Below are 72089 nucleotides of genomic sequence, written 5' to 3'. Positions count from 1 at the left end.
CTATCTTTATACCACTTTTCTTACTATAATGTCCGTCTAAACGTTATCTGCTTNTAAGATCCCTAGTTTAACCTTTACTCCTTAGCCCTTTAATTACTTAATCCTTAACCTCTAGGTTTCTATAATTTCTTTTATTTTTTTAACTCTCGCGTTCCGCTAAGGTCTATTAGCTCTACGCTATACTATAGTTTAGACACCTATTATATCTTTCTTATATACGTCGGTCCTTACTATATTCTTCCTAACTTTTCGCTTATATATAGCCGGTTATCTACTTANATAGCTTATTTAATTAGTTCTTTTATATTATCTAGATCGTCTATTAGTATTATAGTTTGCTAGACCTTAGCCTTTAGTTCTTATCAGTGCTATACTATTAACGCCCCTTTATTCTACTTAGTCTGCGCTACTAGTATCTAAAACTACGTTATGTATTCTATTACTAATCCCTTTTACGTAAGCTGGTATAGTTTTCCTTTAGCTATTACTACTAATTCCGGGTCTCCGTATATCTATATTAATCTACTAGCAAATCCTTCCTAGGTTACAAATATGTACTACGCCTTTAAGTTAGTAGTAGCTAACCTATTTATTTATATCTCCGTAAGATAGGGTTTAAACTATTCTAGTGCCCAACCTATTAAGAACAGTCCTACGTACGCTACTTAATCGCTTAGTTATAATAGCTTAGATCCTTTATAAAGTACCTTTATTTTTATCTGTATTAGGAATCCCTTAAGTTTATACTTCTTACCTATAAATCTCTTAATTAATAGCATCTTAATCTTTTCTCTCTTTATATCTTATAGTTACTTAAGTAATACTGCTTAGTTGTTATCTGTTTGTTCTATAAGATTTCTAAGTTAACCTATTATAACNATTTAAGAATCATCATCCTATATACTGGTATCACCGTCCGTACNTAANGTCGTTGCTATTATAAATAGCGTCATAACTAGTGCTTTAGGTGGCATTATATTAACTTATCGCTTTTACCGTAACTATAGTAGTAATTATATAACAGAACCTTGTAGGAAATACTANAGTAGGTNCTGTTATTGGGCCAGGTATATAGGTAACGCTTAATAATTAACAATTTATAATAACTGATAGAGTAATTACCTAATAGATTAACTCTAATTATATTCTAAGAATTACTATTAGGAAAGGAACTATCTAGGTAGGGACCGTGGTCCTTTAAATACANAACCGTACTCCTAAGAAATCCTCCTTATACGTGAGGTGCGTATTATNTATCTTAAACGCAGCGTCCTCTACGTTNAATACGTTTAACACNTTCAACGTTATGTNACCTCNGTTACCATTCCTCGTTANATAGTTCCACTAATTCCATCCTANACCGTGCTTCTCTTAACTAACTAGCTTCCTCCGACTCTTCTCTAAGTAGTCGTAGNATTGTACTTAAAGCGTCCGTAATATCTAGTACTATTTGTACTAAAGAAGAATAGAAAGCTTAGACTATATATTAACTATANATAGTTAAATAGCATTACTAAAAAGGATAGATATCCTTTACCCTTAATTAGCGAGATCTAAGATAGGATAGGTAATGCGTAAATCTTTATAAAAATAGATCTAAGGTAGGTATACTATTAGATTAGGATTAAGGAAGGCAATAAATANAAGGTAGCCTTTAGATTAAAGGAAGGGCTATATAAACTATTAGTTATGCAATTTAGACTTATAAATATACTAGTAACGTTTTAAAAGAGAATTAATAACATATTAGGAGAGTATCTAGACGAATTTGTTATAGCATACCTTNATAATATTATTATCTACTTAATAAGTAAGAAGGAATATAAGGAATATATTAAATAGGTCTTAAAGAGACTATAAGAGGAACAGATGCCGATAGTAATTAAGAAATATAAGTTCTTTATAAGAAAGACTAATTTTATAGGATTTATTATTAAACTAGGAAAGATTAGTATAGACCTAAAGAAAGTTAAAGCTATAGTTAACTGGTAAGAACTAGAGAACGTTATACAGTTAAGATTATTCTTAGGGTTTTATAATTACTATAGGAGGTTTATAGTATAGTGGTTAAAAAGTATTAAGCTATTTATAAAGCTTATAAAAAAGGAGGAACTATAGGTATAGGGTAAGGAATAAAGAGAATTATTTAGATAACTTAAAAGACTATTTACCTAGGATCTAATCCTTAAGATCTACAAACTAAAGCTAGAAACGGTTATAGAAATAAATATATTAGACTTTATACTAGGAGTATACTTACTATAGAAATACGCAGATATATAGTACCTAGTGGTATATTATAGTTGAAAGATAATACTACTAGAGTTAAACTATAATATCTATAATAAGGAGTTATTAGGTATAGTTACAGTACTTAAGAAATAGAGAGCATTCTTATAAGGTATAAAAAAAACTATTTATAGTTAAAATGGATTATAAGAACCTAATAGGATTCCTAATAATAAAGGAACTTAATTAAAGATAGGTTAGATAGGTAGAGATGCTTATAGAATACTATTTCGAAATTTAGTATACTAAAGGTCCTAAAAATGTGAGAGTAGACGTACTTAGTAGAAAGGCTAAATTATAGAATAATAAGAAGCTATTAGGCGCTATATTAAGAAAAGATAACGACGGATTAATTAGATATAATTATCCTAAGTTAGTAGCTATGGTTAAGGTACTAGAGAGTATATAGTTATAAAGAATTTAAGATATATAGGCTAAGGATCTAGACTTAGAGTAATATAAGTATTAAGAGGCTACGTATATGCCAAAAGAAATTATAGAAGAAATTATTAAGGATTTCTATAAGAGAATAATATAAGGATATAATAGAGTATAAGGCTTAGTATTAAAACTTTAGGAGGAGTATATTATTTAAGGAATCTAGGGACTAGTAAGAAAAGTTATAAAAGAATATTTAAATTACTAAAGAAATAAACTAATAAGGTATAAGCTATATAGAGGGCTATAACCTATTAAAATACTAGAAAGACTATAGGAAGTTATATTATAGGACTTTATTATAAAGTTGCTAAAATCTAAAGATCCTATTACTAGGTAGGATTATAACGTAATCTTAGTAATAGTGGATAAGTTAACTAAATAGGGCTACTTTATAGCATGTATAGAAGAAATCTTAGCGGAAGATATTGCTAGAATCTATATTAAGGAAGTATTTATAAGGTATAGAGTACTAATAAAGATTATATTAGATAGAGATCTAAGATTTATAGTAGTATTTTAGGAGGTATTCTTAGCAGAATAAGGGGTTTAAGTAGTAATATTAACTATATATTACCCGTAGATAGACGGTTAAATAGAAAGACTAAACTAGATACTAGAATAGTATCTAAGGCACTATATTAACTATACGTAGAATAATTAGGTATTATTATTACTAGTTATATAGTTTATATATAATACAATACTATAAAAAGAAATAAGTACGTTACTATTTAAGGCGAATTATAGATATAAGCTAAGAATATTACTATCGCTATAATAAGTAAAGAAAATAAGTAGTATAGCTAAAGAAAGAATAAAGGATTTAATAAATCTTTATAAGAACCTTATAGAAATAGCTAAACTAGTATAAGAAAAAATAAAAAGGTACTATAACGCTAGGAGATCTAAGGGACTAGATCTTAAGGAGGGGGATAAAGTGTGGCTATTACATAAAAATTTCAAGAGTTAACGACTAAGTAAAAAGTTGGACTATATTAGACTAGGGCTATTTATAATTAAGATAAAAATCTTAGAAGTTATATATAGACTTAACTTACTAGAGAAGATAAAAATCTACCCTATATAATATATTATAATATTAGAACTAGCATATAGAAATATTAAACTACTAGTTTATAAGGTAGATATATATAGAGGCTAAGAAGAAGACGAATAGGAGGTTTTAAAGATTATTAGTTATAAGGATATTAATAATAAGATATAGTATAAGGTTAAGTAGATAGGCTATAATAAGACTACCTAGAAACTACTAAGTAACCTAAAGAACGCTATAAGAAGGGTATAGGAGTATTGGAAGAAAATGGGTTAGGTAATATTAATAAAGAAGGATTACTAAAGAACGAGTTACCTAAGGGGGACCTAAGAGGAGCAGCTACTACGTTATTTAGAGTTATTTCCCTTTCTATTAGAAGAGAATCTATTCTTTTATTACCAAGTTCCTATAGACCTTATTCTATAAGCTTCTACTCCTTAAAACGGACCTTTTTATAAACTTTCTTAAGACGAAGTAAATAAGCAGACGCTATAATATAAGCCTTAAGGGCCTTCTGCTCTATATTATAAGAATATTCTAAATTAGCTAAGGCTTAAGTTAGCTTACTATTAAGCTTTATAGCGGTAGATTAAACCTAGGACCCTAGTAGTAATTAATAAGGGTACTTAAAGATTATTAAAGATAATAGGACGCGAATATTTAGCGTTAGAAATAGAGTAAATATCATAGGACAAATAAATATTTACTTTAGTGCACTCTAAGTATAAAGAGGGTTACTAAGATAAAGGACTTGCCAGCGTAATATAAACTAACCCTTCTCTTACATAACGAGAATAAGGAGATAGTATTATTTCCCTAAGCAATAGTATAGCAGCAATAGTATAGGTATAGCGCTGCGCTTATAAAGAGGAAGGAGCTTTAGGTATAATAAGTAATAATATTAACTAAATTAATTAGACGGATATTATACCTCTAGTAAATAACTTAGAGATACTAGGTATCTTTAAGGACAAAGATAAAAAGGAGGGAGATAGTATTATAGACGCTTTAAGTATAATATTATAACTACTAGGAGAAGAGTTAGAAGAAGCTAGTTAGTTAATATAAGTACGGTCTAGAATAGAACTAGTAGAACTATATAATAAAGAGTAATAAGCGAGTTATATAATATTATACGCAGTATACGCGATATACGGACGGAATATACGTATAATGCGTATAATACGTACCTTACGTATAAGGAGGATTTCTTAGGAGTACGGATGTGTATTTAAAGGACCGCAGTCCCTACCTAGATAGTTCCTTTCCTTATAGTAATTCTTAGAATATAATTAGAGTTAATCTATTAAGTAACTACTCCACTAGTTATTATAAGTTGTTAATTATTAAGCGTTACCTATATACCCGGCTCAATAATAGGACCTACCGTAGTATTTCCTATAAGGTTCCGTTATAGAAGAGGGCCCTATTTAGCCCGTAAGGTAGATATCCTAAGCCTTTTATATAGGTATTAAGCTTCTTTTTTTCCTACTTATTTACCTAATATATAACCCTTAATATAATAATACTATTAGTATTATAATACGTATGGCTAAATAAACGGTATCGTACTAAAAAGATTTTACTATACTAAGATCTCAATATAGGTATATTCTAAAGCACTACTAGTAATTATAATAATTATTAAGTATTAAAACTTTAGATAGTTTTAAAATAGTTTATTCTTACCTATATTAGACTAGCCCGCCTTAACCCGCGTCTTCTTTATACTTATAGCTATAGAAAGTAAAGCTTAAGTAGGAGACTAGTCAGACTTTACTAAGATATTACGTATATGGGAGGTTAGTATAGGTGTTTAAAAAAGTGCTAGAAATAGGATCTTAACTAGTAAAAGAACGACTACTAACTAAATATAAGAATACGCCTAATACTAGCCTCGTCTATTTTATACGGCAACTCTACCCTTTACTTTTGCAACTTTGGAAAAAGAGTATACCTATAACAATCAAGCTTTAGCTTACTAAACGTGTCTTTAGTAAGACTTAAGGTTATCTTAGGAATTTAAAAGCCTGCTTTTATAAACCTAGGTAGGCTTCTAAGTCACCTTATATTCGCGCCCTAACTTAGTTATTCTTTCCCCTAGAATATTACTAATCTCCTATTTATTATCTAAGCTTATTTTATCAATTTTATCTTTTTTAGTCTAGATATAACGCTTTATAATAGCCTTTAAGTTTAAAATATTACTCTAGTTATTGGCGACTCTACTACTATTACCGTCCTCGTCCTTGTCCTTATTATAAGTATAATTACTAGCCTTGTTAGGCAGTGGTTTAATACGGTAGAGAAGGGTAGGCTCCTAAAGCGAAGGGCTAGCGGGCCGTAGAGTAAATACTACTTACTAGTTAACTTGTGGGCATTAAGAGTTAAGGTTAAGGACGGGAGGGATAGAAAGGCTAGGAGGGCTAGAAGGTAAGTCTTTATAAGAAGTAGGTAGCCTTTATTACTTCTAGGGAGGTAGACTATTACTACCCTCGCCGCCCTTACTACTCCCGCTACTATCTTTAGCGGAGTTGTTAGAATTATAATTAATAATACCGTCCCGCTTAAGCTAATTAAGCTTCCACTTCCTTAGTATTAAGGATAATTCGCCTTCTACGCTTTCTTTTCTATAATTACTCTCCTTTTTAATAAGCGGATTATCTATATATCGCGGTTATTAGGTTATAGTAATAATATTTTTAATATCTATAACTTACTAATATTATCCGCGTTATTAGCTATTAAAGAGTCTTAGTTACTATATAGGTTTCTAACTTCTATCTAGCCTAGGGGATAGTTATAATATTAATTCCCTTAGCTAGGCTATCTATTTTATTAACGTCTTCTACTATAGGTTTAAGACAGTTATACGTAGATACGCTAAAGAGATCTTCTAGCTCCTTTAAAGAAGGTAGCTCCTTATCCTCATCGTTTTTATCACTATAGTTATTTCCGTTACCTAATAATTATTAAGCAAGGCCGTCGTATAGAAGGAAAGTATATACTCAACTTATAAGGTGCTAGTTAATTGCCGACTTTATTAGCTTTATTACCAGTATTACTAGCCCTATTACCTTTAACTTTAGGTTCTAAGTCTAGGTCGGCTATATTATCTTTAATAATTATTAGATTCGCTACTAGCTATTAGATATATTTATAGTTATTAGGAAAAGAGGAAGGGAATAATTATTAAATTACCTTAATTACTTCCTCTAGTGTCTTTGTAAGCTTTATAGTATATAGGTATTAAATAAGCGACTTGATTTTGAATGTAGCTCTAAAGACTCTATATATACACGAGGTAGGTAGTAAGAAGATAACGATAATAATGCATAATTGCCTTGGTAGACAGCGATTACAGTTAGCAATAGGTAATAGAAATAGGTAGTAAGATATATAATATTAAGAAATAAGATGGTAAGTCACAAGGTGGCGGATGCCTCGGTAGTCAGTTACACCCCTTCTAGATTTAACGGTGTAGTCAAAGCTGTAGAAAATGAAGGTAGAGACTATACTAAAAATAGGAAATTTAGATACAATTTAGGAGTAGCAAAGGGGTAGGGTAATTGTAATAGTATATTGCAGATATTGCGGATATTGCTATTTGCTAGATAGAATAGTAATTTAATATCGAATATCCACCAAATTCAATTGCTTTATCTATGCTTTATACTTTTAATAGGGTAAGATTAGTAAGGCCACTGGTAGGCTTTTTGGCCGTAGGAACCTATTATATATTAATCTTTTTATCTTAGACCTCCTATCTAAGCTAGTACTAATAGATGTTAATATATTAGAGTTTGGTATCTAGTTTTGGTGTAACGTGTTTTACAAGCGAGCCTACCCACCTACCTGCCTGCCTGCCTGCCTGCCTGCCTGCCTGCCTACCTGCCTATATCAGTATCTAATTTAATTTAGGGGAGGGGTTGGCCCAATCGAAGGCTCTAATTGATTTAGATCGTTCTCTATGGCCGTTCGCTAGCTATACATTTAAACGGTGGTCGTCTAGGGTACCTCCCTAGGAGGCCTTGATTCGATTCGGTAATGGGCCAATATCGAGGCTCTGGTTTAATTCGATCGATCGATCGATCAATTGAATCGTTCGTAGTATTCGCTGGCTGGTTATTCGAAAGGTCGTCGTCTAGTTCTGGTAACGGTTGTCTGGCTCTAGGACGGTCATCTGGTTCTGGCGACGGTCGTCTAGTTCTGGCGACGGTCGTCTAGTTTTGGCGACGGTCCTCTGCTAGCTGCTGTTCTAGTGCCCCCTAAGGTAGGGAGGATATAAGGAAGGGTAAAGAATGGGGTAACTGTAAAGGGGGTAACTTAACAGAGGCACGTGTAGGCTATTGGGAAATATAGCGGGGACCCAATAGCATGTGTGTCGCGCGCACGCGCATACAGGGTGGTGTCGCATTAGGGGGGAGGTATCGCATTGGGGGGGTGTCTTAAGGGGTATGCATAGGAGGTGTCGCTTTGGGGGGGGGGTGTCGCTTAGAGGTATCCTGTCAGGAGCCTGTTAGGACAATTAGGAAAACTAGTTTCCTATTAGGAGCCTATTAGGACGATTAGGAAATATTAGTTTTCTATTAGGACCCTAACAGGACCCTAATAGAACGATTAGGAAAATCAAGATCTTGCTAGGAGCCTGTTAGGACGACTAGGACGATTAGGAAAATTAAAATCCTGCCAGAAGCCTGCTAGGAGCCTTGTAACCGACTACCGACACCATGTCAAAGACACCTTATGACTCACCACCGTGTCCTTGCCATCGCATGTCTCACTACTTATTTCTATTACCTATTCATTACCTATCACCGACTAAGTGGCAATATCGACCTGGTGGCAATTAGGTAACAGATATAACGTTATCATCAACGTCGTCGTCAGCTTTTGCTACCTACCTCGTGTATATATAGAGACCTTAGAACTACATTCAAAATCAAGTCGTTCATTTAATTCTCCCACACTGCACTGTTACAGTTATGAGCCCGGATCGCACTACCTGCTAACTAATCAATCTACTACCTTATTTAAGAAGTCACTACTTCTACCACCCTTGCAGTATCTTAAGCTTCTTCACCTATCAAACGAACGGACGATTGACCCCAGTCGACGAACATACCCGACCGACAAACGAGCTGACGAATTAAATCAAGAGCTCGGAACGTCAAAATAAGGTTTTTGCTAAGACGCCAATTGGACCCTACCTAACCCCACTAAATCCTAAAATGACGACCAATACGAACGAATCTTCTTCTAAAATTAACCTCGTCCTTAACCAGCCTTCTGATTGGATTTAATGGTTCTTTATTGTACAAGACACTGCTAAAACTAACCAGGTATGGCAGTACATTGACCTATCTAAGAAGAAAGACGAACTTCCTACGCTTGAACCACCGCATCGACCTGTACTAGCGGACGTACTTCCTAATGCTACAACGATAGCTTAGCTAGACCAAATTAAGCTTACTGCCTACAACTAGCTCTACGCTGAATATAAAGACGATCTACGTGTACACTAAAAACGAGAATAGGCCATAAGGGACATCAGCAACTATATCGTTTGATCAACATCGGTAGCCTACCTTCCCCTCATCGACGGCCTCAAAACAGTACACGAACGACTTCAGGCATTAAAGACTGCACTTGCCCCTACCACCTTAGGTTAAAAGCACGACGTCCTTAATTAATACACGGCTTTAAAAACCTACAATAAAAGGTAGAGCATTGATAAATGGCTAAACAGCTGGCGGAACGTTTATAAGCGTGTAGAGTAATTGGAGCTACCAGACGTGCAGGGATTTAGGCCACATTACGACTTCGTATGAGCTATTAAGCCCGTCTCTTCTAGTTTTGTAGGAGCTCTAGAAGTAGACCTTATTCGCAAGAAACGCAAGGACGAAGCTGCACCATCTTTCATCGATCTTATTAAGGAATTTAAGGAACACTACTATATGTAACAAGCAGCTCCTACCTTGACTGCCAATAACTCTGCATTCGCAACCCTTTAGAATAACCCCAATTCTAATTCTAATTCCAATTTAGACCCTAACGATAATTTAAACTTAAATTCGAGATGGAACAAGGAATGCATATGCGGTCTTGTATATCGATTTAACGACTGCTACTATATTGTTAAGCATAAGCGCCCTTAAGGATGGAGACCAAGGGCAGATATCTAAAAGAAGGTAGATGAAACGATCTCGTCTATACTATGGATTAAACGTATTGTTAACTGAATATAAAAAAGAGAACAAGAAGTAAAGAAGGACGAAGAATCTATAATTGATTTTAATTCTAAAACCCTAGCTTTTACAACACCGACTAGTTATGCTGCCGTATTTAGTACTGGTTAAATTCCTTTTGAACTCCAGAACACCTAGATACTTAACCCTGGTGCGGATACCTACGTCTGTAACAATGAGGAAGACTTTACCTTCTTCTACCCAGCTGCAGAAGATAACTACCTGGTTGCTGGCGGAAATTTCGAGAAGATTTAAGCCTATGGAATAGTTACCATTACTGTTAATACACCTACTGGGAAGTCAAAATTGAAGCTATCCTATGTAGCACTAGTACCTACCTTCTTTATAAATGTCGTAGCGCTATTAAGAGCTACTAATAACGATATCCATTTTGACTTAGGACGAAACTTGCTATACTGTCTAGTAACTAGAGAAATAGTATGCTATACGAGACGACTAGGGGGCTACTGGGCACTAATGCATAGAGAGCCTACGAAGACCCTAGATTTAACTAATCAATCAACCTTCTTAATAGGAAGATATTAACTAAGCAGAATGGCCCGTAAACCAATCGGAGCCACAGCTATAAAATGGTATAAAATACTTGGCCATGCAGGACCTAATGCTATTGAGCAGCTTCCTAAGCATGTCATTGGCGTAGAGCTGACCAAATTAACTACCGAATAAGCACCGCTCAAAATCGAATGTAAAACTTGCTTATTAGTAAAGCATATGTAGCAGATCTCTTAAAGACGAGAGTATAAACATCCAGCCACTTGACCATTCGAACGGCTAGCATTTAATATTATTGACCTTAGAAAACGAGGATATAACAGTAATAGATACGTTATGCATTTCTACTGCACGTATTCTAAATTTAACTTTGTCTATACCTCCAAGAATAAGGATAAAGCTACCGTCCTACCTACTATTTGTAAGACCCACCGACTGATTAAAATATAATTCCACTAAGACGTTGTCTTCTTTTGGAGTAACGATAAATGTGCATTTAGTTAAACGGGAGACACCCTATAGACGTAGTGTGCAGACGAAGGCATTACTTTTAAATGTCGAGCCCCGTATACTAAAGAACAAAATAGTGGAGTAGAAAGATCTGGACGAACCCTAATGGAACGATTAAGGTCTATGCAGCTAGAAGCATCCTTACCCCCTTTTTTAGGACTAGAGGCCTTCCTTGCTGCTAGATATGCACATAATTGAACCCCAAATGAGCAACTAGGATGGAAAACTCCGTATAAGGTCGCCTACGGCAAGCTGCTATTACTTACCTATATGCACGAATACGGCTGTAAGACCTATACGCTGAATAAGCAAGTTAGAAAGGGAGATAAGCTAGCTCCTCGTGCATTAATTGGACACCTAGTCGGCTATAATTTAACTAATATCTACCGAATCTGGATTCTAAGCCTCCACAAAGTTATTTGAACTAGAGACGTTATATTTAACGAGACCTCGTTCTATGACCCTAAGGGTTAGAACATTGACTACCTCCTAAGGGAAGCACTAGAAGATACTATCCAGACAATTAGTCTACTAGAACCTCTCTATAAGGATAAGTCTAAGGACGAATCTATCCTATATAGACCTACCTCGAATGTAGATTAAATGACTACCCCTATATCGAACAATTCAGCAGAGCATTCTATAAAGGATGTTGAACAGCTGCTGACCCCTAGTAGAACGGTATCTCCAGATCTACTAGATATAAGCACCACACCGGGAGGACTTTAAAACGATATCTTAGATATAATTAAAACAAATTCTACCTAGTAAAGCTTACTAGAGCTATTTAAGAGAGTAACTAATACAGCCCTATGAGCTAATGAAGTCTCGGCCGATCCTTCTGCCAACCTTGTTCTACTAGAAGGATTAAAACAAGCTTAACGTTAAGTATATGCAATAGCACTAGCCAATCTATCTACCCTATTTGGTTACTACGCTAGATTTGCTATAGGACTAGTAAAGGACATTAACCAAACTAGATCCTTATCTCTATATTGGGATAATCTTCCTCCTAAACTAAGGAACCTTAAAGAACTAAGAAAGCACCTTTTGACTACTGGCTTTCAAAAAGCTATAGAAAAGGAATACAACGACCTTAAACGTCGAGGGACATTTAAATCTGTACTAAAAGAAGTAGTAAGCAATAAGCAGATCCTTCTACTGAAATAGGTCTTTAAATATAAGTTCGACAGCGACGGTTATCTTTAGAAGCTTAAAGCTTAACTATGCGTCTGTGGAGACCTGCAGATTACTAAGGAAGAGACCTATGCAGCTACCCTAGCTGCTCGAATATTCCGTGCCCTTATGGCTATAGCAGCCGCATTCGATTTAGAAATTCGATAGTATAACGCCGTAAACGCATTTATAAACGCCAAGCTTAGTAAACCAGTCTACTGCTACTGCCCAGAAGGATTTGGTCAAGATGGATATATCCTAGAGCTGCTTATGGCGCTATATAGATTAAAAATATCACCGCTACTCTGGTATAAAGAGCTCACTAGTACGCTAACCAAATTCGTATTAAAACCTGTCCTGGGCACTAACTGCCTATACACTAACGGACGACTGATCGTCTTCTTCTACGTAGACGACATTGCCGTTCTATGTGCTAAAGGGGACCTCCTAAGACTAGAAGAATTCGAAGCTAAACTACTAAATCGATACGAGATCCGTGCACTAGGAGACCTATAGTAATTCCTAGGAATTTAAATTAAACGAGATTAACCTAGTCGAAAGATCTAGCTCTGCTAAGACTCCTATATTAAAAAGATAGCCAATTGATTCAATATTTAACCACCAGGAAAATTTCCTAAATTACTACTTCCTGCCGAGGAACTAATTCCGTCTGATTAGCAGATGAACCCTTAAAGAACACTAGCCTATTAGTAATAAGTTGGTTCCATTGTATACCTTGCCGTATCTGGAAGACCTGATATCGCAAAGGCGAATTTAAAACTAGCCGAATTCCTTACTAATCTAAATTAAAAATATCTTGACGCATTAAATCAAGCCATTACCTACTGTCTTAGTACAAAATTAACAGCTATCGAATACTCTAGCGAAGTATTTGGAGCGTATGTCTACTTTAAAAACCCTAAAGGAAAAGACGTCACCTTTTACGGAGTATCTGACGCAGTATTTGCGGACGATAGAGAGACCAGACGGAGCTCTTAAGGACACCTTTTTATGCTATTTAGAGGACTGATCGATTGGAAGGCGACCCTACAACAATTAGTGACTCGCTCGACTACCAAAGCGGAGCTTCTCTCCCTGTCTACTACTGCTGTTAAGATTATCTGGTGGCAGCGTTTCTTTGAGGCAATCGGCTTTAATTTAGAGCGCGAATTTACCCTACTCTGCGACAATATGCAGACTATCCGCTTACTAAGACAAGATACACCAAAACTGGATACCAAGCTTTAACATATCGACGTCTATTAGCACTGGCTAAAACAGGAAGTCCAAGACAAAAAGATTAACGTCCGGTGGGTCCCTATAGACAAGATGCCTGCTAACGGTTTTACTAAGATACTACCTCGTTAAAGGCACGAAGCATAGATAAGGCAGTTGAATTTAGTGGATATTTAATATTAAATTGCTACTGCATTATCTGATAAAGACTCTTAAATATTACCCCTACTCCTAAATTGTATCTAGAATTTCCTATTTTGGTATAGTCTCTACCTTCGTTTTTACTTTCTACAGCTTTAACTATACCGTCAAATCTAAGGGGGTATATAACCGACTACCGACACCATATTAAAGACACCTTATGACTTACCACCGTGTCCTTGCCATCGCATATCTCACTACTTATTTCTATTACCTATTCATTACCTATCACCGACTAAGTGGCAATATCGACCTGGTGGCAATTAGGTAATAGATATAACGTTATTATTAACGTCGTCATTAGCTTTTGCTACCTACCTCGTGTATATATAGAGACCTTAGAACTACATTTAAAATCAAGTCGTTTATTTAATTCTCCTACACTGCACTGTTACAAGCCTACTAGGACAATTAGGACCTCTAGAAAAGTTAAAATCCTACTAGGGGGCCTCTAGGATCTTAGCACCCCAACAAAATGCTAATATAGTTACTACTATACATTAAACAGTTATATACGGTAGCTAAGAAATACGTTAACTTTATCCTAGAAGCTCTACGTAGAGCTAGCCTATAGTTAGATATAGATAAATGCGAATTCTATAAAACGGAAGTCCTATACCTTGGACTTATTATTTCTATAGACGGTATATAAATAGACCTAAAGAAGGTTAAAGTAATTATAAACTAGCAAGAACCTAAGAACGTTAAGGATGTAAGAGCCTTTATAGGATTTGCTAACTTCTACTAACGGTTTATTAATAATTTCTCTACCCTAGTTTTACCCCTTATAGCTCTAACCTAAAAGGATAAAGCCTTTATCTTTAATAAAGAATATAAGAGAGCTTTTACTTACCTAAAGGTTATATTTACTACCGCACCTATACTCTAATACTTTAATCTAAACTAAATAAGTATTATAGAGGCTAACTTACTAACTATATTACTAGAGGCATTCTATCTTAATATAATAAGGAGTATTACACCCCGTAGCATACTTCTTAAAATAACTAAGTTTAGCTAAGTATAATTATAAGATCTATAATAAGGAACTGCTAGCTATTATTAAATGCTTTAAGTAACGGTAACCTAAATTAGAAGGCGCTGGATTTCCGATTACTGTGAGTGTCAAAATATCGGTAAAAATCGCCAAGCGAATAGAGCCGCATCGCACCCCACCAAAATTTGTATGAGGGGCAATTCTTTCAATTTTTACCACCACGAATTAGAGTTATTATGGGTCGCCGCCTTCCTGATGAAGTTGTTCATAGAATTAGACTTTATATTAAAGCCAATAAGGATATGGCAGTTATTGCGGATGCGATAAAGGTGTTAAAGAAGACGATTTACAAGCTGCGGTTAAACCTTAACATCTGGGGCGAGCCGTATGCTCCCCCTACCGTAACACTTAGACGCCCAAGGCTTCTGCTACCTTATTAAGAATTGGTGATGTATAATGTTATATAGTGTTAAGTCTTAGCTAACTGGTTACTGTAGAAGCTTCTTAACTTCCTTAAGAATTAGCCTACCGCGTATATCGATAAGATGCAGACTTTCCTCTTTAATGAATTTAACACCTAAGTCTTAATTAAAACTGTCTGTTATACTCTTAAGAGAGCTTACTAGTTATAAAAGGCAGTAGAGGCTTAAGCCGTAGAAAGAAGCACCCCCCTCCGTAACGCCTGGATTGGTATTTAGAAGACTTAGACGGCTAATTAGCTTATATTTCTTAATAAGTCGGCATTAAATAAAAGGACTGGTGATAGGAAGTATGGCTAGGCCCCTATTGGATCTGCTTGTTAAGTCTTACGCCCGTTTAAGAGGTTAAAAAGGTAGAGTTTTCTACTAGCGTTAACAGTTAACGGGTATTTAGATTATATTACCTTCTAAGGGTCTATTAACTCTATAATATTTAAAGCCTTTATAAAGGAGCGGGTTTTGCCTTACTGTTTACTATATTTAGGGCTATGATTAGTCCTTATTCTTAATAACGCGTTAATCTATAAGTTGGTATAACTCCGCGAGCTTTATAAGCAGTATAGTGTTAAGCTGAGGTTTCTACTACCATATTCGCTAGATTTTAATCTAATTAAGGCGACGTTTAAAGACCTTAAGGCTTGGATTAAAAGGAACTATAAGTTAGCTAAGTAATTTAAGAGCTTTAAGGCGTTCCTATATCTGGCTATTAGTTAAGTATATAGTATATATACAGGTTAACACTTCCAAGAGGCAGGATATATTATAGATTAATAGATAGCTACTCTCTAGATTGCTTAAAGTTAGAGAATTTAGATCTAATTTAAAAAAGTGTTCTAATCTTAAAGTTATAGCTCTTCCATATATCTGACGTTATGCCTTTACCTAGCTTCTTTAACTGTAAAGTCTTAATATTTTACTCCTTTCTTATTAGCCTGTCCTTAATTAGTTCTAAAATCTTCCTCTAGTGCTTACTATTAAAGCCCAGCTTAGTTACTAGCTAGTTAAAGAACTGCCTAAGTAGTTTAATTAGATCTGTTTCTAATCTAACGGGACTAGAGTTCTAAGGCAGAATAATATTTAAATATAGTAGAGGGTAATATAAAGGAGGCGGAGGATACTAATTTATCTGCTTAATTTGGTTTATAAGTATAGCTAATACCAGATTATTAAGATTTAATAACATAGAGTCTTCCTTTACTACTACCTGTCTCTTTAGATTCTTCCAATCTCTCTTTTTTTAGCTTACTAAGCTGATAATAAGACTCTATAAAGGCTGCTTGGCCGTAGACACGCTATTAAGGATCTCTCTACTCTATTATAAGAAGATGTCGGAATTAATAGGAAAGTGGTTTATTGCGATATTTGGAGCCTTAGGCAACTTCTTGTTTTACTAGTAAGTTTTACCGTTATTATAATATTGAGGATTTTAATAAGGCTACTAATCTATAATTACTGGTATATAATTACTAGAAGCTTCCTTAGTAGTAAGTATATTAGGTAGAGTAGTAAGTTAAGCCTATATAGCTATCCTTCTACCCCCCCTAAATTGCTTACTTAAAGGCTAACTTAGAGTTATAATAGGAGTAGGAACCTAAGCCTCTAATACCCTCTCCTTAATTAAATATAAGGTAAAGTTTAAGGATAAAAACCTTAACGGCTAGTGCTTATACCAATTGTTAAGTATATTGATCGCGTGACGTAGATCTTTGTAAGATTAAACTTTATAAGGGTAGCAGTTAACTTGCTGCGCCTTTTTATAGGAGGCAACGGCTTTAAGCTAACTAATTTTAAACTTCTGTAGCAATAGATCTAGGAGGATCTACTCCTTCTACTACTTTGGTTTAAAAAAGTAAAGGTTATTAGTGTTAAATATAGCTGACTTTATGCTAGGAAGAGACTCCTTCCCGCTATTAGTAATTGCCTTTTAAATACTTATAAAGCGTGCTGGCGGTAGTGGCGATAACTTATTAATATCCTTGTCCTTTACCTCTTCTAGCTCCTCCATCCCATGGTCCTTATCTTTGGGCGTAGACTCTATGGTTTAAACCGATGGCGGCGAAGGTAAAGGCGATAGCGACGGTAGTAGCGGCAACGGTGACGGCGAGGGTACTACCTTCTGCCTTTTCCTTATTGTATTTGGCTTCCTTTTAATCTTCTTAGAAGGCTGCCGTGTAGTTAAAGGTATAGGTACAGATTAAGCCAGCTTTCTTTTAGAAGGTTTAGGTGTACAGCTAGACGATTAAGTAGGGAGCTGCTATTAGGGCGCTATAAGTAGTGATACTAAGAATTTTATACAATTAACCAAATCGGGTAAGTTAATAGCTTTAATATTTGGGCACGTAGAGTGGACAATTAACGTATTATAGGTGGTAAAAATCGAAAGAATTGCCCCTCATACAAATTTTGGTGGGGTGCGATGCGGCTCTGTTCGCTTGGCGATTTTTACCGATATTTTAACACTCACAGTAAGGTTCTTAGCGACTATAAGAACCTATAATCTACCTTTCACCACACATGCAACCTTACCAAAAGGTAGCGCCGCACTTCAAAACTTANGCATACCNATCTTACCACCAAAAACAATCGATTTTCCAACTTTCAAGACCCAATTCCTACTGCCTAGCGAGCTATAGGTGGATTTAATTGTCGTTTTACCCCCTTTCCCTCAACAGAAAATTCTTCTTAGGGGTGGTCCTAGCTTGTAAGCGAGGCACGGACAGGAACACCAAAACCACCACTACTACTACTACCACCAATACCAGGGGTCTAGTATTACTACTACCTTTAAACCTAATCTCCCCAGAAATCCTCTAGTAGGATTAGTAAGGAAAAAGGGTATAAGGATAGTAAAAACTAGCAAACTCCCCCTACAAGATGCCAAGGCCTAGCAGGCCTAAAAAGAAACCTCCTATAGAGACAAGTGATGACAACGAGTCTATAGGCGAAACCCCTATAGAAAGAAATGATAATAGATTTCTATTTTCATCTTCTTTTCTTTCTTCTCCTAGCTTATCTAAGAAAGGAGAAAAAAGAGAACATCCTCAAACTTCTCCTGAAAAAGAAAACCAAAAGCCTACAAAAAAGAAACCAATAACTACTACGGATGGCATACCTAGTATACCTATACCTTTTCCTCCCCTTTCTCCAGAACAACACCTACAAAAGGCCCTAGAAAGCCTAACCCAGGCCTATAAAGGGCTAGAAGAAGAAGAAAAAGAAAAAAAGGAACAAGTTAAACAGCTAGAGGACTATACACGTAGTATCCTAGCAGGAGAAAATCCCTTTATACAAGGAAAAGAAAAGGCAGACGATGTCCTAAAAGGACTAGTAGAAGAAGTAAGGGCTCTCCGTAAGGAGGTAGCCCCTACTAAGCAAACGTACGCAGAGAGACTAAAGAGGGGCCTGCCTTCTTCGTCCTTCTTACCCTCCTCACCACCACTACCTTTTACCCCTTCTCCTTCTACTAGAAGTAAGAAAAAGCAGCTACAAGAAAGAAAGCTAGTCTTAATTACAGACGAAAAGGACCAACCTCTAGATATCTTCTCTATACGAAACAAAGTCAATTAACTATTTGCATTAAAACTGCAAGTAGAAAAGCTAGTACTAGCGTCTATAGCTAGAACTAAAGGAAAACAAAATATTCTCCTTACAACAACAGAAGAGTATAACGCAGATTTCCTGGTCAAATATAAGGATATCCGGCATAACTGCTTTACCTTCCAAAGAGAACAAAAACTAGAACCCTGGGTTCAAGTTATAGCCTATAGGGTCCCCACCCTACCTTTCCTAGAAGAGGGAGGCTCTAAGCTTCTAAAAGAAGAAATTGAGACCTTTAATCCTATAAAGATATAAGGACTACCTAGATGGATCTTATCTAGTGTAAAAAGACACGATCCACAAACCAGATTTGGCTCTATAGTTTTTACTATAGAGAACGAAGAAAAAAGACAAGAAATCCTTAAGCAAAAAGAAATCTCAATTGCAGGTACAGCTACTAAGGTAGTAAAATACCTGGAAGTCTCTCCTACTACGCAGTACACTAGCTGCCAAAAATTTGGCCATATAGGAGACAGATACTCTACTAGAGCTTATAGATATTGTGCGGCTGTATATTTATCTAAAGACCACTCCTGTTCTACCTGTATAATAATAGGCAAGCCTTGTCAACATACTACCCCTCTTTGCATCAATTGTAAAGGAAATCACTTTGCTAATAGCAAAGACTGCGAGACACTTAAAGCAGCTAAACTAGTATGCAGTACTAGCTTAGATAATTCTATAAAAGAATAGACAAAGCATAGGATCCTAGAAGGAGGCAGCTCCTACTAGGCTCTTAAAAAGATATTAGAGAGCAAAAGAATAGAAACAAATTGCAAAAGGACAGGGATAGGGGTTAGGATTTTTCCTATCATTTTCTCATTCCCTAGTAGTTGTAGTAACTTAGTATTTCACTAAGGAGCTGTAAGTCCTTAGGGGTTTATAAACTACTAGGGCATAGCTACTAGTACATGTTAAGCTGCCTAGAAAGGATTCATGTATATAGAACTATAGCGCCATAGCCTAGAGGCTGCATGCGCAGTATTGTACGTAGTATAATACAATCGGATTTAAAATAATAAAAAAAAACCTATAATACTTTATAACTATAAAGCAGCTAAGCCACCGTTAGGCTCGCTGGTTAGAATATCTATCCTATTTCCAATTCTCTATTATATACCACCTAGGCGTTTAAGGCTAGAAGCCTAATACCCTAACCTAACGCTTATAAGATGCGCTAGTACTAAAAGAAGCGCGCTCTTACTAAAATTAGACCCTACTTCGCCCCAAACTATTTAACCCTCCTACTAAAGATCTTATGGTATACGTCCTTAAAATAACTAATTAATTAATTAAATAGATTATAATTAATAAATACCTAAATAATAAGTTTATCTAAGAGACGCTTAAGCTAATATAAGACGGTATTAGACGCTCTAAAAAGATTTCTCTAAGTAAATATAAGACCTATAGAAACCGCTTATACTACTAAAACTACCTAGTTATCCCTAATTACAATAAACTTAAGCTTAAGCTCCTTAAACACGTATATAACCTACTAGTAGCTAGCTACCTAGGCTGAGGAAAACCCCTAGAACTACTCTAACGGGAGTACTACTAGCTAAATATATATAATATAACATAAAGGTATATCTATAGCTGCTATACCTACTAACGAGCTAAAGCTTCATATAAGATTTATAACGGCTTTCTAAAGCTACTACCTATTTTAGACCGAAGATAGAAGGATATCTTAATTGACTTTGTTATTAATCTCCCTATAAGTAAAGGCTGTACGAATATTATAGTAGTTGTAGACCGACTATCTAAGATGAGATACTTAATCGCCTACCCTAATATATTAATACCTACTATTGCCTAACTATTCCTAGATTACGTATAGAAACTCTATAGACTCCTTAAAACGATTATTTCTAATAAAGGTAGCTAGTTTATCTCTATATTTTAAAAAGAACTAACTACCTAACTCTATATTAAAGCACTATTATCTATAGTATACTACCTAGAAATAGATAGTTAAATAGAATATGTAAATGCTATAATAGAATAATATATTTGGATATACACGTCGTACCTATAGGATAACTAGATGGACTGGCTTGTATTTGCCAAGTTTACTATAAATAACTCTGTCTTAGAAACTATAAAGGTCTCCCCGTTCCTAGCTAACTACGGCTAGTATTTATAAATGGGTTTTAAACCCTTTAGTAATATTCCTTACCCCGCTTATTATACCTTATAAGTTATAGAAGTAAATAAATTTATAAAGAAGATGGGAGAACTATAAGAGTTCCTTACTAATAAAATAATATAAGCCCAATCTATCTATAAAGCTATAGTAAATAAGAACTAAACCCTAGTACCGGCCTACTAAATTAGTAACTTTATCTAGCTAAATATAAGGAATCTAAATATAAAACAACCTACTAAGAAACTTAATTAGAAGAATGCCGGCCCTTACAAGGTTAAAAAGATTATCTCTCCTTATACCTACTAACTAAAGCTCCCTAATACGGTTAAAATCCACCCCGTATTCTATACGTCGGTCCTCCGCCCTACTACCTCTATATTAAATGCCCTGCCTAAATAGATCTAGGACCCTCCTCTACTAGTTAAAGTAGATAGTAAGGGTAGATACTTTATTAAAAGAATTAATAATATTAAGTATAATTGTCTGAATAAGGTTCTGTAATATAGTAGACACGGTTGCTTGTAACCAATTGGGTTAACCACGTGAGCTAAGCGAGCTCAGGAGATCCATTAAATTCCACCTGTAGAAGTAGAGAGAAGAAGAAGAAGAAATCAATTGAGACCAAAAACCCCCCCTACCGTAATCCGAACAATAATAAACGAAAATATAAATATATATACCTTATAAAATAAAGAGGCTTTACTAAGCCCTTATAGGAACCTATTAACTCTATAGGACTTATATAAGCTATAGAAGACTTTTATAAACTCTACCTAGAACTACTATAGCCCTATCTTATAAAAGCTCGAGTTTAAAGGGGGGGTACTATTATAGGATACCTCTATAACATCTTATATACGTCTACCTATTTCTACCAACTTAGTAAGAAGAGACTTGTAACGGCGCTATCGTACATTACCTGCCAAATTCTGCCATATTCTACCGACCCGCGATTGGCTCGCCCAGAGCTAGCGCCTTAGCGGCTCACCCTATATATTTATTTACATCGGTCCTAGCAACCCCTTTTTCCCTTCTCTTTAGCTTAGTATCTTTATAATACAGCATTCTATAAGTGTCGGAATATATAGACAGAAGTTATGTGGTTACGTGTCGTCGTCATGTCTTTGATTAGTCACCATAAGGGTGACTAATCAGCGACACGACGACGACACGTCGACGACACGTAACCACGTAACCTCTGTCCATATATTCCGACAATAAGCTTCGGTTTAGAGGCATTTATATAAGCCGTAATATTATACTAAGCTTACCCTACCCTGCCTAGGAAGGCCTCAATAATATCCCACCCTAAAAGAAACTTCGTCTGCAATAACGCGTTAACGCGCTATACTTAGACACCAAAACAACTCTATACTGCCTGGGAAGGCCTAGATAATATCCCACCTTATAAGCCAGATAGGACTGGACCTATACCCCTAGAATTAAAACTAAAGCGTATAATACCGATAAACCCTAAGAAGCTAACAATGGCACCTAAAGCAAGCTTATTTAAGAGAGCTGCCTCTACCTAAGAGGAACCTAAGATCCAATTAGGATTAGAAATTAAAGACAATAATAACGTTATAGACGTACGCAAGCAGATTCGCGCCCTCGCGGCTAGCTAGAAGGCCAATCGTCTTAAAGTAAGAAATATATAAGAGACCCTACAAGAGATCCTAGAAAGCCTTATAGCCCTATAAAACAGCCCAGCTTCCCCTTTTTAAAGCCCTAGCCAACCTATTTACTCTACTAAATGTAATACACTAGGGAGTATAGATATAATAATAAAGTAATTAAAGTCCGTTAAGCTCTTTAACCCCTAACCCCTATCTAACGGAATAGACCCTACCTTTAAGAATTAGAGAATCTAAGTATGAGGAAAACTCCGCGTTAATTATAACTATTTTCCCTCTAAAGAAGCTAAGATGCTTTACCTCTTTAGTTAAACTATAGGAGATGCCTAATGTTACCTTTAAGCTAAATTTAAGGACGACTCCCCTATCCGCTTTATATTTATTAGCAAAATACTATAGTATTTAGCCGCTATATATATAAACCTAAATAAAGTATAGGACGCGCGTTATAACTATAATGGCTTAATAATAAAGTCGAACCAATCCTTTACTAAGTTCTAAACTTAATTCTTATACCTAGCGGGTAAAGGCTAGGTTCCCCTTAAGAACTACCGTTTAGACCTATACGATAAGCTAACGGTTCGACTATAAAAGAAGATCGTAGTAGCCTTAGATGACCTACTAACCTACTAAAAACTTATAGCCCAATATCTATCGCTTAACTTAAAACTAAAGCGAATTAACGCCCGTTCTAATTAACAAAAAAGGGCTTATAGTAGTTAAAACTCGTTAACTATACCTATAGGAGCTGGAGTAGGAAGATAAGCCACAACGGCCCTTATACTAAAAGCGGTTACATCTACGTACCGGCGAGCCTCGCCCGACCAACTATATACCACACTATTAACTAGTACTCGTCGCAATAACCTAATTAACCCTACCTCGGCTACGTACTATAACTATAATAAGGAGGGTTACTTTGCCTTGTCTTACCCAGAGCTAAAGGATATAGGCAATATTAAGGAAATAGAGGAAGGAGAAATATCTAATAAGTTAGGAAAAGAAGAGCCCTAGGGAAAGACTTCCCCCTAGGGTACCCTATTAATCTTAAAGAGATTAATCTTAGTTAGTTAATAGGTGGGAAACATTTTACTATTCTATATATAGTATCTTAAAATAGATATAGAGTAAATATAACCGCCCTTATTAATACTAGAGTAAATGGCTTCGCCTTTATAAATATTGCCTATATAAATAATATTGCCAAATTTCTAAATGTTAAAGCCACCTAATTAAAAAAGCCTATTTAGGTAAAAGGCTATAACGGCTAAGCCGGTTGGCCGGTTACCCATATCTTAAAGTTATATATTGCTCTTAACGGACGACGCTAATATGGTATCCCTTTCTGCATCCTAGACCTAGGGTCCTATGATATAATCCTTAGCCAAAAATAGATATCTTATTTTAATATTTGGCTAAATATATAATAAAGACAATTTGTTTAGCTAGAGGATAGACTAAAACTACCCTTATTTATTAGGGAAATCTAAACTAATTATAAGACACTAGCTATAAAGGCTAACCCTACCTACTAGTAGGATGTCCGGGCCCATAACCTAGCCTTTATCTAGGAAAACGCCTATCGCGAAGCTAGAAAGAACTCTATACTAATAAAAATACTCTCCTAAAGTGCTATATCTAAAGAGGACTCTACGTACGGAAGCGGGATAGAGAGTAACGTAGACAACGTCTAAGTCGCGTAGATCTAACCGGTATAGAAACGAACGTATTAATAGAATATAAGGGATAACCTTTAAAAGATACGATAGGAGCTAAAAGGAGTAATAATAACACTAGTACCCTAGAAGCCCCTAAAGTTATATATGCCCCTATTATTATATAAACCCCCTATAGTAGATATTGCCGCAATTAGCGCTATAGCGTTCCACTTTAATATATACTAAAAGGACAATAAGGTTTTTATAATAAGCCTATATAAAATTAACTAAATTATTAATAATAGGGAGGAAAAGCCGGCTAAGGAAACTAATAAGAAACTAGTTAAACGCCTTTTTTCTACTATTTATATAGATTATAAGGATATATTTTTAAAAGCAGCCTTAGATAAGTTACCCCCTTACTAAACATATAATTATAAGATTTAATTAGAAGCCAATAACTCGCTAGGCTATAGCCCCCTCTACTAATAATTAATAGATAAGCTAAAAGCAATAAAGTAGTACTTAATTAATAACCTAAATAAAGGGTTTATTAAGCTAAGTTAAGCCCCTTTTACTTCCCCTATCCTATTCGTAAAAAAGCCTAATAAAGGCCTTCGTTTTTATATTAACTATTAAAAGCTAAACGCTATTACTTAAAAGAACCAGTACCCTATTCCTTTAATTAACGAAACCCTTATATATTTAAGCCAGGTAAAAATCTTTACCAAACTTAATATCCGCTAAGCTTTTTACTAAATTAGGATAAACCCTGTATCTAAAGATTTAATAACATTTTATACCTATTATAGTTCCTATAAATATAAAGTTCTTCCTTTTAAACTAATAAACGGACTAGCTATATATTAAAGGTATATAAATAACGTTCTTTTTAATTACCTTAATAAGTTCTACACGGCATACCTAGATAATATTCTTATATACTTAGACAATAAACTTAAGCATTAAGTTTATATTAAAAAGGTCCTAGAGAGACTACAGAACGCGGGCTTATAAGTTAATATTAAGAAATACGAGTTTAGGGTAAAATGTATAAAATACCTTAGGTTTATCGTAACTATAGAAGAAATTAAGGTTAACCCTAAGAAGATAGAGGTAATCCGTAACTAGAAGCCCCCTTATATAGTAAAAGGAATCCAATCCTTCCTTAGTTTTTATAACTTCTACCACTAGTTTATCTATAACTACGGAATTATAGTAAAACCTCTTATACGACTAACTAGGAAGGACACGCCTTTTATTTTTAATAATAACTATATAGAAGCCTTTAAAGAGATAAAGGATCGGCTTATCTCTTCCCTAATCCTTTATTACTATAACTTAGACCTTAAATTAATGCTAGAAACGGACGCCTCTAATAGGGTTATAGCGGGAATCCTATTACAGTTACATTTAGACGGCGAATAGTACCCTATTACCTTCTTTTTAAAAATAATAAACCTAGCTAAGTATAACTACAAAGTACACAATAAAGAGATGCTAGCTATTATTTAATTACTCTCCTAATAGCGCGTAGAGCTTAAAGGTATAAACTCCCAGATTAAGATATATATAGACTACAAAGCCCTAAAGTACTTTATAACTATAAAGTAGCTTACTAAATAATAAGCCTAATAGGCTAAAACACTCTCCTATTTTTTTTTTACGATTATATATTATTCTAGTAAGTAAAACTCTAAGGCTAATGCCCTAACCTAAAGAGAATAAGATGTAGAACCCTAGGATAAGCTAAAGACCTAATATCGGACGCACGCCCTTCTCTATCCTAAATAGCTTAACCCGCGGATCTTTAAGGAGCTAGACTCCCAGCTAAATAAGCTAGCATTAATAGAGGAGACCTTAGATAAACTAATAGGGCTAATTAACCGCCTCCTAACTATAAACCGTATGGCTAACGCCCTAAAGGCCCTCCGCAATTAAGCTATAAAGGGAAACCCTAATTTTAAAGCAGAGGAAGGGTTGCTCCTATACTAGGAGCGGCTTATAGTCCCCAACGTTAACAATCTATAGACTAAACTAATTTATAAAGCTTATTGCTAAGTTTTTACGGTATACCTAGGCAAGAATAAGACCTATAAAATCATTAACTGCCGCTACTACTGGCCGAGAATAGTTGCGGATATTAATTAATATATACGGAACTGTAAAGACTATAGGAGAGCTATAATCCCATAGGATAAGATACTAGGACTACTTAAGCCACTCCTAATACTAAAGCGCCCTTAGTAGCATATCTTTATAGACTTTTACAAACTACTTAGGGACCGTAACGGATATAATATAGTTATAGTTATAGTTAACCGCTTTAGTAAATGCCCGTTCTTAATTCCCTGTTATAAGAACATTAATACTAAAGAGGCAGCCTAGCTATATATCTATTACGTCTACTAAATCTACAGACTACCAAATACTATTATGTCTAATTATAGGCCATAGTTTATATTAGCCTTTTAGAATAAGTTTACCTAGATTCTAGATATTAAGCTAAAGCTTTTTATAGCTTACCACCCCTAGACAGACAGTTAGATAGAGATTATAAATTAGTACCTAGACTAGAGGCTTAGGCCCTTTATTAACTATTTCTAGAATAACTGGTCTAAACTACTACCCTTAATGGACTACGCCTAAGCAACCCTACCCTATAACTCCACAGGGTTTGCCCCGATTTAGCTAGAAATGGGATACTTACCCCGCATAAGCTTTAACTAAAAAAGGCTAAAAGAACCCTAGACTATATAAGAGAAGCTATTCTATACTAAGGCCTAATAGTACGCNAAACNNTTAGAGGAAGCNTAGANNGTAGCCNATAAGAACNTAGAAAAAGCNTANAGGTTAATAAAATAGTAGGTAAACAAATACCGTTAAGAGCCTAACTTTGCCCTTAGTAATATAGTCTAGGTTATAATAAGGAATTAGAAAACTAAATAACTTAGCCGTAAGCTAGACTACTAGATAGCAGAACCGTATAAGGTTTTTAAGAAAATAGGCAACTTATATAAGGTAAAGCTCCTAGATTTAATTAGGGTTTACCCTATTTTCTTACTAGATAAGTTACGGAAAGCTATAAATAACCTATTACCTAGATAAAAGAACGAGCCTCCCCTACTAGTTTAAGTAAACGGTAACAATAAATAGGAAGTTAGTGAAATACTAGCCTATAAGACAGTATAGGGAACGCTAAAATACTATATCTAATAAAAGGGCTATAATCTAGACCCAACCTAGTACCCTATATGGAACTTTATAAGCTACCCCTAGAAGCTTAAAGAGTTCTATAACTAATACCCTAATATACCTAGACCCCTAAAGTACCTAAACAAATAGATAAAATACTAGTATAATAAAGATAATAAGTTACCAAAGAAATATAGGGACAAAAACGCCCTAAAGCCCTAATATAGCTATCTGCCAAATTCTGCCAATTCTGCCAAATTCTGCTAGTACTGTAAAATCTCAAATATCTAGGAACTTTAACCGCCGGTTAAAGTTATCTAATTAGTCAGATCTATGCTAAGACTTTTTAGTAGCTACTCTTTCTAGCCTAGTGCTTCCACTTAGCCTATAATTGCCTTTTATACTTAGTCCGGGCGCACTTATATCCCCTTTATCTCCTTATCTTATATTTTATAATCCTACGTTTATAAGCCTAGTACTACCCTATTTCTAACTAAGCCTAAGGGTAGGCCTTCCTTTAAAGAGGGGGGTAATGTAACGGCGCTATTGCACGTTACCTGCCAAATTCTGCCATATTCTACCGACTCGCGATTAGCTCGCTTGGAGCTAGCGCCTTAGCGGCTTACCCTATATATTTGTTTATATCGGTCCTAGCGACCCCTTTTTCCCTTCTCCTTAGCTTAGTATCTTCGTAATACAGCATTCTACAAGCTTTGGTTTAGAGGCATTTATACGAGCCGTAATAAGACTAACCGCGAGATGGCAATCTAGTGGTAATCTGCTGGCAATCTACGGCAATCTAATAGCAATCTACTATATTCCACTATATTCTGCTAAGTCTACTAAATCCTACTAAGTTCTGCTAGGACCGCTACTTAAATCCTATTCTACTCTATATATGTATTAACTAAGCAACTAAACTAACAATATATACCCTTTTTTCCTATTTCCTTACCTTCTTTCCTTATATAACGTCTTGATTTTATTATATAGTTTATATATATAGCTTAATAATATCTACTTCGCTATATATTATTATCGCTTGTACTTACTCTATAATAATAGGTCTTTAAGGCTTTATTTAGAATCCTATCTAGTCCTAGTACTATATTATTTAAAAAGCGGCTAATAGTTCTAGCCATTTCTCCTATTATTATATCGCTGTTAACCTATAGGTAAGTTACTAGTATTTTACCTATAATATTACTAAGGTCTGCTAGAGCTAGTTAGGGGAAGAACCTTTCTATAAGGATTTTTGGCTTATTATTATTATTATTAGTAGCCTATAATTCCCCTACTCTTTATAGGGGCGGTAGATATAGGTCTTCTACTAGGTATTCTACCTTTTTCTTTACCTATTTTACTATAGCCTAAAGGCCCTTATTATAGGGGAGGCTTAAGTTAGTAGTATACTTATTTATAAACCGTCTCTAGTTATTCCTTACTTCTTTTTTTAGGGTATTCTTTAACTAGTTTCTTATATCTTTATATCGTCTTTCGTCCTTAGAATTGTAGCTACTTATATATTTTCTTCTTGCTTATTATTAGCTAGTAATAAGAACCGCGTATTGTGCGGACTATATATGTTGCGTATAGGGGCCCGGTTTTAAAACTGGGCAGTACTCTTCTAGCCTATTTTTAATTGCTGCCTAAATCCTTTCTAGTCTTTAGTTAATTTCCTTAGGGGTAGCCTAATAAGCCTCACTTATTTAGTATTAGGTAGATTTCTTCTAGGTCTTTATAAGGCATATTACCTAGGTATATAGTAGGGAGTAGGTAAGCCGAGTAAGGGATAAAATACCCCCTATAGTCTTAGAGTTATTATTTACCCGTATTAAGGAAACTGTCTATCTTAAGCTTCCTTATTGTATATCTTTTGCTATTTAGCTACGCCTTAATATCTAAGTCTAGCTGTATCTAGATAGGGATATAGTCTAAAGTAAGTACCTATTCTTCTTTAGGGGTATATCTTTTAAGTCTCTAGTATAGGCTTTCGTCTATAAATATAAGATTAATTATACTTCTAGCGGTGCCTCGTTGTTATATAATTGCTCCTAGGGGGGTAGCTAGCTTATAATAGGCTAATATTAAAGCTCTAGTTTAATTTAATTAATTAATTAAATTATTTATAGGCTTGCTAACTAGTAGTTTAAATAGTTATTATTAGGTTCTAGAGACAGTTATTTATTCTAGTAATAATTATCTAGTTCTAGTAACAAATATCCAGTTCTAGGGGCAGTTATTAGTAATAGCCGTCTATTCTAGCAACGGTTATTAGTTTTAGGGATAGTCGTTAGTTTTAGAGACGGTTATTAGTTTTAGGGACAGTCGTCTAGTTCTAGGGGCGGTTATTAGCAACAGCTATCTATTCTAGCAACGATCGTTAGTTTTAGAGACAGTTGTCTATTCTAACGATAGTCGTCTAGTTCTAGCAATAGTTATCTAGTTCTAGTAACAGTCGTTTAGTTCTAGCAACGGTCCTCTACTAGCTACTGTTTTAGTACCTCTTTAGGTAGAAAGGAGGTAAGAAAAGAAGGGTAAGAAATAAGGTAGCTACCTAGGTATATAGGGGATAGCTTAGTAGAGGTATATATAGGCTATTAGGAATATAGCGGGGACCTAATAGCACTATATATCGCGTACGTGCGCACCTAAAGGGGTATCGCTTTAGGGAGGGGGGGATATTCTACTAGGAACCTAATAAGACGATTAGGAAATACTAGTTTCCTATTAGGGCCTATTAGAATAATTAGGAAATACTAGTTTCCTATTAAGAGCCTATTAGGAGCCTAATAAGATAATTAGGAAATACTAGTTTCCTAATAAGAGTCTATTAGGACAACTAGGACGATTAGGACAATTAAGAAAATTAAAATCCTATTAGAAGGCCTCTAGGATCTTAGTACCCTAATAAAATGCTAATATTATTAAGGTTTTTTAGAAGTTTAAAGTAGGGGTTAAATAGTTAAGAAAGTGGTAGACTAATACCTATCCGAACCCCTTCTAGGATAAGCCCTTAATAATCTCCCTCTACTATAAGGTAATGGCGATTAGGGGCTAACTATAAGAAGGAGGGGAGTAATATAAGGGATATTATTGCGGTTATCTCGGATTGCCTTTAGAACAGTGTGGTCAGTAATAAATCTTATTACGATAAGATCAATCGATAATCATTTATCGCTTATCACTCGCTTATTTCAATAATTTCGATAATATCTTAGCACACCCCACTATAGAGAAAAATATTAAATCTCTTGGTTTCTTTATATATTATATATAATTATAGCTTTAAAAGCTAATTCCTCTCTTCTTACTAATACTCTTAACTTAATTAAGGACTCTAGCATATAACGAGAGAGGAATACAAGGTCCGTAGTTTATGAATACTTCTATAAACCAAACGCTAATAAGCTAGAGCGCGATAGAAATGGCCGGAAGCTTATCTACTGCTCTAAATGCTTGTACGGCGGATTATTAACTACTAATCTCCGGAATCACCTAAAGTTAAGGCATTAAATTATTATAAAAGTAAGCGACAGTAGTACCAAAGTCGCAGTATACAAGAAATTAAAGCAACTCTATAATAAAGCTTCTGCCTAGAGTAATATAACTAAGTTTAATTCCTATATACTAAAGAAGATTCTTAATAAGGACGTTATTAAGCAGGCTCTTCTTAACTTAATTATTATACATAATCTTCCTTTCTGGGCGGTTAAGTGGCCAGAACTCTATATATTCTATTAGGCCCTAAATCCGGAATTAAGAAGCTATATCCCAGTATCTTATACAACTATTACTAAAATAATTAATAATTTATTCTAATTATAAATGGATATTATACAGGAAAAGCTCCAGTCTGCGTTAATAAACATTTATCTTACTATTAATATCTAAATCTTACCAAATAACTACCTTCTTCTTGCGATCTATACTTACTTTATTAATAACCAGGAGAAGCGAATAAAGGCTCTTCTTACTCTTTGTATAGTAGCTAGCTATAGTAGGGCAGACTAATAGAATGCTCTACTTCTAGTTCTAAAGAACTTTAGAATTATATAAAAGCTTAGAGCTATTATTGCCGATAACTCTAGTATAAACGATACTCTCTACCGTACGATTAGTTAGTATCTCCTTAAAGATAAATATATTAAATAGGATCCTATATAACAGCGGATCCGTTACTAAGGCTATATTATTAATCTTACTGTCCAAGCATTCTTATTTAAAGATATTATTAATATTAAGTAAATTAAGTTATACGAAAAGGACGAGAAGAGTAGGGAGGAACTTAGTAAAAAGGAAAAGAAGGATAAGCAAGACGTATTTCGGCGCATGGGTGTACTTGGCAAGCTTTATAATATTATCGTCTATATACGCTCCTTAGCTGCATATTTAAAACTATTCGTAAGCTATACGGGGAGAAGGATTTTACTTAATAACCGTATGCGATGGAACAGCTGATTTTATATACTTATTATAGCGCTTTAGTATAGGAGTGCGGTTAATAAGTATATAGAGGAAAACTTATTAACGCTCCTAAAGGATAGTCTTACTCTATAAGACTAGCAACTACTTCGTATAATATTAGAGTTTCTCGCACCCTTTAAGAAAGCAACTCGGAAATTATAAGGTAATAATGCAACGCTTAACCAAGTGCTTCCTATAATAGATATTCTTATTAAGTATATAGATAGGGCTCTTATATATTTATCCGCATTTCTTACTTATAAAAACTAACGCTATAATAGAAACTACATTGTGCTAATAAGGCCTTTATTTCTAGAATTAATTATTACTAGGTAAAGTTTAATAAGTACTATACAGAAACTAATAGGTCGCCTCTTTATACAACTACTCTTATTCTTTACCCTAAGCGTTATACAAATTATATTAAGAGATGTTGGCTAAAGAAGTAGTAGAAGGACGCCTTATTAAGGGTTAAGAACCTTTAGGAGAAGTACCAAGACGAGCATATAGTTTCTATATTGTACGAGAAGGAGCCTAAATCTAAGACATAGGAAGAACAGCTTAACTTATTTAATTGTATTAAGCGGGATATTAATAATAAGTATACCCGTTTAGCAAGCTAGGACAAGTACAAGGATTACTATTCTAGAGAGCTATATAACCCTAAGGTTTCTGCAATTCAGTGGTAGGCGCAGGAGCAGCAACAAAAGCGTTAGCTATGGCTTTCAGCATTTGCATTCGAAGTTCTATTAATTCCTATAATAAGCGATAACCCTAAGAGAGTTTTTCCTAGTGGGCGTTATATAATATTATAGGAAAGAATAAAGCTTAAAGTAGAGACGGTTAAAAAAACAGAGTGCTTAAAGAGTTAGTATCGAAGTGGGGTCTTAAAGGGGGGAAGTGGCCAGTGTTAACACCTACACGAACCGTGCACTACCTATACACGGACCTACTACTAATTAACAACTATTAATTATTAATCCTAATAGAATAATACTAGATTAGGCCAGTATATTGCCTAGATAACGTAATATAGATTTTATTATAATTATTTCAATTAATAATAATCAATTATGATAATTTTATCATTTATTATTGCTTTATTATTAACCATACTGCCTTAAAATAACCCCCGGGTACCCCTTAAATATCTATCAGTTATATACCAGAGGCATATGCCCGTAGTATAGTCTCCACAATCCTAGAGGCCTTACCTCCTCAAGGATTTATCTCCTCTACAATCTATCCTATTCCTATAATCGTGCCTTATAGCCCCCTATTTATAAAGTCCCCTTATATATAGCTATTATATAAAATCTATCCCTATTAGGAGATTAAATACGCGAATTTTTCTCTAGTATTTATTAGCTAAGAGTATAATTATAATACTAAGTCTACTAGAAGCTAGGCTATACTACTAGATGCGCTATTTACCTCTAGATTCTACCTTATAAGTCTTAGGTCTATATAAGGATATTTCTATATAACCTATACCTCCTTAGCTAAATAGGGGGCTAAATTAGACTAAAGCTTAGCGGCTTCTCTAATCGTAATATAATCCCCTAATTGTTAGGGAAAAGTAAGGTCTAGGTCTAGGTCGACAAGGTGTTAAGAAGGTAAAGGCTTCCGGCTTCCGGCGGCGCAGCTCTGACTAAGCTAAGTAACTAGCATTAGCCTATAGTTTCGCTAAGGACCCGCTTCGGCGTCCGGCTTCGCCTTTATCGTAACGCTATAATATAATACTGCCTAATGCGTCCGCAGCTCGCAGTAGCTGTAACCCGTATTACCTATTACTAGGCAGTTCTCGGTATAGCCTTATAGCTATTTATAGCTATTCTAATAGGGATTAAGTTGCATACTATAGCCACGCCTAAGATACTACTAGGGGCGGAGGTAAAGAAGAGGATAAATGGAAATGGTATTCTAGTACACTAATTGGTAGGGGATATAAGTAGGAGGAGAGGAGAGAAGGGGGGAGGAATACGGTAGGACTAAAGCACGCGTTAATACCAGGAGAGAGTATAAATGTGTCTTATAAAAGGGCCGAAGAGTTACAGCGCTGGGGAACCGTTAGTATAAAACATGTAGAGATTAGGGAAGGCGGGCAGAGTACCTGTATAGACGCTAAGGGGACGGAAAATGCCTTACGGCTAACAGCTAGAGTCTAAGGTGGCACAGTAGCGAGAAAGAAAAGAGGAGATAGAGCATAAGGGCAAAAGCAGCGAGGAAGAAGGCCTTTTATGGTCGAGGTTGAGGTTAGGTCCTGGCCGAACTAGGGTAGGAAAGCGAGCGCGCCTTTCCCGTAAAGGAACTTCCATTTCCTAATGCGTGGTCTCTATGTTGTTTTTTAATATAAAATTAAAAGCTTTATATTCCTTAGCACGAGCGCTAAATTTAGCTTAATTAGTTGCCTAGTTCTTATTAATAACCGTTGGACGTGAATTAATGGGCTAAGGGATAAGTGCGGTTTCGACATAAAATGCTCTTAACTAATCGCCACAAACGCCACAAACGCCACGACAGATACCACCCCAGCCCAAGTACTAGCGCAAAGAAGCGGATACTCAGGCTTGAGAAGTGTTAAATTAGGCAAACCAGTATCTCATCTGCAAACAGCCCAACATCTAGGGTATACTACGGCATTACAAAGCTTCCATCTCAACGTCAACCATATCATTCAACGGCCCTGAGTTTTGAATGCGTAGCTTTTGTGCTTCCATGTGCATCTTTTCACCGACTCTCCACGATGGTCCAAGCCTCTCGCTCAAAACATCGATTATTTTGTTGGCCAATTGCCATCTATACGATGATGTGTCCAGCGAATCTCCCCCATACGGTCCACTGTAGTGATGTGTTGCAGCAAACTTCTTCCACGGACGAATAAATCGGAAAATGGTTTCCTTGTCTGAGGTTTCCGAGCAAAACTCGTAAATGACGTCTCTCATGATATCGATCCTTCTCAGGTGATTGAAAATGCCCGGCTCCAGTCCTAGTGGGAGCTGCCTCGCAAATTCCAGAATCAGAGCTGCCACGCCAGCTGCTATAGGAGTAGCGAATGACGCTCCCGTCACACGCGTCTCTCCTGAGCTTTCTAAGTCGGGTGGGTAAGCAGCCAAGACATCCTCTCCGGGTGCCGTGAAACGATAGCCTTTTGTATTGTTGCGGTCATTTGAAGGCGGTTTGAAATCCGAGGTGGTGCCCCCTCCTGTTGCCGGATCGACGCTGATCACATTTAAAGCCCGTGCCGGGTACATAACACCTAGGTTTTCCCGATTTCCATCGTTTGATGTCGCAGCAAAGACCAGAACATTGTTCGTTTTCGCGTACTCAATGGCTTGCTCCAAGGAGGTCTCGTCGTCATAGTGCCACCCTAGGGATATGGAAATAACATTCGCACCATGGTTGACGGCATGATAGATCGCCTTTCCCACAATCTCGCGGCTGATACCTTCGCCGCGCTTTTGAAGGACTTTCAAAATGCATATTTCTGCATTTGGGCAGACTTTGAGAGCCAAGGTAGCGGTTGCAGTCCCGTGGCCATCTTCATCTTGGGACCAAAGCCCCAATGCCCCATAGCTCTGGCACTCCACAAACTGTCTTGCGTTTTCTGCCACTTCCTGTGGTACGTCTTCAGTTCCGTCCGGGTGTGCCAGCCCAGTGTCCAGTATGGCTATTCTGACACGCTTGTATCTTTCTCCGTTAGTGAGAGACTCTTTATAACAACCGTTTGGGCCATAAATGAGTGGATGCGTTCTGTTCACAAGATCGTCGAACCAGGTATCCGCTCGGACGGCACTGTAAATATGAGTATCGAAGTTCTCACACGGATAACAGGGTAGCTAACAGTGTAGTTCTCGTCGATTTGGCTAACATCAACCCTATTTGGGTTCTCCGAGCAGATTGGTCGACCTCAGCGTTTGCTGCTGCTTGCTTCGACTTCGGAGACCCAATCGAAGTAGGAGCCGATCTTGCGGCTTGTGCGATAGAAGATGTCTTGTTGCTTGGTATTTTCTCTCTGGGGATTCGGACTCCTCCGAAAGTGCTCGCCGTACTTTGCCCAGAATTGGTGGAAGCAGATTCAAGGATTGTGCACTGGCTCTGCGAATCTGTTGTTCCAACATTGCCACCCATCTCGCTGTGGTTTCCCACGGTTTGTATAACCAAAGGTTGATGGATTCCGTGTATAAAGTCGCTATGCGGCCGGGACGAGGAAGGGAGAGCCTCCTTGGGTGAAGCATCGCCATCCGTAATAGCAACACCGACCTCTTCCCTTCGTTGACAAAATTCTAACCACGCAACGCACATTTCGAGAGCATCTTCTTTGGTTTCACCCCCGGGTTCTGACTTCAAAAGCTCGTCTCGAGCGGCTTTAAAAGCCGTCACAGCATCTCCGAAGCGGTCCGATGATTCGGCTGCCAACCCTTCCGTGATCTTTTCGTCTATGCCCTTCGAAGAGAAGTACGAATTTTTCAAAAACAAAGCGCTCGCTTGCCTTGCAAATTCCTCCGCCGCCGTTTGGGTTGCAGGGGTAGATCGCGTTCGTCGAAGATCATCCACCATGTAAATGTACGTCGAGGATTCTTTCGCGTGCCGGCGAAATCGTCTCCATGCATCTGCATTTTCTTGGTGGAATTGAACGGCGTGCAAGTAATGTCCAATCTTCTCTAAGCATCTAACCATTCGATGACGAATCGAAATCTTCTTCTTCTCAATGACAGGTCGGTTTCCTACGCTGCATTGCTGATGGTATTCCAGGAGCGGCTCGTCAATATTTAGAGCGTCCTCGAAAAGCCCAGAATCAAAAAATTGCTGGGCCAACGACTGTGCAAATCCCAAAGCTTCTTCACTGTGCTGGCCAGAAGAATCCTCGATGAGATGGAGCGTCTTGACGCCAAAGTTTCTTGCCTCACGGTATGCTTTTGCCTCGAAAAGGTCCTTCGTTAGGAGCTTCCGATCTGTCAGTAGCTCTTCGTTTTCGTCTAGCAGTGCTGCAACCTCGAGGAGTAGCGTAAGAGCCCTGTCTGGATCGCGACTCCTCAGATTGTGCGCCTCACGATACAGGGTAAAGATTCTGGTTTCATCGACTGGCATGCTTGCGAGATCGCTGTGTTACTACAGCTATGTGTCGAAGCTGGCAGATACACCGACAGTACGTGGAGCATTAGCGGTATCGATGGATAGCTTTCAAGTCGAGCGATGCATCATCAAAAACCCAATATGTAGGGCTGCTAGATACCCTGTATTGGACCGGTCTATCAATGCGCCGTCGCTGCTAGGCTCCAGGCAAAACAAACTTACCTGGCCGCAAACGGACAGCGCGGTACATTTTTAGCTACGGACCCGAGCAGCGTTTGGTGTCGGCGCTACCTGTCACTAATTACTGGTCCAACTGCACAAACATAAAAGCTTAGTCGAATCCGTCGTTGATTTCAGCAGAAACTACTTGAGGCCTCGTGTTAAAGATATTGGCTGGGCGCCTTCATTCTCAGACATCGCAGCCTGGATATTTCTCGCCGTAAAAAGCTAACAATTTCGGACTACTACATCCAAAACATTTCTATCTACTCCCACCAAAGTTTTCACTTTGCGTATCCACCATGCCCGAGCTTGAGTTCAAAAAATGCTACTTCCTAGCGGCTACTCGCAACTACGCACCCAAAAAACGCATCTTACTAGGAAATATCGTCGCCGGACCAGATACCCCTCATCAGCCCTACAATCGCTCGCCTTTCACTATAGACCCCAACGACATAGACACTCACAACGAGTTGAAGTGGCGGAAAGAGTCCGGCAAAGATGGGGACGTTAAAGTCGGCATCTGGGCTTCTTTCATGCAAATGATTGTAGGGGTGGGTGGGGACGCTTCAGTCGGGTATAAATACGATAACAAGAATGCTTTGACCTGCGATACGACGACCGAGGAGTTTGACCCAAGCCCCGAATTTATCAAAGAGTGCGTGAAAGACCCTGGGATACAAGAGTTCCTCGATAAGAACAAGAAGAAGATCATCAAATCACATTTCCCGGTCCGCATATACATGATTACCGGAATCAAAATCGCCAAAGATGCTTCGCTGGTCTCGGAAATGATGAAGAACCGGAATGTTCATCTGCATCTCGGGGTAGATGGCACCCCAGCCGGTGTCCCTGTGAGCGGAGGGCCAGACGTTGATGTTAATGTCGGCAAGTCTGGCAAGGAGAGCTTTCAGAAAGCAGACACGTTTGTACTCGGCTTTCGACTCCACCAGATTAAGATTAGTCCCAAGGGAGACATCAAGACCAAGCAGCACCTCGATGGTGCCGCACTGGGAACAGATTATGAGAATGACGAGGAGCTCGAGAAGGTGGAGCTCGAGTTCAGTGGGTTGGAACCGGAAAATGCGCGAGGTGAGAATTTCGAGATGGGCAACACAGTCGTCATGGATGAGAACTCAGGGGAGCCGTGCGAACTGGTCAACTCTTTCCAAGCTTGATGGAAAGCCCCTGTCTTCCTTCGTGTCTGATCGTCAGATTAGAGTTAGCGGATCAAGTCCTTTAAGTTGTTATTTTGTCAGAGCTTACTAACAAAGGTGGTTCGTTGGACGCAGGTGGGCGCAACTGAGATCGCACAGGCCATGTCCTCTGTAGATAGCCGCCAATCACGGTCATTGCAATGTGACGTCTCTGAGTTTTCCAGCTAATGTTGTCTCGTCCAAATATGCCATTGCTTCCCCATCCATTTTGCCGTAGACGTATGATTCTCCAATTAGCTCAAAGGTCGATCCTGATGAATTCACACACTTTCGAAGTACGACAGGAACTGTGCACCCGGCTAAGATGCAGACCAGATCGTCGTTTCGCGCTCTCGAAGGCGCAAGGCCGAACAGGTACTCGGTGCCTTGAGGGTTGGAATCAGCAAAGCTTGGTGCTCGTTTCCTTTTCTTGCTGTTGTTTCGATAGTCCGTCTCGTCACCATTCACCAGCGATTCCGTTGAGCTATCTGTGTTGGTTCTAGTAGGGCGTTGACAGGTGAGATAGTCGTGCCCTGACCTTTTGCAGGCGTCGCAATACGATTTGGCTAGGAAAAATCTTCGGTTCCAGACAGTGCTCCTCACACGTTTAAGAAACATGAACATAACGTCTGAATGGGGCTTTATCTCTCTCAACCTGGCGACATCAACGTTTACATTCCTATCTCCGTGGAAGTTGGTCACGTTCGACTCGAGAAGACACTGCAAGCAAGCTCGCCGATACCATCCAGGTGGATTTCCACCATCTGGACCCCGGTCGGCAACCAATGTTCTCCAGAGTTGATCTGGGACTATGTTCTTTGACTGTTTCTTGTCCCATGACGTTTTCTTGATCCAGTAGTTGTTGAGAATGCCAGTGATGGGATCGGAACATTCCTCAATTGTCGCGAATTTGAAACCTTTGGCCTGAAGGGTAGGAGTCGGGCCGCTTGTGAACTTGACCCAGTTAGGATCAGCGATAGTACCCCGGGATGCATTGTAATTCTTTCTCGCATCTTTGTAGGCCGTACCGACGAAGCTGTCGCCATTGACACGCAGCCCCCGAACGGCTATATCGGGCGTTCCGAACGTCGAATCCGAGATTTTGGGGATCCAAGATGGGAACTTCTTGTCTGGAACATCTGGTGCCCAATGTCGACAGATGATGTCCAGAGATTGCGAGGTTCTAACGCATTTTTCGGTAAATTCAATGAAGACGTCGATAGGGTTTTTCTTGTAGTCGATATCCATATCCATTGGCATTTGTTCATCTGTCATCATCGCGGTTTCCAGCTGCGCGTTGTGGTCCGTGGCGTATTTCTGGGGTGTATCTCTGGCAAGCGCGAGCAGAGAGTAGATGATATCGTGAGTAGAAGCGGCAAAGGATAAAAGACTGGATACGAGGGTCTCCAGTCCCACGAGGTGTTCTTTGACGTCGCCTTCGTCAGACTTCCTCGTCAGATGGCTGATGGAGTCGACGAGGACCACGGCACCCAAGCCGTCGACATCTGACAAAATGTGTGGGTTACTGAACAACTGCTTAATCTGATCCAGCTTCAGCATGAAGAGAGAAACGGCGTCAGAAAAATCGCTCCAATGTACGCTCTTGTTCCCGCAGTGTACCACCGCACTTCTCGACAGTGCGATTTCTTGAACCACCCACCTGCGACTGAACCACCGGCATTTCATCAGTTCCATGAACGCAAGCCAGTCTTCTTTGTTCCTAACACTCTTGTCTTGGATGAGTCCATCGAATCTGTCAAGAATTACGATCTCCTTGATGAACCGCATCGCGTTGTCGGTCTGTTCGTCACCCACTCCGAGAAAAATGCTGACACTGTCAGCAGAGTTGTAAATATCCGCCATTCTGCGGAGCTGAACCTTCTTCTCTTGCTCCGCCTCGATGGTTTTTTCCTGGTTCATACATATCGCATCAACCCAAATTGCAAGAGGTTCATCCGGCAGACGCAAATGAAGAAAGGCTTGGAACAGGTTGTCATGGATCCATAAGTGGTAGGGAGTGGCTTTCTTAGTCTTCTGAAGGACAACCTCGGATATCTGCTTTGGCTCCGGGTAGATACTGATCCGATTGTTGGCACTATCGGGCCCGGTAGCACCCCAATGGTATGACAGGGCGGTGTACTTTTTCCGGAGTCTCTCCAAAGGTTTAACAACAATGGTGCAATATATGTCGTCCTCCATTTCACCCGGCTGTAGTAGCAGCAGCCGGATCTCATCTTCACGTAGCGGTTTGTAGTTGTAATGCGTCCGTATTTTTTCCAGAATTGACTGGTTCAATTTAGGTTTGTGTTTCCTTACGGACGTATGCTTGGGATCGAAGAATGTCTTCTCAGTAATGTCCGGAGTGACTGGTTTAGCAAAGGTATGCGGCTTGATAGAGTCTAAGATATCGAAATGCTCAAAAGCGTTGGGCGCTGGAGTTTTCGCCATGATCGTCGCATATGGGTCAATAACAGAAACGCCCTCGCCGAGAGACTATAGCGACAAAGTTGATGGCGGCGCAAGCGCCTGAAGACGGACAGAAGCAGGAGCAACGCGTGTCATCATGGCACGAGAAGCGATAGTCGTTAATAATAAGATCTTTTCCCCTTGAAGGTCAACGGATGAGTTCCGCATAGCAGGGAGCGCGCCATCAAAGCGCGCTCTGCAAGCCCTGTGTCGAAGGGCTGCATATTATTTGTCGAGGAAGAAAAAGAGGTTATCAGCACTGTCACCGGGCGTCTCATACCCATGTTTTAGTTCATTTACGTAATAGCAATCACACAGAAAAAGTGTGAGGAGGCTCTCGGTCTTACCATGCTAAAAGGTGGGTCTGTCATAAGCGCTAATGCACAATCCCTACACGGGGCAACCTCAGCTCGAAATATAAGATTACGTGGTCAACCGAGCCTAAATCGCTCGTCCGACTATAACTTACCTCTTAGCTCTAAAATAGAACTAATTATTATAGGTAACTAGTTATAATATATTCATAACGTATTTATAACGTATTCTAATTTAAGTAAATCTATCTAATAATTACTAGTTACTAGATTTCTTTAGTTATATTTATATAGCTAAATTAGCGGCTAAGTTATAATTATATAGGTAGAGGGGCCTATACGCTTAGCAATTATAAATATTACCCTATATTTATAGTTGATTTTTAATTACTAGTAATACCGCGCTTTTAATACCTATTAAGCGCTATATTACGGGACTGCCCGTAACACGCGCTACGCTAGACGCGTAGCTTTCCTTTCCTTGTTTAATATCACTTAGTAAATAGTTTATCCGCCCCAATTGCCCCTATATAGATTTAGCCGCAGTTATATCCCTATTAAGCTCTCTAGCAATCCTCTTAAGTCTCTATAATAGCTATATATAGCTATTAATTCTTTAAATCTAATGCTTATTTATCTAGCGTTTATATATAATATATCGTCTTTATAACGCGCTATATATAAAGCCTATACTTATATTAGAATTGTAAAAATTAGCTATAGGTTAATAGAGTTATTTATATTTTAAGTTACGTGCTACTATTATATAAATACCCTAAAGCACCTTATTAAAATTATATTATACTAAAATAATCCTTTAGGGGGCTATAAATAAAGGCTTTAATAAAACTTATTAAAACTTAGGTATAGATAATATATTACAAAAACAATATATTATATACAAACGCTAAATAAACAAGCATTAGATTTAAAGAATTAATAGCTATATATAGCTATTGTAGAGACTTAAGAGAATTACTAGAGAGCTTAATAGGAATGTAACTGCGGCTAAATCTATATAGGGGCAATTGGGGCGGATAAACTATCTGCTAAGCGATATTAAACAAGGAAAGGAAAGCTACGCGTCTAGCATAGCGCGTATCGCGGGTAGTCCCGTGACATAATATAGGTAACTATTTTAAAGCTTTTTACCCGCTTAAAACCGTTTATAAAGCTAATTTAATAAGTATTATATCTACTCCTATTATAGATTAACCTACTATATAGCCGCTTCCTCGCTAACCTTTTAGGCCTATATAACCTGCTTAATCTCCTTAATAACCTTAAGCTATTAGGAGTACTATTAGACCTCCTTTTACTAGCTAGCCTACTATTTATTACCCTATTTAGAATCTAGCGCTATTATAAAAGGATTACCTTCTAGCCCTTTAGTTTACTTACGCTAAAGGGCTTATATAGAGTTTACTGCGTGGCTTATATAGTATATAAGTAGAAACCTAGACCTAGGATTTAGCTAGGACTATAGCTTTAGCTATAATTGCGGCAGTAGTAGTAATAATAAAGCTATACAGGAAGAAGAGTCTATAGCGCTTATCTAGGCGGATATATATTTACTAAATCCTATAATAAATAGAGCTAAAGGGGCTAATTTTATAGGTAGATATAGGGGGTTAATAAACTAGCCCTAAGGCTATACCGCTACTACTACTATTACTACCACTATAGCTAATAGGGATTTTAGTTAAAATATATAGCCTTTAAATATTAGTAACTAAAGCTATAAAGACTAGGCTTATTAGGACCTATTTAAATTATTTAATAAGCCCTTAACCTTACTAGCTATTTACTTATTTTTAGTATATAAAGCCTTTAATTAGTTAGTAAAGAGTAGTATAGCCTAGTAAAGAATTAATAGCTAGTTTAAGCTCCCCTTCTCTTTCTATAGGTAGGGCTCTAGCTCCTATATAAAAGCTTTAGGATAATAATAAATGGACACCCCCTAATTAATATATAGACCCCCCCAATTAATATACGGACACCCCCTATTAATTAAGTTTAGTTCCTTCCTAATTAAGCTAGAATATTATAAATTTAGGTTATTTATATCTATATCGCGAAAATCGAATTATTAAAATATAACTTTTATAACTATAATACCGATTGCGTAGTACCTTATAAGGCGCCGCGTAAGCTTATTTAGGTGCTGCTACCTCTACTTAATATCTACAAACTGCCTCTATAAGCACGCCCGCGAGTATACCTACGCCTACACCTACACCTACACGTGGTATACTAGGTATTCTATTTAAATCCTAATAGCTTGTAATAAGTTAATATATTAACGCGAATAGAGCTAGCCGGGTAGTCGTGGCGACGCTTAATAGTTTAAGGCTAGGGTAAGGATAGGTAAGGCAAATGCAAGGTAGTATTTTAGGTATAGGCGCGTGACGGTCGCGTACTAATATAGATACAAACAACCTAAATTCATGATATTCTAGCTTAATTAGGAAGGAACTAAACTCAATTAGTAGGGGGTGTCCACGTAGTAATTAGGGGGTGTCCATTTACTATTATCTAAGCTTTATATACCTTATACTAAAAAATAAAGTGGCTCTATACTAGATAGCTTAGAAATATTTTATAAAAGGCTACTAAGTTTTATAAAATAACCTCACAGAGGTAAAAGAGAAGGTTTATAACCTCTATAGTAGTAAGGTTATTAATTTAGTATAGTTACGGACTAAAACAGCCCTTTTATTTATTTAGTTTGGGCTATATTATTAATAGTAGTATATTAGACGGCGTAATACCTATATAGCGGATTTTAAAGTAGTCTATTTATAAAGGGTATTTTATTATTAATCTTATAAACTCTTATAAAAGAGAGTTTAAGTAATAGCCTACTATTTACTCCTAATTTTACCTTTTAGCGCGTTAAATCGAGTTCTTACTAACCCCCCTTAGCTCCGCTATTTTAGCGCTAACGCTTTACCTAATATAGGTCTTCTTCTTTAAGAAAATACTAATATATTAAAAGGCCTTTATAATCTAATCTTATTATAAGCTATATAAAAGGGCCGCCTTATAGTCCTTAGTACTACTTTTAATCAGGCATATATTATACTATATTAAGCGCTTACTAAAGTCTAAAAATGGCTTAATATTAAAATTCTAGTAGTATAGGAAATAGAAAGCTAGCCTACTAAGTATATAAATAAGCGGCCTTTTATTCTATAAGGTTTTAATAGTTTTAAAGCGACTATATTAGTTCTACTTACCTATATATATAGTAAATATTAAGGGTATATAGCACGTAGGTCCTTTACCCTTAAATTTAAAAGTAAATAGATTTAAAATCTTAGAGGAGTATCTATTACGTTAGGAAAAAATTTACTAGTATTTAATTTTACTTTTCTGCCATTTTAGCATTTTTAGCACTTCTAGCATTCTCTAGTATTATAACGGGCTTCCCTAGAAGGTATATATTAGATAAGATAGTAGGAGGTTTTATCTATATCCTATCTATATCCTAGTAGACACAGTTAGATAAATAAGGGGCGAAAGGTTTTACTAGTATCTTAAAAGGATTATATAGGGAGCTAGTTCTCCTCTAGAGAAGAACTAGCAATTAGTCTCTAAATAAAAGTAGTTAAAAGTATTTGTCCTTTAATATATAAAACCTATTCTACCTTTAACTTACCTTTAATATAATGGAACCTTATAGGGAATACTATGGTGGGTCCTGTTATTGAGCTGGGTATATAGGTAACGCTTAACAATTAATAACTTATAATAACTAGTGGAGTAGTTACTTAATAGATTAACTCTAATTATATTCTAAGAATTATTATAAGGAAAGGAACTATCTAGGTAGGGACTGCGGTCCTTTAAATACACATCTATACTCCTAAGAAACTCTCCTTATATATAAGATACGTATTATATATATTATACGTACGTTCCGCTTATACCTCGCGTATACTGCGTATAATATTATATAACCTTAGTTACTATTCTTCGTTATATAGTTCTACTAGTTCTATTCTAAACCGTACCTCTTTTAGCTAACTAGCTTCCTCTAACTCTTCTCTAAGTAGTTATAGTATTATACTTAAAGCGTCCGTAATACTATCCCCCTCCTCTTTACCTTCGTCCTTAAAGATCCTTAGTATCTCTAGGTTATCTACTAGAGGTATAATATCTACTTAATTAATTTAGTTAATATTATTACTTATTATACCTAAGGCTCCTTCTTCTTTACAAGCATAGCGTTATACCCGCACTATTACTACTATACTGTTACTTAGTAAGATAATATTATCTCTATATTCTCGTTATGCGAAAGAGGGGTTAGTTTGCATTACGCTAGCGAGTCTCTTATCTTAGTAACCCTCTTTATATTTAGAGTATACTAAAGTAAATATTTAATTATCCTACGATATTTGCTCTATTTCTAACGCTAAGTATTTATATCCTATTACTCTTAATAGTCTTTAAGTTCCCTTATTAATTACTACTAGGGTTCTAGGTTTAATCTACCGCTATAAAACTTAATAGTAAGCTAACTTAAGCTCTAGTAGAGTTAGAATATTCCTATAATACGAAATAGAGAGCCCTAAAGGCCCGTATTGCTACCTCTATTTATCTACTTTATCTTAAGAAGGTTTATAAGAAGGTCTATTTTAAAGAGTAGAAACTTATAAAATAAGGTCTATAGAAACTTAGTAAATAAAGAACGGATTCCCTTCTAATAGAGAGGGAAGCAACTCTAAGTAACGTAGTAGCTGCTCCTCTTAGGTCCCCCTTAGGTAACTTATTCTTTAGTAATCCTTCTTTATTAATACTACCTAACCTATTTTCCTCTAATACTCCTATGCCTTTCTTATAGCGTTTCTTAGGTTATCTAGTAGCTCCTAAGTAGTCTTACTATAGCCTATCCACTTAACCTTATACTATATTTTATTATTAATGTCCTTATAACTAATAACCCTTAAAACTTCCTATTTATCCTCTTCTTGTCATTTATATATATCTACCTTATAAACTAGTAGTTTAATATTCCTATATACTAGTTCTAGCATTACGATATACTATATAGGGTAGATCCTTATCTTCTCTAGTAAGTTAAGTCTATGCGTAGCTTTTAAGATTTATATCTTAATTGTAAATAGTCCTAGTCTAACGTAGTCTAACTTCTTACTTAGTTGTTAACTCTTAAAAATTTTTTATAGTAGCTATACTTTATCCCCCTCCTTAAGATCTAGTCCCTTAGATCTCCTAGCGTTATAGTACCTTTTTATCTTTTTTTTATACTAGCTTAGCTATTTCTATAAGGTTCTTATAAAGATTTATTAAATCCTTTATTCTTTCTTTAGCTATACTACTTATTTTCTTTACTTATTATAGCGATAGTAATATTCTTAGCTTATATCTATAATTCGCCTTAAATAGTAACGTACTTATTTCTTTTTATAGTATTGTATTATATATAAACTATATAACTAGTAATAATAATACCTAATTATTCTACGTATAGTTAATATAGTGCCTTAGATACTATTCTAGTATCTAGTTTAGTCTTTCTATTTAACCGTCTATCTACGGGTAATATATAGTTAATATTACTACTTAAACCCCTTATTCTGCTAAGAATACCTCCTAAAATACTACTATAAATCTTAGATCTCTATCTAATATAATCTTTATTAGTACTCTATACCTTATAAATACTTCCTTAATATAGATTCTAGCAATATCTTCCGCTAAGATTTCTTCTATACATGCTATAAAGTAGCCCTATTTAGTTAACTTATCCACTATTACTAAGATTACGTTATAATCCTACCTAGTAATAGGATCTTTAGATTTTAGCAACTTTATAATAAAGTCCTATAATATAACTTCCTATAGTCTTTCTAGTATTTTAATAGGTTATAGCCCTCTATATAGCTTATACCTTATTAGTTTATTTCTTTAGTAATTTAAATATTCTTTTATAACTTTTCTTACTAGTCCCTAGATTCCTTAAATAATATACTCCTCCTAAAGTTTTAATACTAAGCCTTATACTCTATTATATCCTTATATTATTCTCTTATAGAAATCCTTAATAATTTCTTCTATAATTTCTTTTGGCATATACGTAGCCTCTTAATACTTATATTACTCTAAGTCTAGATCCTTAGCCTATATATCTTAAATTCTTTATAACTATATACTCTCTAGTACCTTAACCATAGCTACTAACTTAGGATAATTATATCTAATTAATCCGTCGTTATCTTTTCTTAATATAGCGCCTAATAGCTTCTTATTATTCTATAATTTAGCCTTTCTACTAAGTACGTCTACTCTCACATTTTTAGGACCTTTAGTATACTAAATTTCGAAATAGTATTCTATAAGCATCTCTACCTATCTAACCTATCTTTAATTAAGTTCCTTTATTATTAGGAATCCTATTAGGTTCTTATAATCCATTTTAACTATAAATAGTTTTTTTTATACCTTATAAGAATGCTCTCTATTNCTTAAGTACTGTAACTATACCTAATAACTCCTTATTATAGATATTATAGTTTAACTCTAGTAGTATTATCTTTCAACTATAATATACCACTAGGTACTATATATCTGCGTATTTCTATAGTAAGTATACTCCTAGTATAAAGTCTAATATATTTATTTCTATAACCGTTTCTAGCTTTAGTTTGTAGATCTTAAGGATTAGATCCTAGGTAAATAGTCTTTTAAGTTATCTAAATAATTCTCTTTATTCCTTACCCTATACCTATAGTTCCTCCTTTTTTATAAGCTTTATAAATAGCTTAATACTTTTTAACCACTATACTATAAACCTCCTATAGTAATTATAAAACCCTAAGAATAATCTTAACTGTATAACGTTCTCTAGTTCTTACCAGTTAACTATAGCTTTAACTTTCTTTAGGTCTATACTAATCTTTCCTAGTTTAATAATAAATCCTATAAAATTAGTCTTTCTTATAAAGAACTTATATTTCTTAATTACTATCGGCATCTGTTCCTCTTATAGTCTCTTTAAGACCTATTTAATATATTCCTTATATTCCTTCTTACTTATTAAGTAGATAATAATATTATCAAGGTATGCTATAACAAATTCGTCTAGATACTCTCCTAATATGTTATTAATTCTCTTTTAAAACGTTACTAGTATATTTATAAGTCTAAATTGCATAACTAATAGTTTATATAGCCCTTCCTTTAATCTAAAGGCTACCTTNTATTTATTGCCTTCCTTAATCCTAATCTAATAGTATACCTACCTTAGATCTATTTTTATAAAGATTTACGCATTACCTATCCTATCTTAGATCTCGCTAATTAAGGGTAAAGGATATCTATCCTTTTTAGTAATGCTATTTAACTATNTATAGTTAATATATAGTCTAAGCTTTCTATTCTTCTTTAGTACAAATAGTACTAGATATTACGGACGCTTTAAGTACAATNCTACGACTACTTAGAGAAGAGTCGGAGGAAGCTAGTTAGTTAAGAGAAGCACGGTNTAGGATGGAATTAGTGGAACTATNTAACGAGGAATGGTAACNGAGGTNACATAACGTTGAANGTGTTAAACGTATTNAACGTAGAGGACGCTGCGTTTAAGATANATAATACGCACCTCACGTATAAGGAGGATTTCTTAGGAGTACGGTTNTGTATTTAAAGGACCACGGTCCCTACCTAGATAGTTCCTTTCCTAATAGTAATTCTTAGAATATAATTAGAGTTAATCTATTAGGTAATTACTCTATCAGTTATTATAAGTTGTCGATTATTAAGCGTTACCTATATACCTGGCCCAATAACAGNACCTACTNTAGTATTTCCTACAAGGTTCTGTTATATAATTACTACTATAGTTACGGTAAAAGCGATAAGTTAATATAATGCCACCTAAAGCACTAGTTATGACGCTATTTATAATAGCAACGACNTTANGTACGGACGGTGATACCAGTATATAGGATGATGATTCTTAAATNGTTATAATAGGTTAACTTAGAAATCTTATAGAACAAACAGATAACAACTAAGCAGTATTACTTAAGTAACTATAAGATATAAAGAGAGAAAAGATTAAGATGCTATTAATTAAGAGATTTATAGGTAAGAAGTATAAACTTAAGGGATTCCTAATACAGATAAAAATAAAGGTACTTTATAAAGGATCTAAGCTATTATAACTAAGCGATTAAGTAGCGTACGTAGGACTGTTCTTAATAGGTTGGGCACTAGAATAGTTTAAACCCTATCTTACGGAGATATAAATAAATAGGTTAGCTACTACTAACTTAAAGGCGTAGTACATATTTGTAACCTAGGAAGGATTTGCTAGTAGATTAATATAGATATACGGAGACCCGGAATTAGTAGTAATAGCTAAAGGAAAACTATACNAGCTTACGTAAAAGGGATTAGTAATAGAATACATAACGTAGTTTTAGATACTAGTAGCGCAGACTAAGTAGAATAAAGGGGCGTTAATAGTATAGCACTGATAAGAACTAAAGGCTAAGGTCTAGCAAACTATAATACTAATAGACGATCTAGATAATATAAAAGAACTAATTAAATAAGCTATNTAAGTAGATAACCGGCTATATATAAGCGAAAAGTTAGGAAGAATATAGTAAGGACCGACGTATATAAGAAAGATATAATAGGTGTCTAAACTATAGTATAGCGTAGAGCTAATAGACCTTAGCGGAACGCGAGAGTTAAAAAAATAAAAGAAATTATAGAAACCTAGAGGTTAAGGATTAAGTAATTAAAGGGCTAAGGAGTAAAGGTTAAACTAGGGATCTTANAAGCAGATAACGTTTAGACGGACATTATAGTAAGAAAAGTGGTATAAAGATAGAGCTTATATAAATTGTAGAAAATAGGGTTATTTCGCTAGAGACTATAGAGGTAGTTAGAGTAACTACGCGGTAAAGGGAACTAGGCTAGTAGACGATATATACATATAGAGGGATAATAATATACTGTAAGGAATAAGAGAATGTTTAATTANAAGCTTTGCGTTTTGCTATAATAATATATACCTAATTTATAAGGACGCTAAGTANGGCGTAAGCTATTAGCTATAAGAGCCTAAGTTAAAAGGACTCTAGGGTATAAGAGAATTAGATAAAGAAGCGGACTAAATCTATAAATTGGATTAGGACGAAAACGGCATAATAGGCTAGCAGTTAGTGGAGAAAGTTCTTGCGTACTAATTNCACTAAGCGGTAGGATCTAAGGATTAAGATAATTANACTATTAGTAGTAATAAGGAGGCAACAATAGTAGCTAACTGGGAGTATATATACCTTAGAATTATAATAAATAAGGTAGAGGTTAAATTAGGCATAGAGACCGAATTAATAATAGGGATTAACACTCTATTAGATATAATGTCTATCGCTTTATAAGATAGGAGAAGAGGAAAGTTTTAGAGNAAACTTAGTAGGTAATTATACGCTATCGCTACCTTACCACTTAATAAAGGCAAAAGGCTATAGGCTTAAGATTCTTAAGACGAGATAAGAGAGGACCTAGAACCTACAACGGACGAAAACTAATAGGAGAGGGTAGAAGCTTAGTTTATAGATAAATAAATAAGTATAGGACAAAGATTCTTAAGGGATAGAGAACCCGCAGAATAAGTAAGAATATCTATAATGTAAAAGGCAATAAAGAAAGGGAACTAAGATTTTAAAGAATGAATAAGGTCTATAATAATTCCAGAAGAATAAGACGTTTAATCTAAAGGTTAAGAGGATAAAACAGAGATTATAAAGCAGGAGAACTTTAAGGATCCACTTAGTAGATAAGAACTAAAAGAAACTATAAGCGAGTTTAGACATTAAATCCTTATATACCAAAAGTAGAAACTAGACTTAAGAGCTAAAATACTAGAATATATAAGAGATAGAGCTTTAGTACGGAAAGTCGCTAATAGGCCTAGAACGGGCACGCTAAGGGCGTAATAGCTAGATAAGTTAGAATAAGAAGAAGACTTAGGAACTCTAATAAGATTTACCAAATAATATATTAAAGGTTATAACGAGGCAGTAATAAAAAGATACTTCCTTATAAATAGATTATATACGCTTATAGAACTATACCGAAAGTAGTATAGATAAAGAGGAAATAATAAGTAGGAAGACTTCTATATATGGCTAGATAAGAAGGCTATACTAAATATAGCACTATTAGAGAAGCAGATAAGCTATATTAAGGGAGTACTAGTTATAATAGTAAGGAACCTAGAAAGTGCTAAAGACTAAAGAGAAATAATATAGATATTAGTACCAGTAAACAAATAAGCAGCATTTAGGTTAATAAGGTGGAGGTTTAAACTTAAAGAGGATAATAAGCCTAGAGTTAATCNAAAGCACCTAGCGCATTACACATTAGTATAGATTGTATGTGTAGATAATATATACAGCATATATAAGGCACTAAAAGAAAAGAACTATAAGTACCTAATAAGAATATACTAGGTACTAGACGAAAGGAGGTTTAGNAATAGCTAGCACCTAACGGAAGTTTAAGAAATATGCGATTTAATACTTTAGCTAGAAAGATTCCTTACGGAAGAATACCTAAAGGGATAATAGTAGTAGGAATGCCTAGAGAATACTTATTTATAATATATAGAGGAAAAGAAATAAACTAAGTATTGGCCTAAGAGAGTCTAAGTATAAAAGGATCTAAGTAGCTAATAGTTAGGAAAGGCGAGGCCTATAGGACTAGAGGGAGCTAGTAGTAGAGCCTTAGACCCTTAAAGGAATTTAAGGACAATACCTAAATTTAANAGCGATATAGTAAGATTAATAGTTTAAAGCGCTAGTGGATAGTAGAGTAATAAGAAACTATATATTACTAGTAGTAGTAAAAAGGATAGGGTTACCATATAGACAGAAAAGACACCTATATCTATTAGTAATAATTTTAGGAGATCTAATAGCCTATAAAGGAGGTATTATTAATCTTAAAACAGGACCTATTTAGATAACTATTAAAGGAAGATAAATTAAGATATCTTTTAATATCCTACTATTAGGAAAGGATAAGGTAGTACTAGGAATACCTTAGTTATAAGAGTATAATCTAAAGATTAATTAGGTTATAGGTTAGGTTAATATTAGGGATACTTAATAACGTAAGATGTAATAATAAACTAAGATGGTATAGTACTAAGTTAGAGCGATATATAAAGAGACTAATTAGGGATTAAGTTATATACTAAAGAGATACTATAAGTATAGNAANAANCTATAGNNNCNNNAAAGTAANAAGCTATTANANTATATAGTATAGGANTATAAGATAGAATTAGAACTAGGAATAAGTCTAAGGTTCTTTCTAATCTATAAGCTTACTAAAACCGAGTTAGTAGCACTAAAAGAGTTTATCTAAGAAAACTTACGAAAGGGATATATTAGACTATTATAGTTATTAGTAGGATATCTAGTACTATTTGTACTAAAGAAAAATAAAAAGCTTAGATTATATATTAACTATAAATAGTTAAANAGCATTACNAGAAAGGATAGGTATCCTTTACCCTTAATTAGCGAAATNTAGGATAGGATAGGTAATATGTAAATCTTTATAAAGATAGATCTAAGATAGGCGTACNATTAGATTAGGATTAAGGAAGGCAACGAATAAAAGGTAGCCTTTAGGTTAAAGGAAGGACTATATAAGCTATTAGTTATATAATTCGGACTTATAAATGTACTAGTAATATTCTAGAAGAGGATTAATAACGTATTAGGAGAGTATTTAGATGAATTTGTTATAGTATATTTTAACAATATTATTATCTACTTAATAAGTGAGAAAGAATATAAGGAATATATTAAATAGGTCTTAAGGAGACTATAAGAAGAATAGATGCTAATAGCGATTAAGAAATGCGAGTTCTTTATACNNAAGACCAATTTTATAGGATTTATTATTAAACTAGGAAAAATTAGCATAGACCTAAGGAAGGTTGAGGCTATAGTTAATTAGTAAGAACTAGAGAACGTTATATAATTAAGGTTGTTTTTAGGATTTTATAATTACTATAGGAGGTTTATAGTATAGTGGTTAAAAAGTATTAAGCTATTTATAAGGCTTATAAAGAAAGAGGAACTATAGGTATAGAAAAAAGAGTAAAAGGAGCTGTTTAAGGAACTTAAGAAATTATTTACCTAGGATCTAATCCTTAAAATCTATTAACTAAAGCTAGAAACGGTTATTAAGATAGACGTATTAAACTTTATACTAGGAGTATGCTTGCTATAGAGGTATTAGGACGTATAGCACCTAGTAATATACTATAGTTAGAAGATAANACTACTAGAACTGAACTATAATATCTATAATAAGGAGTTATTAGGTATAGTTATAGTACTTAAGGAATAGAGAGTATTCTTATAAGGTATAGAGAAACTATTTATAGTTAAGATAGATTATAAGAACCTAATAGGATTCCTAATAATAAAGGAACTAAATTATAGATAGGTTAGATAGGCGGAGATACTTATAGAATACTATTTCGAAATTTAGTATACTAAGGGTACTAAAAATATAAGGGTAGATATACTTAGTAGAAAGGCTAAATTATAAAATAACAAGAAACTATTAGGCGCTATATTAAGAAAAGACAACGACGGATTAATTAGGTATAATTATCCTAAGTTAATAGCTACGGTTAAGGCACTAGAGAGTATATAGTTATAAAGAATTTAGGAAGTATAGGCCGAGGATTTAGACTTAGAGNAATATAAGCACTAAGAGGCTACGTATATACTAAGAGAAGTCGTAGAGGAATTTATTAGAGATTTCTATAAGGGAATAATATAAGGATANAATAGAGCGTAAGGCTTAGTATTAAGACTTTAAGAAGAGTATATTATTTAAGGAATCTAGGGGCTAGTAAGATAAGTTATAAAGGAATATCTAGATTACTAAAGGAATAAACTAACGAGGTATAAGCTATATGGGGGGCTATAACCTATTAAAATACTAGAAAGACTATAGGAGGTTATATTATAGGACTTTATTATAAAGTTACTAAAGTTAANAGATCCTATTACCGGATAAGATTATAATATAATCTTAGTAATAGTGGATAAGCTAATAAAGTAGGGATACTTTATAGCATGTATAGAAGAAATCTTAGTAGAAGATATTGCTAAAATCTATATTAAGGAAGTATTTATAAGATATAGGGTACTAATAAAGATTATATCGGATAGAGATCTAAGATTTGTAGTAGTATTTTAGGAGGTATTCTTAGTAGAATAAGGGGTTTAAGTAGTAATATTAACTATATATTACCTATAGACAGATAGTTAAATAGAGAGACTAAACTAGATACTAGAATAGTATCTAAGGCACTATATTAACTACGCATAGAATAATTAGGTATTATTATTACTAGTTATATAGTTTATATATAATGCAACACTATAGGAAGGAATAGGTACGTTACTATTTAAGGCGAATTATAGATATAAGCTAAGAATATCGTTATCGCCATATTAAGCAAAAAAGATAAGTAGCACAGCTAAAGAAAGAATAGGAGATTTAATAAATCTTTATAAAAACCTTATAAAAATAGCTAAGCTAGTATAAGAGAGAATAAAAAGGTACTATAATGCTAGGAGATCTAAGGGACCAGATCTTAAGGAGGGGGATAAAGTATGGCTACTATATAAAAACTTTAAGAGTAGGAGACTAAGTAAAAAATTAGACTATATTAAACTAGGACCCTTTATAATTTAATAAAAGATTTTAGAAGTTATATATAGACTTAACTTACTAAAAAAGATAAAGATTTATTTAGTTTAATATATTATAATACTAGAACTAGTATATAGAGATATAGAACTACCTTTATATAAAGAGAATATATATAAAGGGTAAGAAGAAGATAAATAGGAAGTTTTAAAGATTATTAGTTATAAGGATATTAATAATAAAATATAGTATAAGGTTAAGTAGATAGGCTATAATAAGACTACCTAGGAACTACTAAATAACCTAAAAAACGCTATAAGAAAGGTATAGGAGTATTAAAAGAAAATAGGTTAGGCAATATTAATAAAGAAGGATTACTAAAGAATAAGTTACCTAAGGGGGACCTAAGAGGAATACCTTCTAAGGTACTTAGAGCTGTTTCCTTCCCTACTTAAGGAGGACCTACTCTTTTATTACTAAGTTTCTATAGACCTTACTAAATAAGCTTCTACTCCTTAGTAGCAATTAATAAGGGTACTTAAAGACTATTAAAAGTAATAAAACGTAAATATTTAGCATCTAAAACGGAACGGATATTATAGCGAGATCGTATATTCGCTCGCGTATATTTAGTATAAGAAAATNGCTATTGGCTAGAGGGATCCGAAATTATAATATAAACTAACCCCTTTTTCGCGCAATAGGAATATAGAGTTNCTATAACTTTACCTAGCGATAATATTAAAGAAATAGTATAAAGGTAATGCTCTACCNAAGATAGAGATAAAGAANATGCTTTAGGTATAATAAGTAACGATATTAACTAAATTAATTAGATAGATATTATACCTCTAATAAATAACTTAAAGATATTAGGGATTTTTAAGGACGAAGATAAAGAGGAGGGGGATAGTGTTATAGACGCTTTAAGTATAATNCTATAACTACTTAGAGAAGAATTAGAGGAAGCTAGTTAGTTAAAAGAAATACNGTTTAGGATAGAATTAGTAGAACTATATAATAAGGAATAGTAACAAATGTTATATAACATTAAACGTGTTAAACGTATTAAATATAAAGGACGCTGCGTTTAAGATAGATAATACGCACCTTATATATAAGGAGGATTTCTTAAGAGTATGGTTNTNTATTTAAAGGACTATAGTCCCTACCTAGATAGTTTCTTTCCTTATAGTAATTCTTAAAATATAAATAGAGTTAATCTATTAGGTAATTACTCTACTAGTTATTATAAGTTGTTAATTATTAAGCGTTACCTATATACCCGGCCTAATAATAGGACCTACTATAGTATTTCCTACAAGGTTCCGTTATACTAGATATCCTATTAATAACTATAATAGTTAAATATATCCCTTTTATAAATTTTATTAGATAAACTCTTTAAGCGCTATTAACTCTATTTTAGTAAGCTTATAGATTANAAAGAACCTTAGACTTATTCCTAGTTCTAATTCTATCTTATAGTCCTATACTATATACTTTAATAGCTTCTTACTTTCTAGGCTCTATAGTTTCTTACTATATTTATAGTATCTCTCTAGTATATAACTTAATCCCTACTTAGTCTCTTTATATATCGCTCTAACTTAGTANTATACTATCTTAGTTTATTATTATATCTTATATTGCTAAGTATCNTTAATATTAACCTAACTTATAACCTAATTAATCCTTAGATTATACTCCTATAACTAAGGCATTCCTAGTACTACCTTATCTTTTCCTAATAGTAGGATATTAAAAGACCTTTTAATTTATCTTNCTTTAATAGTTATCTAAATAGGTCCTATTTTAAGATTAATAATACCTCCCCTATAGGCTATTAGATCTCCTAAGATTATTACTAATAAATATAGGTATTTCTTCTGTTTGTGTGGTAACCGTATTTTTTTTTACTACTACTAGTAATATATAGTTTCTTATTACTTTACTATCCACTAGTACTTTAAACTGTTAATCTTACTATATTACTTATAAATTTAGGTATTATCCTTAATTTCCTTTAAGGGTCTAAGGCTCTACTACTAGCTCCCTCTAGTTTTATAGGCCTCCCCTTTTCCTAACTATTAGCTACTTAGATCTTCTTATACTTAGACTCTCTTAGGCCAATACTTAATTTATTTCTTTTCCTCTACGTACTATAAATATATATTCTCTAGGCATTCTTACTACTATNGTCCTTCTAGGCATTCTTCTATAAGGAATCTTTTAGGTTAAAGTATTAAATCGCCTAATTCTTATACTTNTATTAGATGCTAGCTATATATATACTTAGAATTTCTAAATTTTCTTTTATCTAGTACCTAATATATTCTTATTAGGTACTTATAGTTCTTTTCTTTTAGCGCTTTATATATATTATATATATTATCTATATATNTAATCTATACTAATATATAATATACTAAGTGCTTAGGATTAACTCTTAGCTTATTATCCTCTTTAAGTTTAAACCTCTACCTTATTAACCTAAACGCTGCTTATTTATTTACTAGTACCAATATCTATATTATTTCTTTCTAGTCTTTAGCACTTTCTAGGTTTCTTACTATTATAACTAGTGCTTCCTTAATATAGCTTATCTACTTTTCTAATATTACTATATCTGGTATAGTTTTCTTATCTAGCTATATATAAAAGTCTTCCTACTTATTATTTCTTCTTTATCTATACCACTTNTAATATAGCTCTATAAGTATATACAATCTATCTATAAGGAAGTATCTTTTTATTACTGCTTTATTACAANCTTTTATATATTGTTCCACAAATCTAGTTAGAATTCCTAAATCTTCCTCTTATTCTAGATTATTCAGCTATTATACTCTTAGCGTTCCAACCTTTAATCTATTAGTAATCTTTTATACTAGGGCTCTATCCCTTATACGTCCTAGCGTACTAGTCCTTAAGTCTAGTTTTTATTCTTACTATACGAGGATTNGTTATCTAAACTCGCTTATAGTTTCTCTTAGTTCTTNTCTTTTAAGTAGATCCTTAAAGTCTTCTTACTTCTTAATCGCGGTATTAATCTTTTAACCTTTANACCGAATACTATATTTTTCTAGAATNGTTATAGGCCTTATTCGTTCTTTAAAATCTTAGTCTCCTAGGAATNTTTATCCCNTGCTTATTTATTTATCTTTAAACTAAGCCGCTGCCCTTTTCTATTAGTTATCGTCTATTATAGGTCCTAGGTCCTCTCTTATCTCGTCTTAAGAATCTTAAGCCTATAGCTTTTTACCTTTATTAAGTGGTAAGGTAGTAATAGCGTATAAATATCTACTAAGTTTGCTATAAAACTTTCCTCTTCTNCTATNTTATAAAGTAATAGATATNGTATCTAATAGGGTGTNGATTCCTATTATTAATTCGGTCTCTATACCTAATTTAANCTCTACCTTAGTTATTACACTNTTAAGGTTTATATACTCCTAGTTAGCTGCCTTTATTGCCTCTTTATTACTACTTATAGTCTAATTATTTTAATCCTTAGATCCTACCGCTTAGCAGAATTAATATATAAAAACTTTCTCCACTAACTACTGGCTTGCTATACCGTCTTCGTCCTAATCTAATTTATAAAGTTAGTCCGCTTCTTTATCTAATTCTTTTATACCTTANAGTCCTTTTAACTTAGGCTCTTATAGCTAATAGCTTACGCTATACTTAGCGTCTTTATAAATTTAGTATACGTTATTATAATAAAACGCAAAACTTNTAATTAAACACTCTTTAGTTCCTTATAGTACATTATTATCCCTCTATANGTATATATTATCTACTAGTCTANTTCCCTTTACTANNTAGTTACTCCTATTACCTCTATAGTCTCTAGTAAAATAACCTTATTTTCTATAATTTATATAAGCTCTATCTTTATACCACTTTTCTTATTATAAAGTCTATCTAAACGTCTTCTACTAGTAAGATCCCTAGTTTAACCTTTACTCCTTAGACCTCTAATTATCTAATCCTTATCCTNTAGGTTTCTATAATCTTTTTTACTTTTTTAACTCTTANATTCTACTAAGGTCTATTAGCTCTACGCTATACTATAGTTTAGATACCTATTATATCTTCTTTATATATGCTAGCTCTTAATATATTNTTCCTAACTTCTTACTTACGTANAGCCGGTTATNTACTTAGATAGCNTACTTAATTAGTTCTCTTATATTACTTAGATTGTCTATTAGTATTATAGTTTNCTAAACTCTAGCCTTTAATCCTNTTCGGTATTATAACATTAACGCCCCTTAATTNNACTTAGTCTATACTACTAGTATCTAAAACTACGTTATATAGTCTATTACTAATCCCCTTTACGTAAGCTAATATAGTTTTNCTTCCGCTATTANTACNAATTCNGGGTCTCTATATATTTATATTAGTCTACTAGTAAATCCTTCCTAGGTTAAGAATATATACTATACTTTTAAATTAGTAGTAGCTAACCTATTTACTTATATCTCCGTAAAATAGGGTTTAAACNATTCTAGTGCCNNACCTATTAAGAACAGTCCTACGTACGCTACTTAATTGCTAGGTTATATGAGTTTAGATCCTTTATAAAGTACTTTTATTCTTATTTATATTAGGAATCCCTTTAACTTATACTTCTTACCTATAAATCTCTTAATTAATAGCATCTTAATCTTTTCCCTCTTTATATCTTATAGTTACTTAAGTAATACTACTTAGTTATTNTNTATTTGTTCNATAAGGTTTCTAAGTTAACCTATTATAACTATTTAAGAGTTATTATCCTATATACTAGTATTACCGCTTATACNTAATNTCNTTGCTANTATAGGTAGCGTNNTAACTAGTGCTTTAGGTNGCATTATATTAACTTATNGCTTTTTACTATAACCNTAGTAGTAATTATATAACGGAACCTTATAGGAAATACTATNGTAGGTCCTATTATTGGGCCGGGTATATAGGTAACGCTTAATAATTAACAANTTATAATAACTAGTAGAGTAGTTNCCTAATAGATTAANTCTAATTATATTCTAAGAATTACTATAAGGAAAGGAACTATCTAGGTAGGGACTGTAGTCCTTTAAATACACATCCGTACTCCTAAGAAAGTTATTACTCTATNTNCTCTATCTACTNTATCTACTCTCTTATANATTATATAGATCTTANAGATTATATAGATTATCTNANNTAACCTGTCCTACTATTCCTNNTNATATAGTTCTACTAGTTCTATCCTAGACCGTANTTNTCTTAACTAANTAGCTTCCTCTAACTCTTCTCCTAGTAGTTATAGTATTNTACTTAAAGCGTCTATAATATAGAGACTTAGGCGNAAAAGCTAAATTAACCAGCTACTCTAACGCCAATTTTATAGGCAATAAGTATAGTAGTAAATTAACTAGTANATATGTTTTTATATTTAACGGAGAACTAGTTAGCTAGTNTATAAAACGGTAAGCTATAGTTAGACTGTCCTCTANAAAAGCNAAATATATTACTCTCTGCTAGGTAGCANAAGAAGCGGTATAGCTGCGTTAGTTAATAATAGATTTAGAGATTTATAACAACTAGCNAATTAATATTAATAAAGATAATTAAGGCGCTNTTNCTNTAGGCAAAAATCCCTAGTAGNACTAGCGGANAAAANATATATAGGTAATATACTACTAGGTCCGTAATAAAATTAAGCAGCGCCGAATTTAAACGCTNTATATAAAGANGTCTAAGAATATTNNAGACGGCTTTATAAAACCTCTGCCTNTANTAGATTNTAAACGCTTTATAGGCCGCCTANGTCTATAGAGAATCTAAAGTAAGTATTTAATTATAACTATATTTACTTAGCACCTTTTTAAAAGAAAGTAATATAGTAGGTTAATTNGGAGCAGAGCTGCGACGGTTATTNTTAGAACTNTTCCCTAGTTAAATTTATNCACTAATTTTANTAGGGAAGATAAAGTAAGCAGCAAAGCTTATCTTTGTACAGAATAGTTNTTACATAGTTNATTTTATAAGCTTTNTAGTGCGGGAGAATTAAGTAAACAACTTNATTNTAAATGTAGCTCTAAAGCGTCTATATATANANNAGGGAGATATANAAATAAATAAAAGGGGAGACTNATANNTAACTAAAACAGCGTAATANATAAGTNATACGNAGGCNATANGNAGGTGATACGCAGGTNATACGCAGGTGTTTTNGCAGGGTACCNTAGTCGGTTACAGATTTTACCGTTAATTTAGTTGGTAGTTGTTTACTATCCTTAAATTTAATTAGTTTAATCTATTTANGTTATCCNTNTNCCNAATTTAACTNTCNATAACCNATTTAAACAGNATNTTTAATACCTTAGCGCGGAGAACAATTTAATTAAACGATAATTGCATTAAACTCAGCCCAAATATCCTACAACAGGCCGGGTAAAGGTATTAGGCTTATTAAGTTTAAGTATTAGAACTACAAGAGTAATAGCAAGCTAGCTAGTTTAAAAAAGAGTATTATAGGTAATAAAAGAGATAAGACCGCAGCGATGTTTACGCCATATTACNAGTTATTAATCCCTTACNTTAATAGATTGCGAAGAGCNGTCTTCCCTAGTNGTNGGAGGTGGAGAGATCTAAATCTAAAGCTNTACTNAAATATGGAGATACTCCNAGCAACTAGCGCTAATCTAGAATTATTAGGCGTGGGGTCCTAGTTTNACNAATTTTTAGCGCTATAATTNTAGGCGAAAACGCACCTTACNAAATGCTATCTGCGCTTTTAGACCCNAGCAAAACCCTATTAAATTATAACTNATAAATAACTACCCTAAGCTNTGGCTATANATTCTAGTAATTCCCTAACTTATAGCTAGTTNTAATATTATANAACTAGACAAAAGTTATAATATAAAAGAAAGCTTACTATAANATTNTNTAATTAGATAAAAAGATAGGTCTAANTTATAAGTAATTAAACTAAAATAATATAAGATTATANGATAGGGTAGATATAATAGAAAATATTTTACTAAAATTTAGTTATATATGCTAATTTAGGTCCCTAATTAGATATTTACTTAGCTTATAGCTAAAGACATCTTATTAAATAATCTGTATTCTCTAAGGCGTGGGTTATATATATGAGTTATATATATAAGTCACGTGTACTGTAAATCTCTCTATCTTAGCTTANAGCCNAAAGGCCCTANGTCTAAGGTNAATTAATAATTAAGTTAAGATTATTAATTAATTAACCTATTTTATTAATAAATAGCTCTATATANATTATCTAATAGTTATAAGCTTNGTCCGCTAAGANAAGAAGCTATTTAGCTATTACTTAATNTTAGTATCACTTCCGGTNATACGTAATGCTATTATAATAGTATAGNTGGTAACTNATTTTAATTAATACTTATTTTATTCTCCTATTTTATAGGTAGAATTTGGTGGATTTCCTAAGCTTACTTAGCTTANNTAACTAACCNGATTAGTTANANACAACCTCNTTTAAACACTAGGAGTATTTAGTTTTTAATAGTGCTTAAGNACGCCTCCTACTAAATTCTGCNAAGTTTTGCTAGGTCCTATTAAGTTCTACTAAATTCTACTATATTCNACTAAATTCCATTAAGTTTTACTAAATTCCGCNATATCTACTAAATTTTATNAAGTTCTGCCAAATTCTACNATATTCTACTTAGATTTTGCNAAATTNTACTAAGTNGTTAAAGTAACTAATTACGATTTTCCATCCCNANGATGGAAAATNNTTATTAGCTCGCTTTGTACTAGCGCCTTAGCNGCTNGCTTAACATCTTNGTANACTCTATTTNTACTTTAANGTCTTTTTTTTCTACCNACTTGGTAACCTATAGCTTAATTATATTTATATTAATTAGGTCCTTTAACGCCTAGNAAGGCTTTAATTTTATTATAANGTTTATAGGGTTACTACCTCCNTTAATCCATTTAATCTTTACTATTTCTCTTCTCTTATATAATTATTGTAAANATATTAGGTTAACTATAAGTCNTTTCTCTTATATTATCCTGAGTTTAACTAGGCAGTTATATAAAGATTTTAAATNAGTATAAAGGGTAAGNGGTAGTTATTTAAGTTATAAAATCTTCTTAATAGTTACTTTAATCGNAGCTCTAGTATTAAATCCGTAGGCTATACTATATAGTTTAGATNCTAAGACACTTTNTNTAACTCGCTTGCACTTAATAGATAACTAATAGAGGATATTAGCCCTATTATCCTTATCCGCGAGTNTAATAATAAAGCTAATTTAAGAAGAGAGGTNGTAATTATTAGCAAAGGATAAGTCCGTAAATATTATTAGTTTAAAAGTGCTTATATTAAGTTATACAAAACAAAGTCCTTAGGAGGGATTATNAATTTATTATTACAGCCGCTTATTAAGCTACTTTATATATTCTTCCTTTAGGTTAACAACTTATACCGTAAAAAAAAGGTTAAAGGCAGCTTTTAGTTAACAGACTATAGCGATATAGGCTCCTCTTACTCTTTAGGTAATATACTAGTTCTTTAGTATAACTNCCTTATAGACTTCCCCTCTAGAGCTAGTTAGGTCTATAGCCTTTATAGTAACCAGCTTTAGGTTCTGGCATTAANATTCCTAGGTAAGGGCTATTAAATCTTTTTCTTACTTAATATAGCCTCCATTAAACTTAATTGGGGTATTTAGCGTAAGCTTCTCTCTCTCTTTTACTAGGAACTTTGCCTTCTAAAGTNTAGCTTCTTTAGCCTCNANAAAGGTTTCATTAGTAAGGAATAGTNTATTATTAATCTGCAATCCTATAATTNTAAAGCCGTCGCTGTTTATATATAATAAGCAGGGGTTATATATTAACTGGTTTATCTATAGCTTATTAAGGTAGTAGCGGTNGTATATATTAAACTAGTAGTTACNAGCTTCCAGGACACTATATAGTAATTTAATAACTCTTAAAATTAATCTATCCTTTAGTCNGAGTTTTAGTAGCGGGCGTATAAAGAAGTCTCTATTTAGGTGGGTGCTAAACTATATATAGGCTTATAAGATATCNCGNAGGTATAAAGAGGCTAGTCTTCTTTTATTTCCTTATAGGGTTGCTATAAGTGCTAAAATAATTCTCTGGCTAACANATTAAATAGTTAGTAACTATATTAGAANTAGATCTTTACTATAGTNATTATAGGCTTATATAACTAGTCTAAACTTCTTAAAGGCCTTATCTATTCCAGCATTCTTAATCTCGTTAATAAATTAGGAGTTAAAGATTCTAACTCCTTTTAGGATGTCTGCTATATTAGTAAACTNAAAAACGCCTTTCTTAAGTAAACCGTTTATCTCCTTACATTAAGACTCTATAAATAACAGTAAGGTATATTTAGAGGTTATAGTATTAGATTTCATTAGGCTGTCGTTAATAAATATTAATATGTCTANNATATTTTACTAGGACTTTATCGGCAATTATTATATCCGTTTTAATCTTTAGAGGGGTACAGTAGCTACCAGTTCCTTAATTAGTTCTTTAGTTAGTTTTTTAGTNAGTTCCTCAGTNAGTTCCTTAGTTAGTTCTTTAAATAGCTCCTCCTCTAGTTCCTCGTTAGGTTCTTNTAGTTTAGGTTATAGGTACGGCTTTACTATTATAGTCCTAAAATTNGTAGGTCCGCTAGGGAGCTATACCTTATATATCTCTCCGTTAATTCCAAGCAACTTAAATAGGCCAGTCNATTTACCGCTCTATTTAGTATTACCTTNGCACTATANAAGCACTTTTAAGTTAAGGGGAAGGTTGTAGATTATAGTAACAAATAGGCCGTTTTATTGGTTCAGTGCATTATTAACTTACTTCTTTACCCTAATCCTTACGATCTCCTCCATTGCCTTCTTTATAGCTACCGCTCGCTATATAATAGAGGGTGCTANTANGTNAAGTTCGCTTATTTAAGAGTAGGCACNAAAGATAAGGAGTGTTGGGACTAGGCCATCTGGGCTAGCTATATTATTAGCGGCTTTTACTNCCATTTATAGAGCTAATTCTTTAGTTATTCCTAAGTCCTATAGCTCCTCCATAATTATCTAATATGCTCGGCGTAGTATTAGGTAAGCTCTTTCTACTATTTTAATAGACTAGTAAGCTTCNACTAGGACGCTCTTAGTTAATATAGCCATTACTATAGCGTGCTATCAAAACTCCTTACTTGCGAAGTTCTTTCNAGCGTTATAGGTAATATAGTTAGGTGGTCNAATATAGGTATTAATTTAGCATAGTNGTAGGATATCCNAAGTATGCTTTACGGAGATATTCTATAGCTATCTCGCGGCTTAAAATCTNGTAGCTTTNTTAATTATATAGAGGACAGGGCTTCTATTAATATACATAATATTAACAAAAATAGAATAGTTAAAATCGGAATCTTAGTCTTCTTGTAATATAAACTTAAACTATTTAGGGGATTTACTATATTTCTAGCAGTGGGAACAGTACTTAGTAAGGTAGTTAATAACCTACTTATTAATATTATCGTAGCTANAGCGTTCTAATACCTTATATAGCTTATCTGCTAATAGATATCCAAAGNGGCGGTAGAGTTAGCGGAGTTTAGTAGTAGTTAGGTAGTAAGGGTTTTAATTAAACGAGTAGGTTATAAATAACTACAGTAACTCTTCCTATAGTAAAAAGGGGTAGCTAAATCGGCGAACTACTAGTACNAATTTTATTAGAGTAACTAGGACGTTCTTAAGGTTATTATAATAGACCTTTAGTATATCCATATCTGCAAGACATAGTAAAAAAGGTATATTAGCTTTTATAATATAAAATTTAANATTACTAACTAGTATATTAGCTATAACGGAGCTAATAAAAGGGGTAGAGCTAATGCCAAACTAGACGTTAATGGCGCTGGCCTTTAAGGTGTCAATAACGGTATTATAGGTCTTCCTATATGCGAGGTATTATCTATAACCTACTATTAATCTCTTTAAAGCTCTAGTGTTAATTATTACTTTATAAAACTNATTAAAGGTATATTAGCTAATAGTAACGTAGGNAAATAGGTCTGGGTTATTATAGTAAGCAGTTAGGTTAGTGCCGGTAATCGTATAGGTAAAGGATTAGTCCGCTAAGTTAGTTATAGTATTAGTGGCTCCTTTNTNCTATATCGTTCTAAAAAAGGTAAGAAATAGTTTAGTCTATTCCTAAGCCGGAGATACTAATAGTAACTTAATATCAATTATAAGGGCTTTTATTGCGTCATCAGTAGATTCTAAGTTAAGTTTATTATCATAATCTATTCCCTTGTACTTAGTAATATATTACTTAGCATACCTATTAAAGCGGTAGTTAAGTCTATCCTTAAACTTCTTTCTTAATTNATCGCGTTCTTCTTTTAAGTATTTAGATAACTAGTAGCCTTCCTTATAGCAGACAAAGCAGCGCTTTTTTAATAATATATATNGGCNGGATAAGGATAATTATATTCTATAAGGTAATCGGGGGTATTATCTATAGTAGCGGCGGTNAGTAAAGAAGGCTTGGGGGTTCTTACTGTTTAACTTTTTGAATATTATAATAGAGGATTATAAGTNATTAATTAGGCTAGTTAGACTATTAGAAGGTTTAAAGCAGGTATATTAATACGCTAGTAACTCCTAGCAGGCATTAATAAGCTTATTATAAAGAAACTTATCTATATATAAATCTGGGTTAAGACCATACTAGAGGTGTCTTAGTTCTTTAATAAGCAACTATAGGCAGTCTAAGGTTAATTTTCCGGTATTCTCGCCTTTGCTTATTATAGACCTTAAGGTTATTAAGCTCCATTGCCCTAGTATACTACACCTATACTTAGGTCCCTTAAAGTAATTATATATAGCGTCGCAGATTTAGTTAAACAAAAGAGTTAGGGTAATATTCTTAAGGTTAGTATAGTAGTAGTTAAGTACTAAGCCGCGTAATATTATAGAGTAGGCTTTAACCTTAGCTTCTTAGGGTACGTNAGCTCTACTACAAAGGTCGTAAAAAATAGTAAGTTTAAAGTCGAAGTTATTATCTTCTCTACTATACTTATTATCTTCCGTATATATCTTTATAAGGTTTATTAACTCCTTACCAAAACCCTAGCTTAACAAAGTGGGTTATATTAACAAGATAGGTTATACTAATAAAATAGGTTGTACTAACGGGATAAATTATATAGAAAAGATAGGTTATAGGGTTAGTAAGGTTAAGATTAGGGTTTTAATAGTAGTTTATAAGGTTAGGTTTTTAGTAGTACTAGTACTNGCACTAGTAAAGTTGTTCTTAAGGAGGTAGTTAATTCGTCCTAAATTAAACTTCCCTCCAGCTGCTATATACTCTTTAATCTNAAGCTTAGTCCAGTNTATAGGTTCTTCTTCTTATAGGGTNTTAAATAGTAATTTAGGGACTATAGTGTTCCTATACTTCCTTACCCATACTCCGTTAGTCCGTAGGAGTATTTAAAGCTTTCTAATATATATCTAGTTGCAGTTCTTAAAGATCTATACTATAAAGTTCTAAAAATCTTCCTTATAGGCTTCCNATACCTNATTGTCTTTAAAGTTATAGACCTTATATTCTAAGGTCTTAAACTACANAAAGTNATTAATATTTATAATATTAATATCGTCGGAGTCTATATTAATTCCTCTACCCCACTTCTTCTGTCCTTCTCTAACTTATACCCTAATATCTACCATATTAATTCTTGTCTTGTAACTCTTNTTAAGTTTAATTTTTAAGTTTTAGAGGATAAATACGCGTAATAGACGNAAATTAAGGGTTCCTTATCTTATTAAGTTCTAATTTTAGGTTTTAAAACGCGTAATAAACACGAACCAAGGGCCTATTAGGGGGTTGGTTCCTTAAGTACNTAGCGCCTTTTAGAGTGCGTAATGGACGCGAACTAAGGGCCTATTAAGGGGTCGGTTCTTTAAGTACCTAAGGACTATATATAAAGAATTAAGGGCCTATTAGGGGGTTNGTTCTTTAGATACANGTTAACTAATACTCCTTAGTAAATAGGTTCGGTAGAGGCCTGCAAGCAGGGACTAATTAAGCTCGTCTCTCTTTATAGGTAGTACGTCTCCTAATCTATAATTACTAATTAGTGTCGGTATTACTTCCGGTGATACGTAATGCTATTATAATAGTATAGGTNGTAACTGATTTTAATTGATGCTTATTTTATTCTCCTATTTTATAGGTAGAATTTGGTGGATTTCCTAAGCTCGCTTAGCTTACNTAANTAACCCAATTAGTTACAGACAACCTCGTTCAGACACTTAATTATTTAAAGAAATTCTACCTTATTATTAGACTCTAATACCTTATTNTTAAGGACGCAGACCCTAATAGAAATCCTACCTTAATTATTACAGGACGATTCTAACACGAGATTCCANAAGATTCTATAAGATTCTATCTTAAATTATTATAGGATAATCCTAATAATAAGGACGATCCTAATAACAAAATTCCACCTTAATTCCTCCTTTACCTATCAGTTAAATAACTCTACTAATATTAAGTTCGTTAACNATAATTATCCTTAATAAGCCAGAAGACTAGGAATAATAGCTATAGTAACTCTAAGCCCTTATAGATTAGCGAATTTAGGCCTACGTTAATCTAGANAATATAGTACCTTAATAAGGTCTANTATAAGAACCACCCTATCTAGAAGTTANAGATTTTAATAAGGATGCGACCTTATATATATAGCTCTTAATAAATTAATAAAGAGCGTATAAGAATAGCAGATAATACTATAACTAGGATATAAAGTATTTCCTAAAATAAGAGGAGCACCTTTAATAGATCCGCACCTAGATTATATCTATAGTATTAATTTAGAAGAAGCTACTACTTAACCCTTCCTTAATAGTTAAAGAATAGCTATNCTAATTAAAGGAGAATACAGAACCTACCTTATTATTTATTAGGAAGAAGGTATAACACTAGTACACGGAAGCTCTTAAAGGGTTTAAATACTTATTAAAATTAAACTAATAGCTAGATTAATAGGAGTACGTAATAGTACTAGGAGAGAAGTATAAGATCCCTTAAATATCTAATAGAATCTAGCTTTAAGAATTAGCAGAAGTTATTTAACCTTTTAGCGACGCCTATTATATAAAGTANACTACTAAGTTAAATAACCCTTAGAAGTTAAGATCTTCTAAATACTATAGAGTAGTAAAGAAGCTATAAGAAGGACTTAGAAGACCCTTAAAGAAAGCCAATACTACTATAAGAGGGAGTACCTTTAATATAGACCTTATAGAGCAAGCTATTAAGGATTACTCTAATACTACTAAAGGTTTATAAAGAAAGACCTTAGTATATACTAGCCGCTTAAAGAGAGCCGGGTTACTAGTTAAGGAGACGTCCTAAAAGAAGCNAATACNTAAGTACTTAGTATACGAAAGACAAGGATATTTACTTTAGGACTATTAGTGTTTATTTAAAGATAAGAGACCTATAGGAGTTATAATTAGAGATAACCGTATTAAAAGGGCACTAAAGAAGGTAGAAAAGAATAAGGATCTCGCTAACTAAGTTATAAAGATTAGAATTAAAGAATAAGAAGATAAGGCTTAATAATAATAGGATAAGAGTTAGGAAGTTAAGATTAAGGGAGAAGCTAATACAATATTCCTAGAATCGTATTATACCGGTTAACTCTATTTATTAAAGCTATTAACTATTCTTAACTTAGGAACCACTCTCTATATCTTTAATAACCTCTCTTATTTCTATAACTTTAGGAAAGCTNTAAGATATAAATATATTATCGCCGGCAGCTTAGAAGTGCCTATACTAGGCTATAGTAATATTACTATCTAAGTTACAAAACTAGACAAGAGTAAGGGAATCCTACGTCTTAAGGACGTTGCCCTCTATACAAACTTTAACATAAATCTAGTATTATTCCGTCTACTTTAAAAATAAGGGTACTACTAGGATAACAAAGGAGATAACAATCTTCTAGTTTAGAAGGATAACTCTATCCTATATTAAATAGAAGAATATTATAGATAATAGATTATTAAGTATATCTAATTAGGAAGTCTTAAATTAGCTTTTAATTTAAGCTAACTACTACGCCGCTAATAGAAGCGTTAAATATCGTTAAGAGACGTTCGTCNAGATTCGAAAGGAGATATATATNTATAGTATCTGCGTCTAGGTTATCTAGGACCTCTAAGCCTTTATTATCTAGGCCTTAATACCCTAGAAGTTAAGCTTTAAGGCCTAAAGATAATAGAATATTAGCACTATAGCCTTGCTAAAATTAAGCGTTAGGTCTTACGAAGGTTCTTAAAACGGAATATTAATAAACCTTATCTTAACCTCTATATTAACTAGACTAACCTTAAGGAAGCATATACCGGATTTATATAAGTTATACTTATCTATAATACCTTCTTAGGAAGAACCTTCCTATATTTTATAACAACGTATAGTAAGGAGAAGAAGATACTATAAGTACTTAAAGATTTTATCTAATAGATTCGTCTAAGGTATAACCTTAAAGTTAATACTATTAGATTAGATAACAAGCTAGGGAGAAGGAGAACCCTTAAATAGCTACNGGCCNAAGGGATTATATTTAAGCCTTCGGCGCTATATACCTAACCTTANAACGGTACTACCNAACGCTTAGGGGGTGTAATTATTAAGAGAGTATAAGTAATAAGAATTGCTACTAATCTACTATATAATCTATAAAACGAGATAGTTAATTATACAGTCTACCTTTAAGATTAAACGCCATAAGAAAGTAATAGTTGGAAATTGCTATATAAGAGGTTCTATACCTTNCTAGCTAATAGGAGATTAAGAAAACTATAACTAGTATACTTTAAAGCCTATAGCTGTAAGGCGTATATAATAACGTTAGACGCCTAGCTAAGGAAGAAAAGGCTAAGTAAGCTAAATCCGCGAGCCNATATTAGCTACCTTATTAGCTATAACTTAACTAATATCTATAGGATCTNGATTCTATATAAGGGTATTATTATCTCTACTAGAGATATTATCTTTAATAAAAAGATGTTCTTTAATGGTAAGCGAACGGATATCTTAAAGGATCTATACACTAAACTAGATACGCTAATTAAGAAGATTTAACTCCTTAATACTTAGACTAAGAATAAGGTCCTTCTAGAAGATAATAAAGAAGTATTTAAACCNTTAATTTAAGAGGAAGATAATAATNTTAATAATAAGCTAGTATAAACCTTTAATATTACGGACGCTTTAAGTATAATGTTACAACTACTTNGAGAAGAGTTAGAGGAAGCTAGTTGGTTAAGGGAAGNACGGTCTAANATAGAGCCGGTGGAACNATATAACGAGGAATAGTAAGTAAGGTTACATAATATTATACGCGATGTACGTAGTATATAAAGGGAACGTACGTACAACACGTATAATACGTACTTTATATATAAGGAGGATTTCCTANGAGTATAGATATGTATTTAAAGGACTATAGTCCCTACTTAGATAGTTCCTTTCCTAATAGTAATTCTTAGAATATAATTGGAGTTAATTTATTAGGTAACTACTCCACCAGTTATTATAAGTTATTAATTATTAAGCGTTACCTATATACCCGGCCTAATAATAGGACCCACNATAGTATTCCCTATAAGGTTCCGTTATATAATTACTACTATAGTTATGGTAAAAGCNATAAGTTAATATAATGCNACCTAAAGCACTAGTTACGACGCTATCTATAGTAGCTANAACGTTATATATAGACGGTAATACCAGTATATAGGATAATAACTCTTAAATGGTTACNATAGGTTAACTTAGAAATCTTATAGAACAAATAGATAATAACTAAGCAGTATTACTTAAGTAACTATAAGTTATAAAGAGAGAGAAGATTAAGATACTATTAATTAAGAGATTCGCAGGTAAGAAGTATAAACTTAAGGGATTCCTAACGTAAATAAAGATAAAGGTACTTTATAAGGGATCTAAGCTATTATAACCTAGCNATTAGGTAGCGTACGTAGNACTATTCTTAATAGGTTAGGCACTTAAATGGTTTAAACCCTATTTTACNGAGATATAAGAAATAGGTTAGCCACTACTAATTTAAAGGTATAGTATATATTNGCAACCTAGGAAGGATTTACTAGTAGACTAATATAAATATATAGAGACCCAGAATTGGT

At 34.2% G+C, this 72089-nt stretch overlaps 5 protein-coding genes across 5 annotated transcripts; 3 read left to right on the top strand and 2 right to left on the bottom strand.

Annotated features, from left to right (window-relative positions):
• Positions 1-14904: 14904 nt before the first annotated feature.
• Positions 14905-15093, top strand: K441DRAFT_516797 (uncharacterized protein; the record flags this gene model as incomplete). The annotated part of the gene is made up of 1 exon (XM_067642117.1): positions 14905-15093. A coding segment is annotated over one exon (189 nt), but the record flags the coding sequence as incomplete, so codon positions are not given.
• A 4176-nt stretch (positions 15094-19269) lies between these two features.
• Positions 19270-19434, top strand: K441DRAFT_596838 (uncharacterized protein; the record flags this gene model as incomplete). The annotated part of the gene is made up of 1 exon (XM_067645038.1): positions 19270-19434. A coding segment is annotated over one exon (165 nt), but the record flags the coding sequence as incomplete, so codon positions are not given.
• A 14972-nt stretch (positions 19435-34406) lies between these two features.
• Positions 34407-37191, bottom strand: K441DRAFT_21532 (subtilisin-like protein). Its single transcript, XM_067640559.1, has 2 exons — positions 35692-37191; positions 34407-35642 (listed from the first exon to the last, which is right to left on the bottom strand). The coding sequence occupies exons 1-2, from the start codon at positions 36936-36938 to the stop codon at positions 34490-34492; spliced, it is 2400 nt and encodes a 799-aa protein (XP_067496463.1). The 5' UTR covers positions 36939-37191; the 3' UTR covers positions 34407-34489.
• Positions 37192-37259: 68 nt separating this feature from the next.
• Positions 37260-38499, top strand: K441DRAFT_671578 (uncharacterized protein). The gene has a single exon (XM_067650440.1). The coding sequence runs from the start codon at positions 37445-37447 to the stop codon at positions 38318-38320; it is 876 nt and encodes a 291-aa protein (XP_067496462.1). The 5' UTR covers positions 37260-37444; the 3' UTR covers positions 38321-38499.
• Positions 38265-41020, bottom strand: K441DRAFT_671577 (uncharacterized protein). The gene is made up of 2 exons (XM_067650439.1): positions 38413-41020; positions 38265-38346 (listed from the first exon to the last, which is right to left on the bottom strand). Exon 1 carries the CDS (start codon positions 40784-40786, stop codon positions 38492-38494), a length of 2295 nt encoding a protein of 764 aa, XP_067496461.1. The 5' UTR covers positions 40787-41020; the 3' UTR covers positions 38265-38346; positions 38413-38491.
• Between the last annotated feature and the right edge of the window lie 31069 nt (positions 41021-72089).

Source organism: Cenococcum geophilum (assembly GCF_001692895.1).
Source record: "Cenococcum geophilum 1.58 unplaced genomic scaffold K441scaffold_102, whole genome shotgun sequence".
Taxonomy (NCBI): domain Eukaryota; kingdom Fungi; phylum Ascomycota; class Dothideomycetes; order Gloniales; family Gloniaceae; genus Cenococcum; species Cenococcum geophilum.
This window is presented reverse-complemented; position numbering and strand designations above follow the sequence as displayed.

Excerpts from the sequence above, each read along its gene's own strand:
- K441DRAFT_21532 (XM_067640559.1), bottom strand. The coding sequence starts at position 36,938 with ATGCCAGTCGATGAAACCAGAATCTTTACCCTGTATCGTGAGGCGCAC. Across the intron at positions 35,643-35,691 it reads AAATCGACGAGAACTACACT|TGCCGTCCGAGCGGATACCT; the intron begins GTTAGCTACCCT and ends TCATATTTACAG.
- K441DRAFT_671577 (XM_067650439.1), bottom strand. The coding sequence starts at position 40,786 with ATGGCGAAAACTCCAGCGCCCAACGCTTTTGAGCATTTCGATATCTTA.
- K441DRAFT_671578 (XM_067650440.1), top strand. The coding sequence starts at position 37,445 with ATGCCCGAGCTTGAGTTCAAAAAATGCTACTTCCTAGCGGCTACTCGC.